The sequence below is a fragment of the Carassius carassius genome, chromosome 29, assembly GCF_963082965.1.
Source record: "Carassius carassius chromosome 29, fCarCar2.1, whole genome shotgun sequence".
Classification (NCBI taxonomy): Eukaryota; Metazoa; Chordata; class Actinopteri; order Cypriniformes; family Cyprinidae; genus Carassius; species Carassius carassius.
The window spans coordinates 10,968,173-11,022,311 of record NC_081783.1 but is presented as its reverse complement, the minus strand read 5'-3'; the positions used below and the strand labels follow the sequence as shown (position 1 = coordinate 11,022,311).

At 39.5% G+C, this 54,139-nt stretch overlaps 1 protein-coding gene across 1 annotated transcript; it reads left to right on the top strand.

The window, feature by feature from the left end:
• The first annotated feature begins 1,940 nt into the window (after nucleotides 1–1,940).
• Nucleotides 1,941–53,269, top strand: glra4a (glycine receptor, alpha 4a). Its single transcript, XM_059515856.1, has 9 exons — nucleotides 1,941–2,415; nucleotides 29,200–29,333; nucleotides 29,780–29,847; nucleotides 30,496–30,719; nucleotides 32,049–32,131; nucleotides 46,788–46,925; nucleotides 47,186–47,400; nucleotides 48,767–48,916; nucleotides 52,321–53,269. The coding sequence occupies exons 1-9, from the start codon at nucleotides 2,348–2,350 to the stop codon at nucleotides 52,612–52,614; spliced, it is 1,374 nt and encodes a 457-aa protein (XP_059371839.1). The 5' UTR covers nucleotides 1,941–2,347; the 3' UTR covers nucleotides 52,615–53,269.
• The last annotated feature ends 870 nt before the right edge of the window (nucleotides 53,270–54,139 follow it).

Below are 54,139 nucleotides of genomic sequence, written 5' to 3'. Positions count from 1 at the left end.
ATGTTGTAGTTTTAACTCAGTCTGTCTGCAGTCTAAAAGGGAATGTTCGCGCTTCACTACGTTTCATTCCAATATTTTAATATTTTTAAGAACTGTCATTTAACATGTTGAAATAGTATAATTAATTTTTAATAAAATAATAAGATAAAAAGTAAGACATTTAATCACTCCTCCAGACTTGTACACAAGAAATTTTAATTGTATTAAATGATCATATGTTTATTATGTGTATTAACTTACTAAACCTAACCTAATAATGGTTGTTCTATTAATAAAAAAAAAAGAAGAAGAAGAAGACGTTTTTTTACACATTGCAATAATTAACCCACATAAGAAGATAATTCGGAGACATTACATTAATGCATTAATCAAAATATCACTCTGACCCTACGGATCAGAATAGTTTTGTGCATAAATGCTCAATGATACCTGCTGGTGGATTCGCTGAGTGAATCAAGAAGGCAACATGACTAGTGAAGCTGTGAAGGACAACAGAGACAGACAATGGGTACAAACGGGTGACTTAACGACTTGATTTGTTGCCAAGCCATAGCAGGCAATAGGGCAAATATGTCACAGCAATTGATATTCAACTATATTTGGTTTCCACTTCTATGTCCTTTCATGTTGTTTGGTCCCAGCAGGGTGATGGATGGATCTCCAGCTCCATATGTCAGCAGTCTTATAGCACTCTTTGTGTCAACCTACAGCCATGTGAGCACCATACACAAGAGAAACCAGAAAGGCAGCTCAGCATAATAGGGCTACGGCAGTATTGGCACCCCTAAGATAGATAGATAGATAGATAGATAGATAGATAGATAGATAGATAGATAGATAGATAGATAGATAGATAGATAGATAGATAGATAGATAGATAGATAGATAGATAGATAGATAGATAGATAGATACAGTCTTGTTATATACAGCAGATTTTTAGGCTGGATTCACTCTGGGTTGTTCTGAAGCAATGAATTTCACGGTCAAAACAAAGAACAGAAATGAAGAAGGGTTGCTTGTGTTTTCAAGCTTCACATTTCTGATTCATTCTTTTAAAAGGCTCTAATGCATCTTTCAAAAGCCAGGCTCTGTACACCAGAAGCACAAAGATAATTGCAGATGTGAGGTTTTTTTTATCTCACGTGTTTTCCCCTGAAAAGATTAAAAAGAGCGAGACCTTTATCTCCTTAGGAGACGGCGGTATCAGTAGTGTCATCCGCTGAGAAGATGAATGACTCCAGCTGAGGTAATTTGATGGTCAGGAGCCACAAGTAATTTTTCACTCAGATTGAAATTTCTCATGTGGTGCCTTTTCATCTCGAGTTTACAAAGGCAAAAACAGCCCCTTTCAAAAAAAATATTTTTCTTCAGCACCCTGCTGGATGAAATTTCCATACTGGTCTGAGATGGTTTATACAGGTTTGGTGCTGGTCTTATTTGTAACAAATGTAATTTTGTCAAATGTATTTATTTAATACTTTTTCTTAAAATATTTTCATATTTTATTCTTGTTTGTAATGCTAAAGCAACAACCATTACACTGTTTCAGTTTTAAATTGTTTTAAATATTGAAGTGCTTTAATTAGATTATGACATTATGATTATAATGTACATACTGTAGGCTACTCTCCATTATCACATTAAGGTACATACATGGTATTTACCATTATAAGCCAGCTTTAAAATATTAATATGAAACCTAGAATATGTTAAAAGCACATCTCTTGCTCTCATGTTTTTGGATCTCCTTCATTCCTTCAAGTACACACACACACACACACACACATCTGTGCACTGAAGCAAAGCCTTAAAGTGGTTAGTCCTCCACACTGAGAAAGAGAGAGAGAGAGAAAAAAAATAACTAACATAAACAAAGCCAGAAAAAACCACCATCCCCCTCTCTGATCTCTTAGATCCTCCTCTTTTTGCTCCGCTTCTCAGTGGGCTCACCGCACGCCATCTCATTGCCTTCAAATGCATTGCTGGCCCTTTAAATCCTCTCTATTATAATTCCTGAAACGAGCAGCTGGCCATAAAAAAAGAGCGAGAAAGAAAGGGAAAAGCACATAGTCTCTTCAAAACACAAACCCAGACACGCAGACATGCTTGCTCTCTCACCTATTCTCCCTGACATCTGAGGGTGGGGGGGCCACTGTGGAGGATTTTCCAGCCAGCAGAAGTGAGCAGGGAGGAAGGCAGAAGAAGTTTCTTCACAGACAGGCTCGGATCACTCTGCAAGACAATGCATTCCTGTCGAGTTTTACCTGCTCCTCTTTGGATTTGGTAATTCTGTAGACTGTAAGTTCTTCAAACGGTCTGAGAGAGAAAGAGAGACTGAGCAAGAGAATGCTCCCTCAGGTCATAAGGATTTTATACATCTTGTCTTTTTTCTTTTTCCAAGGGGGCTTTATCAGGTAAGACAAGCAGTGTTTCTCATATCATGCATGTATTTGTTGTGTGGTTCTTTGTACAGTGTGTATTGTGAGAAATATCATATTGATGTATTTTCTTCTTTTCTTAAGAATAATAGTTGGGAGAGATTTGGGGTCAAAAAAAAAAAAAAAAAAATTGCATTACTCTGCTTGGACTGTAAACTAACTCTATGTTGTATCTGGAAACTTGATTTGAAGCTTAAACTAGATGAGAAGAGTTTACTTATTTTTAAAATTTCTGAATAATTACTGGTGAATTTAAACTTTCTCAACACAGAGAACAGTCAGTCTATGGAAATGTGGTCATTTTTATAAGAGAAATGAAATGCTTCTCTGCCAATTCAAGCAAATTAAAATATTCTTTGGAGCATTTTTGAAAGGAGCTGCTGAAATAAAATTGTTATTGTATTGTATTGTATTATTGTATTATTGTTTTATATATATATATATATATATATATATATATATATATATATTTTTTTTTTTTTTTTAAATAAAGAAAAACATCCAACAATTTAAAGAAGCTACATACCGCAACTGTTAATAAAGGAAAACGATTTTCTCCCTCCCTCTCTATCTAAATGAAAAAACGTGAAAAGTTTTGCAGTGAGTGCACTCCCTGTTTCATGCCCCATTGCATCCAGGTGTGAACAGGCTGGAGTTGAATTTGCATAATCCCAAAGCCTGGGTCTGCCGACGGGCATCCGCTCTGAGAGAGCGAGACACTGATGGGAACTCCATCGAGAATCAGAGTGAGGGATGAAGAGAAGATGGAGTGAAGTCATTCTAGATGAAATACAGGAAAAGTGCTGGGAGTCAGGATGATGTAACGAAAGGTACAACTAGGGAAGGTGTGAGAAAGGAGTGCATGAGACAGCCAGGGACAGGGTGACTGGCAGAGGAATATGTTGTAGATGTTACGGTATGTCACATGTTACATGTACACACGCGCACAGAAAGGCTTCAGTGTCTCTGAAGGGCCTGTGGTGTGACTTACAGGCGGGAGATGACATCCCTTAGCAATGGCACTCACCAGCTCAGTGTGTCAACCTGCAGACACTGTGTGGGCGATTCAGAGCGGACGGAACATGGAGGCAGAGATGAGCGCTGTTTGGGCTGAGCTGTCCGACTCTGAGTTGAGGGGGCGAGAATGGCTGTGGAAGGAGCTGTGCAGAGACCTGGGTAGAAATCCAGCAGGTGGCTGATTAGCAGGTAGACAGGTCACGAGCACGGCCGCAGATATGAACTCACAAAACATACAGGGAGGCAGAGTGATTCAGAACTGCGTCAGCATGTGCAGTCTACAGGTCAGCTGTGTGGTGATTGAGTGAAGATGAATATGAGAATGTCACTATCTGTTTTCACAGACATCTTTCGGCTTCATAATGAAAGTTTTGAACAGAGTAGAGTATAACCTCAGGGAAAACATAGGAAGAACATTACCTCGGGAAAAAAGACTGGCGTAGTTTCAAAGAGCATCTGGCACTGTGTGAAATAAAGACGTCTGTCAAGGCACAAACAGTGGGATTTGTAAGGAAATAAAAGACGCTGAGATTGAAAACAAAAGGGGGTTTGCGACAGCTCAAACTTTGTGTCTAATAATAATGAAGCAGTACACAGTGTTCAGCACAGGGCTATGTACAAATTTCAGGCACGAGTACACCATTTCCACCAATCAGGAGTGTGTGCCAAATTTGACCCCAAAGTCACACCAGCACAACTCTCAGCAGCAATACTAATGCAGAGTTCAGGGGCCACTGAGCAAAACACTTATTATACACTATAAAGATTATCTGCACACACAAAACGAATAACTGATTGTGATTGGCTGACTGAATCTGAAGTATTCCTGAATAATGCCCATCGTCCACAGCAATATTGTATCTCATGTGCTCCACAGTCTATATGATAAATATTTTCAACACTAATAAATATTTCACATTTAAACACATATATAATACAATATAATATAATATAATATAATATAATATAATATAATATAATATAATATAATATAATATAATATAATATAATATAATATAATATAATATAATATAAGTAACACTTTATTATAGGAACCAATCTTTACTATTAACTATTTACGTATTAGCATGCATATTACTAGCACATTGGCTATTTTTAGTACTTATAAAGCACATATTCTGCATGGCCATATTCTACATCCCTAATCCTACCAATACCTAAAATTAAGAACTACCTTACTAAGCAATAATTAACAGTTTGAGGTGAAAGTCATAGTCAACAATTAGCAAGAATTGGACCTTAAAATAAAGTGTGATATAATATAATATAATATAATATAATATAATATAATATAATATAATATAATATAATATAATATAATATAATATAATATAATAAAATATAATATAAAATATTGTAATATAATATAATATAATATAATATACAAGTAGCTGTGCTGATTCTGTCCTAACTTTTGGTCTGTACTGTATATATATATATATATATATATATATATACAGTACAGACCAAAAGTTTGGACACACCTTCTCATTCAGAGTTTTCTTTATTTTCATGACTATGAAAATTGTAGAGTCACACTGAAGGCATCAAGGGCTATTTGACCAAGAAGGAGAGTGATGGGGTGCTGCGCCAGATGACCTGGCCTCCACAGTCACCGGACCTGAACCCAATCGAGATGGTTTAGGGGTGAGCTGGACCGCAGACTGAAGGCAAAAGGGCCAACAAGTGCTAAGCATCTCTCGGGGAACTCCTTCGAGACAGTTGGAAGATCATTTCAGGTGACTACCTCTTGAAGGTCATCAAGAGAATGCCAAGAGTGTGCAAAGCAGTAATCAAAGCAAAAGGTGGCTACTTTGAAGAACCTAGAATATGACATATTTTCAGTTGTTTCACACTTTTTTGTTATGTATATAATTCCATATATAATTTCACATGTGTTAATTCATAGTTTTGATGCCTTCAGTGTGAATCTACAATTTTCATAGTCATGAAAATAAAGAAAACTCTTTGAATGAAAAGGTGTGTCCAAACATTTGGTCTGTACTATATATATATATATGTATATATATAATTTTACATAAACTATACTCACCAAGGCTGCATTTCTTTGATCAAAAATGCAGTATTTTTTGTGTCACTCAATCTTTCATAAATCCTTCTAAAAAGCTTATTTGGTGCTCAATAAATATTTAGTCTAATTTTCAATGTTGAAAACAGTTATGCAGCTTAATATCTTTATGTTAACTGTGATATTATTTTTTCAGGGTTCTTGATTCATGAATAGAAAGTTTAAAATAGAATATTTTTATTAAACCAAAATCTTTCACATAATAATGTAAAATAATTTTTAAGAACTGTATTCTATTACAAAAAATATATACACATTTTTAGTTCATTTTAGCCACTATTTTAAAAATCTGCTAATCAGGATTCAACATGCAACTCTGATACAACATTGTTATTCACCTGTTTTGCTCCAACAAACCAGTGCTTGCACCTCTCCCACAAATATTTGTCTGTCTACCTCAGCAGCTCTACTGTGAAAACAAAGAGAGCATACAACAGTAAGCAGAGCGGTAGATGGTGGGGCAGATTTAACCCAGGATTTGCAACAAAACTGTGGGATAGCAGCACAAGTGGTTCAGTGATGTGAGCATGAACATACAGCAGAGAGGTAACAGACTGCTGCGCAGCATTGTGAATGATTGTTCCTGACCAATTTCCCTTACCACTGTGGTGTGAGAAAAGTGTGTGCCCTTGTTTTTTTTACAAAGTGTAAGTTGTACTACATGTGGGGCACCCAAAAAACTCTGAGAGGTCTAAAAGGATGAGGGATCTTGTTAAAAGTTAAGCAGTGATAGAGAAACCAGTGCATTTGTTCAGAAATGGTCCCAAACATAACCTATTCCCTTATGTTTTTGGTACTTGACTCTTAGCCTGGCAAAAATGATTTTGAGCCTGAGCGCATAGCCAGTGGGCTGTGGTGAAATGAATTTCTTTCCACTGCCAGCTCCCATACAACACCACAGCGAGAGAAGCACAACATGAAGTGTAACTAATGCGGTTGGGCCACAGCACCTCATTTAAATGAAGGGCCTGTGGGATTCTCCTCCTGCTCGAGGTTTGACAGATTGAAGCCCTGTTGGAAAAGCCCTACTGGAGGTTGCTACATCGAGCTATTACTTTCAGCGCAATTAAAAGCACATAAAGGAGTCTTTATGTTGTTACTAATTCGGAGATGGCAAAACAGGTAAGCGTCCAACGAATTAGCAGGAGGGGAGATGGAACATCATAGATATTGATGTTTGAAGCAATCTATACTCTATAGAAATGCATGTATCGCACTATTCCAAAATGTAATGAAAGGCAACTCAAAACATAGGACCCTGTCTTCTATGGAAGCATTAATACCACCACATTAATCTGCACTCTGCACATATATTGTATGGGGGTACTTTAATGTTAGCCTGTTGCTAAGCTAGTTAGTTGTGATAGAGTCTCCATTCGCATTACATTCACATTTTAATGTTATTATTCATATTTTTATTTATTAATTTTATATCACTAAGAAATACATAACTATAGTAATAAGAGGATAGTACTGGTAGCAATGGTACACTACAGTAGCAAAATGTACAATAATTATGTCTTCATTTCTGACCTTGCAAGAACACTTTAACAATTTCGGCAGAAAAATGCAGAGAGACTCTAGATTTCTGTGACAACAGGTTTACAAAGGCATTTCATTGCAAAGCCAAGAAAATGCTGTAATCATCTGTCTACAAAACTGTTGAAAATTATGTGAAAAAGCATAACTACAGCACACTGCGTTCCCAAATGCATATTAAACTCACAGTACATAAAACAACAGATCATGAGCTGCTCGCATATAAATGAACACAATGCAACAGACTATTAACATATATAATGAAACTGCAACCTTTAGCCATTTGATAAATGCATTAAGCCATATCGCAGTTTTGATTAGTTCGATTGATAGAAGCTTTGTTAATAAAATTCAGCAAAACACAATGCTACAGATCTTTTATGTTTTTATGAGAAGTTTAAGTGTAGACTTAATGGGAAACCCTGAAATATCATAGAAAATAATAAATAAAAATGGCCAAAACATAGTGTCTTAGGAAGTAGCACCTCCATGCCTTCAAATTCTGCCTCTATATTCAGCTCACTATAGGTTTTGGAAGAGAGCATTTGTCTTGCCACTGTGCACGCTGGTCACTTTGTCACATCCAATGATAGTACAACAAAGTTGTTTGGCTGAAGCAGAAGATCTCATAACAGTTGGACAGCTTTGACTCATCTAATCCTGAGGGGAGATCTTTCAAAAAGATAATAGGAAACAAACAGAGGTCTTGGCAGGAGGTGCTGTTTCTAATGAAAAAATAATACAATCGCATACCCAATGGGAACGAATGAGCGCAATACCTGCAGATCAGGAAAATGAAGCATGCAAACAGCACATCCCCAGACTGTGCTACATGACACAAGGTCATTTACTTTAGGGATGGATAGTAAACACAAGTAACAACACCCACCAGGACACATCAGTCTCTCAGTCTCTCTCTTTATCTTTTGCTCCACTTTCCTGTTCACTAGCCTATGCCACGCATGGCTGGTGAAGCAGTTTTGGGAGGTGGATGGGGGAGATGGAAGTTGAAGTGGGGATTACAACTGTGCGCGTCAGATAACACAATGTCAGGGAGCGAGGCGGCACTTTTTCCGGCATGAAATGAGAACACAAGCACGCTGGAACTGTGTAATTCAACTGAACGCTGAATAAATTATTACCCTCTGCAGAGGTGTCAAGTAACGAAGTACAAATACTTCGTTACTGTACTTAAGTAGAAATTTAGGGTATCTATACTTTACTTGAGTAATTATATTTCAGCCGACTTTTTACTTCTACTCCTTACATTTTCACGCAAGTATCTGTACTTTCTACTCCTTACATTTTAAAAATAGCTTCGTTACTGCTATTTCATTTCGGCTTGTTTTCATTCCGGCTTGTAATCATTCAAAAAAAAAAAAAAAAAACCTATCCAGATAAATCGCGCCATCCGGCATCATACCATTCCGACACCCTATTGGTTTGTACGCGATCCATCGCACCTGCACATTACACAAATCACATCACACTCTAGCAAGGACATAGCCAGTTTTGGGTTCGTTTATCAAAAAATATATTTCTTAAAAGTAGGGTTGGGTATGGAACCGGTATCCGATCGGTAGTCCTCTTAAATTTCATATGAAACCGGCGTCAGACCGGTCTCCTCTCCGTCTTTCAGCGCGCTCTTCAATCCGCAGACCGCGGCGGAGCAGTGCGAGCGGAAACAAACACAGAGGACACAAGGTGTGTGCTTATCGATAGATTGTTAGAATATCTGTATCTGTGCAGTTCTTTGTCATAAATACAGTTTACAAAAGGTCACAAGGGAGCAATCGGTTTCTCATCTTCTGTAAAGTTTTCGCTTGTCACCGCTCATCACAGCCGTATCCTCCAGCGAAAATCTAGCCCTTAACACACATGAACGAACACATACTTTAATTACACTTATTTAAATATACTTAATTTAATCATACATACTTTATACATACACGAGCTACAGTGCAAAAGTCTTAGGCACGTTAATATTTTCACTTAAAAGAATGATGTTCGGCTAATTTATATATTTGGTGTAGTGTGTCAGTAGAAAATATCAGTTTACATGTCCAAACATTCATTTTGCCATTGTCAAACTGCTTGTGCATTCAAAATCGCACTAGATTCTTATTAAAATTAATGGCAAACTGATATTTCCTACGGACACACTACAGCAAAAGATATAAATAACTGGCTTAAAACCCTTTTTTGGGGTGAAAATACAATTTTTTCTTTTCCCTAAGACTTTTGCACAGTACTGTATTTTAAAAACGACATTGTTGCTACTTTATAAAGAATGACCATACAGTCCATCACAGAACTGATTAAAGACAGTGACAGACAGCACTCATTTTAACTAAATATCAGAGTGAGTGACAGAGATACAGTAGAAACATTACGTGTGGTTTTGTATTAAATAATGACCCAGATTGTGAAATACATTTATTAGCCTTAGAGTAAAGGAAGCACAACTTGAGAAATGAGAGCATCCAAGGTGAAAGCTATGGATTTATTTTAAATATTTGTAATGTTCTTTAAAGTTATCCATAGTTTTTTTTTTGAGGTTCCTTTTTTTTTAAAGTATCGGTTCAGGCACCGTTTAGGCGCCGGTACCGTTTTAAAAGTATCGAAAAGGCACTGGACCCCACTTAAAAGTTATTATTTCTCACTGGCTCATTTACCAAATGGGTGCTTTCTCTTCGTCCTCCGCAAATTAAGCTACTGTAGGTAGTTCGGTAGCGAGAAGTTTTAATAAATTATCTTTTGCGATTGACGACGCGATTGACAATGTTGTGATAGGCTTTACCAACTTTGTAACTCGTTACCCCCCGAACACTGGACATAGCAGACGTATGTACCGAATACAAGAAGCTATCAATCAAGGAGGTATCAGGTTTGAGTTATTTTTTTATTTTTAGTTATTTTTGATTAATCACTTGGATTAATCATTCATTTTGACAGCACTATAATGTTTATTGTAAATAGACAACCATACAAGTGTAATTGTTACTAAGCCTGCACTAATGTTCTTGTCCATTGCCCTCGCAAATTCCTGCAGCTAAGCTTGGATGTACATTTACATTCCATTAAAGGTTATTGATAACATGCCTCTGAAGTTTGACTTTTTGCACCATAACAATACTTATAGGCAACTAGTCATCATATCTCTAGCTCTATGTATTTGCATTGTACTAAAATGCATTCATTTTCAATGGGCATATATGCGGCTGAAACAGGTAGCCTAGTGCATCCCAAATTTTTCAACATGAACATTTTAATATAACATTATAGTCATTATGGCCTTTAGAAAAAAATGTTTTTTGAGGAGGTGGGGTAGTGCACAAAAGGCCCCTGTGGTGCGGCCTAAGCTTTTGTTCTTAATGGCATTTTTTTTCCTTACATTACTTTTACTTTTATAATTTAAGTAGTTTTTTAAACCAGTACTTTTACACTTTTACTTGAGTAAAAAGCTTGAGTTGATACTTCAACTTCTACAAAAGTCTTTTTAAACCCTAGTATTTATACTTCTACTTGAGTAATGAATGCCAATACTTTTGACACCACTGACCCTCTGTAAGGGCACCCCTTGACTCCGGCTCACTATTGTGGGAACAAATTAAATTCAATAGTGCTAATCACAGCTTTTCAGTAAATGCCTGACTAACACTCTGACCTCCAGATGGGCCTCAGAAACTGGGCCGCGCCGACCCAATGTTCAGTTTATTGATATTTCTGGTGTCACTGCAGTTGCGAGAGCACCGAGGCTAGCGGCGGTCTGTTGCCATGACAATTCTGGTTTATTGATCTACTAAGCTTAAGGCCATTAACCCTGTACGACACATGATTTTTTCCTAATGGAAAAATGGAAGCAGCTACAGTTTTTTAAAAGCATAGCAGCAGTGGTCAAGGAGGATGCAAATAGCCTAAGGTCATGCCACAGGATTCAGAAATATGTTCAGAATCATTAGCATGACTGACTGACTGACAAGCGAAGTACAACAGGCCATGAGAATGGAGCCACTGAGTCTGGGTTAATTGTATTTACCCTAAAATACTATTGCTATATTTCTAAAACAAACAGACATAAGAACATTACAGAGAAAGTTATGTCAGTTCTTGTGACTGTATGGCATCAGTCTAATAAACAATAAAATGCTCATGGTCCTAATATATGCAGGAAGCTGTTTTTTTTTCTGAAAACGATCAAATATGCTATAGGAGTAACCGGAGATACTCGTCTCACTTTTGATTTGTACTGACATTTTTACCATTATTACATAGGAAATACAAATACAGTTTAAGGAACACATGTTGACCCCCCTATAGTGCAGTAAGTTGTCACAATGTGACTTGCCATTAATCATCCTATCATAGGCTTTTCAGTAGAATTTAAAGTAAAACTATGAAAATTAATGTAAATTAATGAAATAAATATATAAAAGTTTAATTAAGTAAATTAATAATTTTACAGTAAAAAAATATAATATTGGATTTTTAGTTTGGAAGATAAAATTAACAATTATATAGCTGCAATTTAAAATAAATAAATAAATGAATAATAATTAAATATTTATTTTTATTTTCAAGAGGATTATGAAATTAAAATGGGTGCTTGAAACCAATATACAAAGTCACTGCTCATACACAATGGTAATTTACAGTCCTTTACATAAAAGAAAGTAAAATAATCATTAAAAAATAAAAATTACTCAAAACCTTATTTATTAGCCCTTTTTCACAACATTTCTATGTGACACGTAGTCCCAGTCTTGCCTGAGTTTTATTTAACCAGCTAAGACAACAGAACATTATTAAGAAATATATCATATATACAACCTGTATACGCTCCCTTCTGTTTGCCATGGGTTAGCGCTAGAGTCAAAAGATGGAATTAGACATGCATGACCATGCCGACTTTTTCTTTCTCTCTGTCTGCACAACCAGCAGCAAGACCCAAGCTCCACTATCAGCTCATCGGGTCTTCCCACATTGCTTTCCTGTTTTCCCTTTCTTCTCTGTCTTTATTTTCACCCTCACCTTGATGTCCAAAAAGAAGGTTTCTGGCCACCAATATTCCTGGCCCAAGCCAGACTACATCAGACAATGTTTGCTCTAACTAATGGCACCAGTTCAGGATTCCTGGAGGTCAGAGAGAATATTTGCATTCATACAATGAAACATTTCTGTCTGTGTAACTGTTGTGTTGTCAGTGTACCTTCTAAATTGGAGACTACATTCCCTGCTTGAACACAGCATGAAAGAAGACAGAGCTATTAGCAGTTAAATCAGTGCAGAGCAATTCAAGTCATGCAGCATGGTGACTTCATCTGAAAGACTGTTTGCCAAACACCCCTGTAAGGATTTAATGTTCAAACATTTCAGGGAACTTTTATGTTACAGCTTTTGGTGTGATCTGAGGCCATTTGTTAAAGTTGCAGTTGTTTAGTTGGTGTGAAAGATTTTTGAAAGAGAATCATTTGCGTTTGCTAATAGCTGATTAAAAACACAAATCAAATCATTAATATACAGTAAATAAATAATTTAATGTTGCAATGAAACAGAATAGCACAAGATCCAAATGTAATGGATTACCATAAAAAAGAAAAGAAACAACGTTGTTTTATCCATCGGCTGTTGACTGGATTCTAAAATTGTGAGCATTGCAATTGCCATCTTTAAAGAAAACAATAAATACATCTTTAAAAAATACTAAATGAAATATTTTATTCAAATCAAACTGAATAGTCAATCAAAAGCCAGTAAATTACAAATAAAACTGATTCACTGTTAACCCAATGATTTACAGTGGCAAACAGCTGACATTAGTGCTTGTGATGCTGACATAGCATGGTTTAAACCTAAAGCGCAATGTTAAAAGAGACCAGTAGTTGAATTAAAGTTTGGGAAAAGCAAGAAGCGTGAAAACAGCCTTATAACAAGAGGAGAATAGATACTTGCTGGTTTTACTCACTTTAGTAGATTTCACAAGAAAACAACACTTTAAATGGAACAATCACAAAAATCTAAATAATATTTGAGGTAAATGAACAAGAAGTGAAGGAATTTTACTCTCTATAGTTGTTTTTAGTAAGAAGCAGTGCTGTCCTGCACATAGTCACTTAGACAGTAGATGAGCTTCTGGGAGTGAGGCCAAACTTTAGACTCTGGATCCCTTTACACCCTTAAGCAAAGTATGGACTTCATCCACTAAGTGCCGCTAGGATTCTTGTGTATGACATACCACCCACACTGAGCGCTTCAGGGGAGAGCAACTGTACCCCTCTCTGTTTATTAAGATTAATCACAGCTCTTCCTGTACGAACCAGCTCCAAAAATCTGCTCATTTGCAGTGGGTCAACAGTGCCTGAAAAAATAATGTGTTACTCTGCCGGTGTTCAGAGTAGTGAGGTGCACTGGAGAGTGCTCCAATTAAAGTGGTTATTTCAAGTGTGCTTGAGCAGACTATCTAAAGTCCCATGTGCCTCACTCCATAAAGATGAGAGGAACATCCTGACCTCTCTATGCTAGCATGAGAACCCTGACGGCTCATCCAGACCATTTGTTATTATTTATCACAGTACCTGCATTCAAAATCGCATACAGATGTACTTCTCGTACTACATTTGAAAAAAAATTCTAATGTGCATCATCCATGCCATTCATTGTATGCGAATTGTTTCTATGCACAAGATATTCAGACGACACTGCATTCGTCAAAGTTTTAAAGGGGTCCTATTATGCTCTTCTACCAAGTCTTGATTTTGTTTGTTCGTTTCAATTAATACTATTTAGAAAATGATATTGTTTCCAGTCATTATTTCACAGAGTAAGGATGGGTATCTATCTATCAAAGGCCATATCACAGATATTGATTATAATACTGGAACAATTTTAGATTTCTGACAATTAAATAGTAACAGCCATTTAGGATGATATTTTAAAGTCATTTAACAAGTCTAAATTGTAAATTATTAGACTGTTTATATTTATCTATCTATATAAACAATTAAAGAACATGATAAACAACTTTTAATGTAAATAAACTTTAAATAACAGGTGTCCCACACACTCATTATAATAAATGTCACATTTAGCTCTGTCATAATTTAGTGTGAAATAACAGCAAATTATGTTTCACTGTATGTCATTACCTCTGGTAAGCAACGTTCTTCAATTGAATGGGGACTGCAATGTATCTGTAAACGGCTGCTTGCTTTTTCAATGTTTCTGTCTGCATTTAGATGAGCTGAAAGAAAATGTATAGTAATGTGATACCAGCTAAAATACTTTAAGCTTTTAGCTTTTAAATATTTAAACCTTTAAATTATTTTTCGATTAAAAAAAAAACTATATTAAAATACAGCATCAAAAGCATTGATACTTTAAAAATGACAATGCATATGTTCAGAAAAAAAAAATATATAATTTATTGAAACATATGCTAAGAGGTCATAGCACACCACAGGACCTCAAACAGTTTCTTTCCCATAATCCCAGGAAGACTGGAAACCATACACACAAACATAAGCCATTGGGGTCCTCACTCTCTTTCATGCGAGGCAAAACACATACTGACATTGAAGTCTGGAACAGCTGGAGGCTCTAAAATGCAGTGAGCGACCTCTCCGCACACTTTTCTGCCTATATCGGCTCCTGAACCATAGTACAGGCTTCTCAGACAGGTGGAGCGTTGTAGAAGCCATGTGAAGGTAGAATGAGTCAGGACCACCTGAGGCAGAGCTAGTGAAAACAGGGAGGAGAGCTGTGAACTACCCAGCACAACTGCAAGAGCGCCACAGCCCTTAAGGAGAGCAGACGGGAGGGCCTCATTACCTGAGCAAGTTAAAGAGTGTAGCAGATAAATGTGTGAAACAACAAGAAGCAGATCTCAGAGTGGATGGATGGCGTACAGAGACTCGTTCAAGTCCGTGGAAATAATCCAGAACCTGATGAGAACTGACACGTCCATCCGTATTCATACAGCACAGGCATTTAATGGACCACATTTATGAATCTGTGGTAGCATGCTGCAGCCAGGTCCTAACTAGACATTTACTGTACACATGCACACGTGTGAGATGTGTTGCTAGCTATAAGAACTTCCGTTTCTTGGCCTTAATTTCTCTGTCACACCTGAATTCCAGCCCAATTTCTCTGAACTCTCATTTCATTAACCTGAATGGGCACACAGAGAAAAATCACAGCAGCACTCCTCTGCCAGGAGGCTAATCTTTCTTCTCTGTGGTGACTTCTTTGAATTAGAGACAGTGGACTAGAGAGTTTCCATTTAGGTTTCAGAAAAAAGTATGCATTTCAGATAAAATTATCATTCCATTTTTTGAGATTCTTTCTCATTCAGTAAAAATCACTCAAATTTTGTTTAAAACATACTTTATTTTTTAATTAAAACTTGTCAGGATATTTTAAAGACGTCAGTACTATTCAGAATTAATTAATACAAATATTAGTACTATTTAGCATGGATGCATTAAATTGATCAAAAGTGACACTGTATATTTCAATGCTGTTCTTTTCAACTTTCCGTTTCCAAAGAATGAAAACTGATAAATCAGTTCTCTTACGAGAGCTCTCTCGTACTGCGTCTTAGCTAAGACGCTACGGGAAAAGTCTCTTTTCACGAAATACTGAAGCAAAAAATTATCCTTAATTTTGTATTTTTGTAAAGCGCATTTGCAGCAGTACACAGCCATAGGCGAGACGGCTCGTTCGCTCATTGGCTTGTTCTGCGGCAACTGCACAGCCTATCGAGCGCGGGCTGATGCAACATCAGACCAATAAGGGCACTTCGCGCCCTTCTTGCCACTTCCCGCCGAAACGGGTGTGGCCCAACCTATAAAAGGAGCTCGAAAAGGCTGACTCACCTGATTTTTCATCTCTTCAGCGAAGCTCACGCATCGCTGGATCACGGAGGAAGCAAGCGCCGTCTGAGAAAGCACATCAGCAGGACGAGCCATTCTGAAGCTGCTGGCATCGCCGCCTTCCACTGCCGTTCCTGCTGTGCTATCCGGCACCTATATCCTTTCAATTCTGTTATATCCAAGCTGTTCTTTATGTGTGTGTATGTGTGTTCGCCCTGCGACACACACTCGTAAAAGAGCTCGCGTCTTTTTTAAGATGCCTTCCTGCGGCTCGTCAGAGCCCCACTCAGCGAGGGAGACCGGTACGTCATCTGTGTCTCCTGCCTGGGTGACGATCATGCAGCGCTCGCGCTCGCTGACGGCGGATGCCCCCACTGCGAGCTGTTGCCATGGTGACTCTGAGGACTCGCCTGGCCTTTTTCTCTGAGCCTGCATTCTCCGCTGCGCTGAGGCGCAGTAAAAGCATCGCTTCCAGCGGATTCCGGAACCGAAGCCCTCCTAGGAAAACCCCGAAGCCATCCTAGGAAAGCCATCTACGCATGCTGCATGACGCTGCGTCGGCACTACACATGATGGCTGCTTCATCGAAGCGCCGGTGTACGAGTTCCGCTGTGGCCGGGCTCTCACCTAAGCGCGCCGCTGTTTCAGTTCCAGAGATTGTGACTGTTTCAGCGTTTTTTGCAATGCGCAAGCCTGTACGGTTGCCCGCTTGCCTGCACACAAAAACCGTTATCACTGCTACCCAGATATTTCCCGAAAAAGGTGTAATTTCTGATGTCCCGGCCACGGCCGATGGTGCTATAAATGTAGTGACGATGCCCACTGCTCAGTGCCCATCTCCACATATAAGCACAGCCCTTCACACAGGGCTCGCGCCCATAAAAGCGACTCAAGTCGATCACGCGCACTACATAGCAGACGTGCCACGGGGGTCTCAGGCCCATACTGGATCTAAGACAGCTGAACAAGGCATTGATGAAACGCAGTTTCAAAATGCTTACGACCAGGAAACTCCTCGCGCAGATTCGCAGAGGGGACTGGTTCATTTCAATAGATCTGAGGGACGTGTATTTTCAAATACAGATAGCGTCAAACCACAGGCGATATTTGAGATTCGCCTTCGAGGGCCAGGCATACCATCCTCCGTGGCTCCTCGTACGTTTACGAGGAGCATGGATGCAGCGCTCGCTCCTCTCAGACTCAGAAGCATACGAGTGCTGAATTATTTGGATGACTGGCTGGTTCTGGCCCGATCACGAGCGGAGATCGTGGACCACAGGGCCGTTTTACTCGATCACCTCGAGAAGCTCGGCCTCAGTGTCAATTGGGCGAAGAGTTCGCTGAACCCCAGTCAGACGATCCTGTTTCTGGGTATAGTTCTGAACTCGTGTTCCATGACGGCGCGGCTGTCACCACGGCGCGCGATGGGCATTCAGCGCGCAGCGAGTTCTTTCCGCTGCGGCGCGACCGTGTCGCTCAAACCTGTCAAAAGATGCTGGGTCTCATGGCCTCAGCATCTCCGGTTCTGCGGCTGGGCCTGCTCCGCATGCGCCCCCCTGCAGTTCTGGCTGAAGGCTTGGGTGCCGCGCAGAGCGTGGGCGTCTGGCCGGCTGCATTTCAAGGTCGATCAGAGCTGTGTTGCGGCTCTAGCACCTTGGACAGCGAACGGCTGGTACCGATCAGGTGTAAGCCTGGGGACTTCCCCGAGTGTGAAAATGGTGTCGACGGACGCCTCCACTTCGGGATGGGGAGCGCTGCTCGAAGGCAGACCGTCCTTTGGCCTATGGTCAGAACGGGAAAAGCTCCATCATATCAACTGCCTGGAAATGCTGGCAGTGGAGAACGTGCTGACGCGCTTTTGTCCCCATATCAAGGATCACCACGTCGTAGTCCGTGCGGACAACATGTCCGTGGTGTCCTACATAAATCGCCAGGGCGGTCTCGGGTCCCGAAACCTGTGCAGGCTGACGGAACGCCTCCTGGTTTGGGCTCAGCGCAACGTGCGCTCGCTGAGAGCAGTGCATGTGCCTGGACTGCAGAATCTGGGTCCAGACAGGCTGTCCAGAGGCAATGTTCCCACGGGCGAATGGTCTCTACACCCGCAAACAGTCCGGCTGTTGTGGGAGAGATTTGGCATGGCGGAGGTGGACCTCTTTGCGTCCCACGAAAACGCTCACTGCCCCGCGTTCTTTTCCAAGAACGAAAGCGCGCTGTCACGGAGATGGCCGTGCTGCCCGCTTTATGCATTCCCTCCTGTCTCCCTCCTTCCACAGGTGATAGAACGGGTGAGAGAAACGAGATGTTCAATACTGCTTGTAGCACCTCTTTGGAAGAACCAACCATGGTTCCCAGATTTGATGCAGTTAGCAGATGTCGCCCCGTGGCCGGTACCGTTGAGGAGGGACCTCCTCTCGCAGGCCAGGGGCTCGATTTGGCACCCTCAACCGGAGTTGTGGTCCCTCCATGTGTGGGCACTCAACGGTTACCCGCTGATCTCGCAGTGGGAGTGCTAAATACCATCACTCAGGCTAGAGCTCCGTCGACACGACGTCTGTATGCCTCGAAGTGGTCGGTGTTCTCCAGCTGGTGCACAGCTCGAGGTTATTCACCCCTTAGTTGTGAGGTGACGGAGGTCCTCTCCTTCCTACAGGAGCTATTGGATAAGGGCAGAGCCCCATCCACGCTCAAAGTTTATGTGGCGGCCGATCAGTCAATAGGAAGGAACGATTTAGTCATCCGGTTCCTCAGAGGAGCTAGGAGGCTGAATCCTCCCAGACCTCCGTCAGTCCCTATGTGGGACCTCGCGGTGGTTTTGGAGGCCTTGAAGGGTCCCCCTTTTGAGCCTATCCAATCGGTTAGCCTTCAGCATCTGTCGTTCAAGACAGTATTCTTGTTGGCTCTCGCTTCTGTGAAGCGTGTGGGTGATTTGCACGCGCTCTCAGTGAGCCAGTCGTGCTTGGAGTTTGGGCCCAATGACTCAACACACCGTTCCGGGCTCAGGTTATTGCCCTGTCTGCCCTGCCGGTGTCAGGGGAGGATGGAGACTCGAGTCTTCTTTGCCCTGTCAGGGTTTTAAGAGCTTATGTGTCTCGCTCTGCTGCCTTTCGGCAGATGGAGCAGCTGTTTGTCTCGTTCGGTGGACGTTCCAAGGGAATGGCTGTTTCGAGACAGACTCTATCCAGATGGATAGTTGACGCCATAGCGTTAGCTTACGCTTCCAGGGGCCTTCAGTGCCCGTTGGGCGTCAGAGCACACTCCACAAGAGGCGTCGCCTCGTCGTGGGTGTGGTCTACTGGGATCTCCTTGCAGGATATATGTATGGCGGCAGGTTGGGCCTCGCCGTCTACATTTATCAGGTTCTATAACCTGGAGGTCCCCGCCTTGCAAGCAAGGCTGTTGTCGGTATAGTCGAATCAGGGCCCTGAGGGGAATTCTGAGTTCACGGGCGCTATGCGCTGCCGACTGTTATATGGGCAGTATTGCGTAAGACCTGCATTGCCACATTGGTCAGGCCTTGCCTCGGCTGTGTGATGTCATATTGCCGCATCTACGGATGCTGCTAGATATAGGACAGAGGGCTTTTTCCCTTTTCTGTCCTGGACTCTCTGTGAGTCCCTCAGGTGACTGTGCACTGTAAATCCTGGGCGTTGCTTCAGGTTTATTGGTGTGTGATCCCTGCGCGCACGGCGTTTTACATTGGGTTCCCGTAGCGTCTTAGCTAAGACGCAGTATGAGAGAGCTCTCGTAAGAGAACGTACTCAGTTACTAAACGTAACCTCGGTTCTCTCTAGAAGAGCGAACGAGTACTGCGTTCTCGGCCGTGCGCACGATTCACTCTGGTTCGCTTCGGCGATGAAATAAATCAGGTGAGTCAGCCTTTTCGAGCTCCTTTTATAGGTTGGGCCACACCCGTTTCGGCGGGAAGTGGCAAGAAGGGGCGCGAAGCGCCCTTATTGGTCTGATGTTGCATCAGCCCGCGCTCGATAGGCTGTGCAGTTGCCGCAGAACAAGCCAATGAGCGAACGAGCCGTCTCGCCTATGGCTGTGTACTGCTGCAAATGCGCTTTACAAAAATACAAAATTAAGGATAATTTTTTGCTTCAGTATTTCGTGAAAAGAGACTTTTCCCGTAGTGTCTTAGCTAAGACGCAGTAATCGTTCGCTCTTCTAGAGAGAACCGAGGTTACGTTTAGTAACCGAGTACGTTTCTACAAAATATTAAGCAACACAAATCCTTTCAACACTGATAATAATAAGAAATGTTTCTTGAGCAAATCAGCACATTAGAATGATTTATACAGGACCATGTGACAGACTGGAGTAATGACAGGAATTACATAAATAACATTTTAAAATATATTAAAATAAAGTTATTTTAAATGGTAATAGTTCTCAATATCAAAATTTTTCTGTATTTCTGATTCAAATAAATACAGCCATGTTACGCATAAGAGATAAAAGCATTTAAAAAAAAAATCTTATTGACCCAAACATTTTGAACAGTAGTCTATTTTGTTTAAGAAGGGAAAGACTTGTTTGATTTTCCAAAAATTGCAGGAGAGGAGAGAAAATCATAAACATACCTAAATCGCTTAATATCGTAAAGTATTAATACATGATAAATGGCATTATGCAGCAAGGCTGCTAATCAAGTTTTGAAACAGAGTTAACATATGCTGGCCTTTACAGAAAGGGTAGATTTTTTAAAACTAGCCCATCAGTTACCACAAAATTGTGTAATAAACACAATGAAAAAGGAAAGTTCTAAAACATGGCAGATTGACGACCCTGAAATGTCATCTATGGTCCCTGATGAGAAAGATGGACCTGTGGGACACTCTTGAGAGGGTGAATCTGATAGGCTTCGCTGCTTATTTCTCTGAAAGAGTAGATCACAAAAAGACCCATCACAGCTCTCTGTCAGAGCACTGGCACCATCAGACAAGTAATCAGAGAAGCTGGAGTACTGTCTCATAGACTGACAAAAGGTATTCCCGACTGACCCAAGGTCTATCTCAGTAAGGGAATAAAAAGAAGGCTGAGAGGACAATAGTAGATATTGAGAAACTTTCTTTTACATTTAACTTTTTTAATGGTGCTGTATCTTAATGGTAAGATACTCATATCTTTGTTTGTTTGATTGATTGTCTACAAATTAAGCGGAAAAGGCAGGTGGGCTCATTTGTTGTACATTTTTGTGGGAGGAAGTAGCTATGCTACAGTTTGATTACAATTAATGTAAATAACAGCCTTGATGAATAAACAATCTGATGAGTGTTTTTTACAAAAATTACTTGCAAAGCCTATTCTATTAATTGACACAATAGGGCTTTATGTAACCAAGCGACGCTAATTACATTTTATTTTACTACATACTGTACCGCCATTTACATAATTGTCGTTCCAAAAGACAGTTGTTGGAAGATGAATCGTGCATTCAGTTTCACATTCAAATATTTAAGCAAATCATTCCATTCCTTTTGTGATCTAAAAGAGAATAATAAAGGCTACAACAGAAAAGTACACTTCATTAGAATGGGAAAAAATGCTTACAGTATCATGTATCCCTGCAAATCAGTAGAAACTTCAAAAAGAGCTCTTGTGTCTTAATTATGGCACACCAGAGCATTAAGCTGATAGCTTGAGAAAGCTACAGCTAAACCACAGTTTAAACAAATCGTGAATCTGGGGAGAACGGTGGCCAGGGGCAAAGAGGACGATCAGATTAAAAAATGAGACCATCACTGCATTAAATGCATTTTTCAAGGTTTTCAGCAACAGAGAATAAATTAAGCATTGAAACATGATCTAATCTAATGGGTCTTCTGAGATGTTAGAGACAGCCTCCCCCAAGGTTAAAGACTGCATTATGAATTAAAATGTGTTATCTGTGGCCTGTGAGGAGTTTCAGCTGAGCTCGACTTTTAATAAAGTTATGAGCTGAGTTTTATACTTGCAATATACAGTACATTTCCACTGAGTTGCTTCTGCACCACATCATAGATCTAGTTTAGAACAATGAGTTTTCTAAAGACACTTATAATGATGCAGGATTTGTAAACAGTGAGGAATAAACCTTTTTACGAAAGAGCTGTGAAGCATTGCTGATGATTGCAGAGCTTTGAAGCTCACTCTAAAACCAGACGGATGAAAAAACTTGAAAAAAAATTCTAGCAATATACTCTAATTTCACCATTATACAGCCAGCAGATATTTAGTGGTCTGATTTCTGCATGGTCCGTCTATTCTACTTCTTCTGGTAGTTCCTACTAGAAACTACCTAGAAAAAAGACTTGGTGAGATTATCGCTGACAAATGTAGTTTATCCTAGAGTTTTTTTCACTTCCATGTTCACAAAGGGCAGCTTTAACCTGTATGTGTGAGCCGTGTCAGATTCCAAACATGTTTTTCTACCGAGGCATCTGTCCAGTCACTGCTTAAGGGCAGTGGGTGATTGAGTCCACATACTACCACTATATCCCCCTGTGTCTCCATGGACACAGGAACATTACAACAGAACGGACATAAATCACATCAGCCAAGACAAGTGCGCCTCAGAAAACTGCAGAACAAAAACTAAATCCTATTCCTCTGATGACGCCGTTAATCAAAAGTAAAGCATGGATAGAAAATGTACCTTTTGGGGAGGAAACCAAATGGAATAGCCAGACTGAAAGCGATTTGGGTAAAATGATCAGAGATGTATTTTAATGACAGGTTGTAAGACCTGCAAAAACTCCATCTCATATTATGCTAATAGCCCTAAAAATCTGGACAACCATCCATGAGTGTCTAATGACTATCATTTCCCGTGCCTTTGGTAAAAAGTGGCCACTTTGAAAATTAATATGCTTTCTGATCACTGGCTCTCTAATGAAAAGCAATTAGAAGCATATGTTTGCAAATCATGTGCAAAGTGTATGCTGGGACTAAATGAAACCAGGGTGGTAACTGTAATTATCATGCTCAATGAGATGAACTCCTATAGTGGTTAGCACTGGTTTGGCTGGTGAACCACCATACAGTAGCTATGCAACTCGGGTGAAGCTTGTTGCTAATTAAAATAAGCATCTAAAGTTCCTCTGTTTCAATGACTATCCATTTTAAAAATACTCAAACTCTTAAAGGGATTGCTCACCTAAAAATACAAATTCTATCTGCATTTACTCACCCCATATTTTTAAGACACTGGGGCCACGATGAGTCATATGGAGAAAGGATAACCTCAAAGTGTCCAGTGGGCTCTATAATAGACACCTAATTCACTCAAAAATGAATAATCTGTCATAATTTATTCAACCTCATGCCATTCCAAATCTGCATGACTTTATTCTGTTGAAAACAAAGAATATATTTTTAAGTGAAAATCAGCCTTTAAATAATGATATTCTCTATTCTCAGTAGGTTCTGACAAAGTCTGTATTTTTAGCATTTACCTCTGAATTAATATTATCTGAACATCTGTAATTGTGGTTTCAGAGCCTATGAGAGAAAACTTGCTGAGGGTCACACTGCTTTTAATGTGAAGAACATAAGGATCAGCAGAGTCAGACTTCTTATGAAGCTTCTCATTCCAGCATGTTGCCCCTAGGCCTGTCTGATAATATTGCAGCTGACTGGGCTGAAATCTATCCAGATTTACTTTTCTTTGAAAGAGTTGGCAGATGACAGCACTGTATATAATGCATGTGCCGAGACAAAATCTCTCCCCTCACAATTAGCCAACATAAAAACATGAGAGCTGATAATAAGAACAGTGTACCAAAGATGTGAAAAGTTATATGAATAGCAGAAAATAACAAATATCAAATAAAAAACAGCTAGAAAAATGTTTGAACCTTTGCTGTATTACAATTTAATGTTGGGATCAGTAAGATTTTTAAAGTTTTTTTAATCGAGTCTCTTATGTAGGCTGTATTTATTAGATCAAAAATACAGAAAAACGAATATTGTGACATATTATTGTAATTTTAATAATGTTATCTTAGATTTATAAACTTTAAAATATAATTTATTTCTGTTATGCAGCGCTGAATTTTCACCAGCCATTACTCCAGTCTTCAGTGTCACATGATCCTTCAGAAATCATTCAAATATGCTGAACTATTATTAGTGTACAAACTCTTGTGCGGCTTAATATATATATTTTTTTTTTTGGAAACTGATATTTTTTTTAATTCTTTGATGAAGAAAAAGTTAAAAAGTACAGCATTTATTCAAAATAAGAAATCTTTTCTAACAATATTAATAATATAATTCTTTAATATCACTTTTTTAACCATTTAACACATCCTTGATGGAAGTTTTAATTTCTTTATTTAAAAAAAAAATGAGAAAAATGTATTGACCCCAAACTTTTGAATACAGTGTAAATAAAATTATTGAAAAAAATTATATTTTGAATAAACACTGTTCCTTTAAACTTTTTATTTATCAATGAATCATGAAAAAAGTATTCCAAAAAATATTACACAGCACAACTGTTTCCAACATTGGTAATAAATCAGCATATTAGAAGGATTTCTTAAGGATCCGACACTGAAGACTTCTGAAAATTCAGCTTTGCTTCATAGGAACAAACTATATTTTAAAGTATATTAAAATAGAAAACTGTTATTTTAAATTGCAATAATATTTCACAAAATTACACTTTTTTTCTGTAATTTTTATTACAGTTTTTCTCAGTCGCTTTGGTACATTTCTCAGATCAGAATTGAAATTCTCAAAACTACCTGTTCAATTCTCACATCATTGTGTCACTTGTGCACATCAAAAAAGCAGTTTCTCATTTCTTTGAAAAAGTTGCAAATGCTTTGGTACATCCATGCAAATGATTACGTACAATTCTCTGTTGTTTCCTACATTATCAGTTGCTAATGTCATGTTGCTCAAAATTTATTATATAGTTTTCTGTGCAATAGTCTTACCCCCCAAAACATCGGGTCTTTAGTTCATCGTATAAGTCATTAAAAGCAAAATGGTTAATCTAGTTGTCATAAACTGCCAAGCACACTTTTTTTTACACATTATTATTAGACTTTTTGTCAATCTGGCATGAATTGTGCAAGTGAATCTTTACTAATGAAGAGAATGTAGATGATAAACCAATGATAAACCATTTCTCTGAAATAGCTCAAAGGTTCATCTCATGAATCTTCAGTTGGAAAGCTTATACTGTATAATCCATGGTGTTTTGCTATTTGTACGAATTGTTTTGAGAAATGCACTTACTGTTTTGCAAATTGTGAGTTTGATTCGAGAAATGTACCAAAGCGACTGAGAAAAACTGTAAACAGATACAGCCTTGATGAACATAAGAAACTTTTGAACGGCAGTATAAATCATGACTTCAACAAACAAAACTGTGGCACGTGAAATTACAAGTTTTATTATTTTTTTTTTTTAAAAGCATAAATGTCTGTAATAGACATCTTTCATATTATAATATCAAAATAACCTTTAGATAATTGTTTGTGTTTAAACATGGATTTTTGAACTTGAACTTTTTTGCTCAAAAACTGTTTCTATGCATTTGTATTTTTATTTTTTCATTAAAAGCATAAACAAAACAATCACATTTTCTTTAAAGGCAAAACTGTCACAGTTTTTTTTTTTTTTTTTTTTTGTATGCCTTTGATAGTGCCATCACGGTCATTAATTTCAGGATGCAGATCACACGTGAAAATATCTGAGCTAGTGTTGAGCAAGGAATGAGTGTTAAGATATTCTTGTCATTCCGCAGACAGGGACTCAGGGATCAGACAGCAGTATCGGGCCCTGAAAGGTCAGGCTCATTAAAAGTTCCTTACTTGCATCTCAATGATTCAAGAAAAGCCCAAGCTTTCATTAAACAGGCCTCTGTAATGCTTCCTGCGGAGCCATTACAAGTAACCCCAATGGCCTCATGACCAGCCGACAGATGCTGTGCCTGTTAGACCAGAGGCAAACACTTCACTTTTTTATACATTTTTTGCCAGAACGCTTCTTATTTCATCCCTACCACAGCAGATCTGTTTATAAGCTGGCATCTTGGGAACCCCCTAAGCGACTCCCTCTCACTGTATCCCAGCATTTCCACACCTCAGGAACACTCCACTCACACTTTGATGACTAGCTCTCATGTTCACACAGTTACGTGACTGGATTGCTGCGCTGGTACAGTTCTGTCTTATGGGAATGGATCTGAGATACTGTGAAGTTAGCAATGGTATAAGGCAGTTATTATAAATTCATGACGGCTGATGAAGGGGTCAGCCATCTCTCGAGGCTTACAGTAATAAAAAAAAAATGTTGTGGTCATCACCCAGTTGAAGGCAACAGCCCAGCATGAAACATGTTTAGATCTGCTTCCGTTAACATCCCGCCAGTTATTTCCCAGACTCCCCTGAAATGTTCAGAGAGGGGAATTTTATTCTAATCCTTAACTGTACCGCCTTCTAAACTTTTCTGCGTTGTCGTTGAAAAATTAGGCATGTTTTAATACATTATGCTGATGTATTCAACATCTGAAACCGTTTCTGATGACTAAGAACTCAAAGGGGGCTCCACATAATCTTGACAAAAATAAAAAGAAGAAATATTGAAAAACAGACACTAACTATGTAAGATTCAACACACAGGCATCTCTATAATGAAGTGCAGTAAAATCTCCAGACAATTATAGTTTCACCGGGCAGCAGGTCAATCATTGAAGTTAATTAATGAGTTTTTAATTGAACGCTGTTGACAGACTGCTTTTGTGAAAGAGATGGCAGGTAATCACATGACTGGGTAACTTAATCTTTTCAATGCATGCAAACAATTCTTTTTTGTGACTTTTCTTTTGACTGTCTGACAGATTTATTACACCACTCACATTCACTTTTTTCTGTTTTAGCGTTTTCTCTGAGCTAGGCTAAATGTTAATGTCTGTAACAAATTGCAAGAAATAATTGCTAAAATAAGAAATTGTTTTAAAGGAGATCTGAGTTTCATGTGTCAATATGTCATGCAGATTAAAGAGATAACTGTCACAGGAATTTGTCTTTCAACGGTCTTCTCTATATGCAGCCCTGAAATAATGTTTCCAAGCTGTCAGAGGAAATCATACTTCAGACCAATCATTCTAGTACATCCAAAGACAATTATAATTATACATTATACAACAAGATAATTGAAACATTGTTAATTTTCAAATACAGATGAAATAATAATGCTAAATTATTTTAGAAAATAGTTTAAGTGTGCAGTTCCACTTTTTACTTGCATTTTCCAAAATGAGATGGGTAAAGATAAAAATTGAAGGCTATTAGATTTGAGGAAGTCTAACCAAAAATCAGAAGAAAGTATATAACATAATGCCATAAGAAATATGACTAACCAAATTTGCCATGCATTACGTGTCATGTCAAAGGGTAAGCTGAATGCTGGCAAATATAAATAAATGTAAACATGTCAATGCAAAAATAAAAATATATAAAAAAATAATAATGCTTATCAGTTTTCTTATGGAATCTCTCATTATTAAAGACAAATAAGTCTCAAAATATAAGATTAAATTTTGGCCCCCTCCAAGGATGGATCTGGACTTACCACTTTATATAATTAAAACTTTTCATTTTACCATTATTACAGATGTAGAGCACATATACTATAATACCACTACACCCACCACAGCTTCACAATGGATATTGTAATCATGTATACAGTCTTATCACTGGCCTGAAATGACAAGTTTGTGCATTTCAAATGCTACTGCATAATCTCCTTGGAATGTTTGAAGTGGTGCTGAATACCAGACAACCAAAACAACAGAAACCATGGATTACACTCAGCACAAACACACGCAATGGACCTTTGCCATAGCAGTTCTTTGTGTGCCTGAGCCCCATATTATATAAACCATTTTACTGAGGATTAGAATGTAATCGGACTGTCCGTAATACACTGTGGTGTTAAGAAGAACATTGATTGTTTAGGTGAGCCAGAGAAAGAGGGAGAACGAGGGAGAACGAAAAAAAACATATGGTTTCTCTCCTAGTGAAAGAAAGGGCAAGAAAGAGGAAAACCAACCAAGAGCTCGGTGGAATGAAGCTTCTAAAGTTCAGAAAGACTTTGATATGAATTTGGCATAGTTGGCGTATAAGCCGTGGGGCCGTGAGGTTTATAAACAAAATCTGATGCTTATGGTACTTGGATGCAAACGTGAGTCAGACACTCAAGGCTGAGAAACAAACTTGATTGCTGCCTCGCTCTCCTGCGACTCTTTAAAAATGCATGTTCCGTTCTAGCACGGTTTCGTCATAAACCCTGGCGAAAAGCAAAGCGGGAATGTGAGCGAAAAGCCTGATTTTCTAAGGCAGTTGGACCACATAAAAAAGTGGGGGTGATTCATTTAGCAGCCTTTCTCTTCTGTTTCGGATAAACAAGATCTGAACTGGATCATGAGGAAGCCCTGGAGCCTGTGAGGCAAATATAAACCCATACTTTTTCTCACTCCAAGAGATATTTGTATCTTCCAGGGCTTCGGGAAAGAACACAGACTGTGGTTACACTTTTTTTTCAAACACTATGCAATTTAAGTAGAGACTCACCTGGGAGCTTCCACTAAAATCCACATTTTCTGTAGTAAAAGCACTGAGAAACACTCACCGATCAGAAAGTTTGACATTGGAAGGATACAGGGAGTCTGATGGCCCTTCGCTCTTCAGGGGCTAGGGACTGGGGTCATGACTGATCTGCTTAAAATTGTATCAAAAGCAAGCAAGCAGGAAACACTTCACTGAAGTATCAAAAGGAGAAAGATCCAGTCGAATCCAAGACTCTGGCCTCTGGGATCCACTTGCTCCGGCCTGGCAGGTCTGTCAGGCACAGACTGAGTCCCGCTGGAACTGGAATCAAAGTCGTCTACCCTAGCTGTGACATTCGCTGCATTTCAATTGAGCCATCAGTCTGTCAGACACAATGCCTCCCCCTTCCTAGGGATTTAGTGGGTTCTGTTTTTCTTTGCCATGATCACTGTGACAGGTTTCAGTAAAAACCCAGCATGAAGAATGTATGTATAATGCAATATGCCTCCGTATTCCCTGATGAATAGACCAGTATTGCAGGACACAAGCATATGTTTGGGATGTTCCACCAGCTAGGAAATGCATGCTGGTCTTTTGAACAAATCTTTTTAAAATCTTTCTTTTGCTGTATTATCCTAAACCCCTTCTTCTTCGCTTTCTCTATCTCTGGCAGACTGGGCTCCTGTAAAGAGGAGATAAAGTCCTCCAGCAGGCCAGCCCCAAAGCCTATGTCCCCATCGGACTTTCTGGACAAGCTGATGGGAAGAACCTCCGGCTATGATGCTCGCATCAGACCCAACTTCAAAGGTGTGACAGAATGTAAACAAACAGGATTTGTCGGGATATTTGCAACATAACTTGTGAAACTGGTAGCAGCTTGATGATAGTGGCTCCTGGAAACCTAATGAGGTGACAGTAGAAAGAACCCAATGAACTGACTGTGTGCTATTACGCCAAATACATTAAGGGCCAGGAATGCTCATCTTCTGTTCTGTTGTTGTTATTATTAAAGGGATAGCTCACCCAAAAAATGAAAACATTCTGTCATCATTTACTTACCGTTATTTTATATCCATACGTTTTGTTTTTCTGTGAACCACAAAAGGAGATGTTAGGCAGAATGTTCATGCTGGTCTAGTAAATGGTGACTATGGGGTTTTTTCTACAAAAATCTTCATTCATTATCCAAACTTCTCTGACCAAAAGTAAGTGTTAGTCTAAACGTAAGAAACTTCTCCCTTCTATTCCAACAGGACCACCAGTAAATGTCACCTGTAATATTTTCATCAACAGCTTTGGCTCCATTACAGAGACAACTATGGTATGTAATCACACTGGTTCAGTTTTGTTTAATATCACCTATTCAGTATTGCAAAGGGGAATTCCTTCTCTTTCGCTCTATTCTTTCAGGCAGTATGCCCTGTTACAATTATATTACTGCTGAGTGAGTTTTTAGTCACTTACCTGACTTCTTGTCTCAAGGAGCACATCACTTAGTTTAGAGTCCATTGGGTCTGCTGATGTGCTGATAATGAACTGTCCTCCATGCAATTAAAATAAAAAATTTAGAGAACGGACGGAATCTAGAGGGAAAAAGTGGAAAAGGTGACATACCCATCCTCTAAAGCCTGTGCTTAGCACTTAATGCCTCTGTCAGCAGAATGTTTCAGCTGACCGATACAGATTGCCACTGTTAATGGTCTGTTAGTTGGTTAACCTGGGATTTGATAATTGGAAATGTGGGTCTTCCAACAGAATTTAATGTCAAGGGAGAACAAGTTATTTACTGGCATGTTGAGAGCATATCTTATTCCGACTGTGTTATGTTTGTAATTAAAATGTTAGAAAAAAGAAGAACTAAAACGAAACATTAAAACTAAAAGGAACATTAATAATAATCAAATCCAGAAATCGACCTATAAGATTTCAGGACCTAACATTTTTTAGTTTTCTCTCCCTCTTCCTACAGGATTATAGGCTTAATGTCTTTCTACGTCAGCAGTGGAATGACCCTCGATTGGCTTATAGTGAATATCCTGATAATTCTTTAGACCTGGACCCTTCTATGCTGGACTCCATATGGAAACCTGACTTGTTCTTTGCTAATGAAAAAGGTGCAAACTTTCATGAAGTCACAACAGACAACAAGCTGCTGAGGATCTTTCAGAATGGGAATGTGTTATACAGTATTAGGTAAGCAGTGAAGTCTCTCATAGATTTAAGAGAACACAGAGGAATTTACAAGAATTAGTGCAAAAGTGCAATTTAAATTTTTGCATTAAAATTCTCCTTCAGGATTATATGTTAAAGACACAAGCCAAAGTAAACAAGGCTGGTTATTAGCATCACAATGATCACAATTTGAGTCATTATTAATCATAGGAAACATACAATACATAAGATGAGAGATATATGTGGCCTAAATTAATTTAAATCTTAAAAAAAAAAAAAAAAAAAAAAATATATATATATATATATATATATATATGATTTAAAAAGTTAATTCTAAGGGTGGAGGTGGATGGAATTGAAAATAATCATGCCAAGCTTGCTCTTTGCGAACTACAGTGAAAAAAATGTCGCGTGTTGAGCATAAAAAGTTCTCCACATGAGTGTGTAAGTGTAGATATTTTGGGGTTTGAATTTAGGGTTATCACAGCACAAAAGAATCTGGCTCTTCAAAAAAGCACTGGTAGCTTTTGTCTTTCTCGGAGGCACTGCATTAAAGGAGGTAATTACACTGTTTCCTCTATCTAAACTTTCTATTACTGGTGACTCTTCCTCACGGCTAAAACCTTAATGTGTCAGCAGCATGATAAATAAATGTAAAAGAAAAACAACCGTCAGGCAGTTAGTTTGCTTTTACCAAGAAGGTACAGGATACAAAAACAGCAATTCACTGCCTCATTTGGGGAGTCACTCTGTTATCACAAATCAAAGGGATGAAGTGTACAGCCATAGAGATCTGATCTTGTACAGAGACTGTATAAACAGGGATTTTGAATAGTGGTGCATTCTGAAATAAAATGGCTGTCCTTACAAGCCTCAAAATTCAGTCATTTACATATGACTTTCCTTCTTTGAACAAAAAATAAGACATTATGAACAATGTACAGGTTGTTTATATGCAATAACATTTACTGGGGTCAAACTTAAAAATGCAAAAGCATCTTGATTTATCTTTTCTTTTTTTTGTCTTTCTTTCAAAGGATCCATCTCAAAAAAATTATTTATTCACAAAACATTACAGGAGTAGTGCATGAGTCATATTGACCATTATTATGATATTTTTATACTGTTTTGGTGTCATTCTGAAGCTTGATAGCCCCAAAGTCATATTAAAAAGCTTGGTCAGACATTTGTTAAAAAAGAGAGATTAAATAAAATTTTCATTTTTGAGTCTTCCTTGTAAGCTCCATGGGTCTTTCTCTATCCTCTATTTAACACCCTTTTCTGCCCTTTGTGGTTTTTACTTGTGACTCTTCCCCACTTTCTGCTTTCCTGTTTTGCACTCTGTCTCAGGCTAACACTTATCCTGTCTTGTCCCATGGACTTGAAGAACTTCCCAATGGACATTCAAACCTGTACCATGCAGCTAGAAAGCTGTGAGTACTCTGTTCTTCTCTTCCTCTCTCCCTCCTCACCCTTCCCCTCCTCACACTTTGCTGCATTCAGTTCTTTTGACACTGATATGGAGTTTTAATGTATGCACTAATTGCAAACACCATAAAGCCGTGGTCATGCTAGACATTTGAAATTCCCTCGGACGCGGCAACAGTCGTGATATGACATCATGCTCTGCAGCGTTTTTTTAAAAACTTAAATTCAACACATATAATAATACACATAAAATATAAAAACAAACTACTCCACATTCCTGCAGCACTGCAGTTTTAAATTTATGCTCTTTTAATTCAGATACGTGCTCATGCTGTGATGTTTCGATCTGCTGTTGGTCACAATGGTGTCACGTGATGCCAATTCGTAGTGTTCCCCAAGCTTGAACTTTGGAACGCAGTGAAATGCGAAAACTTTTCGCACGGGCTTGCGTTTCTGGTCTAACGCATTCGCAATCGTATGAATGGAAGTAAATGGAACGAAGAGTCCATAGCAAATATATTTAAAAACTTTCTTGTGTGCATTGTTGCATGAGGTGAACATATTTACATTATATGGTTTAGGCATGGAAATGTTTTTGAAACCAGTCTCTTATGCTTAACAAGCCTGCATTTATATGATAAAAAATACACAAAAATAGTAAAATATGATGACCCTGGACCACAAAACCAGTCGTAAGTAGCACAAGTATATTTGTAGCAATAGCCAACAATACACTGCATGGGTCAAAATTATTGATTTTTCTTTTATGCCAAAACTTTTTATTAGTAATATGCATTGCTACAAGGACTTAATTTGGACAACTTTAAAGGCGTTTTTTTTTTTTTGCACCCTCAGATTCCTGATTTTAAAATAGTTGTATCTCAGCCAAATAATGTCCTATCCTAACAAACAATGGAAAGCTTATTTATTAGCTTTCAGGTGATGTATAAATCTCAATTTCAAAAAATTGCCACTTATGACTGGTTTTATGGTCCAACGTCAGATATATAAGTAACTTATTCCTGTGATGATTTTTTTCCTCATTATTCCAGTCTTCAGTGTCACGTGATTAGAAATCATTCTAATATGTTGAATTGGTGTTAAGGTAACAGCTTTACTGCTTAATATCTTTATGGAAGGCACAATACATTTTCTTTAATGATAGTTTTTTTTTAACAGCAAAATATTAACAATTCTAATATTATGTCTTTACTGTCAATTTTGTCCAGTTTAATTCATCCCTCCTGAGAAAAAAAACCTTATGAATGTTAGTGTATAACTGCTACCATTCACAAATACTGTTAAGATCGTAATGACAGTACACTGTTTGTCTATTTCCACTTGCAAAACCAGTAACCTTGAGCATTAGATCTGTAGAAAATGAATAAATCAAAACAGTATTCTATGTCTCATTGCACAAAATAAAGTAGAATCTCCATATCAAAAATGGCATCCTCATTTTAAAATTGTGCATAACGTGTCCTTCCTTATTACCTTGATAAAATAAAGAGGGAGTCAAAGAAATAGACTATTCACTACCCCAGTGCCCTCGGAGCAGATAGCATCTTAACTCCAAGAACCAATTTAAAGGATATCAATAATGAAACTTTCATTTTGTTTCCCCATTCTTATGTGACCCACCTCAGTTGCCCGAGAGGCTTTTAATTCCACCTCCCTGAGACAAAAGAACACTTCTTTCTAACAACCAAAAGAGTCAAATGAGGAATCTGTGTAAAGCAGAAATGCACTGCAGATGCCACTTAGCTTGACACCTGGATTTGCCTGTTGAATTATTTGAGTTGATCCCTGTTTATGTGTTGTGACCAACATTCAGTGACTCATATGGTTTAAAAGATTTAGAGGGCATACTACACACAGACAGCGTTGTTTTACTGTCCTTTCTGTGTCCTCTGTACGTCTACAGTATTTATTCAGTGGAAAAATCCCTCCTTCGTGGCTGCAGTTAAAATTGCCCTCCTCTAAGGAGTAGGGTCAGACAAAAAGAGACACACACAGGAAGACAGGCAGGTTTACTGCCTAACAAAGTGGTTATGGAGGGCATAATCATTTCTGATTAGACAAGCGCACCTTTTTTAGGGCTTTGAAAGGGCCCACTGAAAACTGTTTTGACAAGTGTTAGGACGCAGCCAAGGGGTGGGATCACCTTGTCTGGAAAGGACACATCCTGGTAGAGAAATCTGATGCTGAAGGCAAGACGTATAGATTAAAACAAAGGTTTTAAGAGTAAAACAAAGGAGGAAAGTAAGTTTTAGGAAATTGGGTGTGCAAAAGTGTTGTCAAGGGAACAATTATTTCAAGTAAAATGATGAAAAAGGCAAGAAAATGGAGGAAAAGTGGGAGCATGACAAATTAAACAAATGTAAGACTACTGTAAAAACTGGCTATGTAAGTGTAATGGGGTGACCCTTTAAGGTGGGTGGAGCCGGGCAGAAGCTCACGGCCCCTTTAAAAACGCAGAGATTTACTTTTACGTCTGTTTTCCCTCCGGCATGGTATGCAGGTGGCGTTATTGTGTCGCAGAAAGAGAAGCTACCTAATATGCGTTAAGCATTGAGCATAAGTGGGAAATTCACTTCTTTTGACTCTTGCCGTGGGCCTGTGAATGTCCAACTAAACATTGGAAGTGTGATCAAGGCCATATTGGTGGCTGTTCTTACCGATCGTACCGAGGGCCAGTCAATTGTGCTGTAGGTAAGTTTATATAGTACTTTGTGTGTTGTTTTTAATCGGAGATGTAATTTTAGTTAGTGAATGTGGGGTTATTTGGGTAATTATTTTATAGATATCTATCCGCTGTTGTTTTGCTGCTGTGTGGCGGCTCGTTACGGCGACCAGTGGTGTGGTGCTGTGGAGACGGGAGAAGTTGTGCGCCAAGTCCCACTGATTACTGTGATAAACGCACACGGTTATGTGCGCAGGGTTTTATGTAAACGTGTGTTGATACAAGCGCGTGTTTGAGTGAGCTTGGTGCAAACGAGTGTGTGTGTGTGTGTGTGTGTGTGTGTGTGTGTGTGTGTGTGTGTGTGTGTGTGTGTGCGTGCATGGGTGCGTGCGTGTGTGTGTATGTTGAGATTATTTGGTTTGGATTAATTTTGTTATATTGGTTGGTTTAATTGTATTTTCTTTTCTGATAGGTGTTTTGTTATATTGGTCGATTTAATAGTTCTTCTTGAATCTGATACTTTTGTTATAATTTGATTTCATTGTATTTTCTTTGATTTGTTGTTGCTTGTGAATTGTGTTCTTGAGATCTTTTGTCAATTCCTTGTACCATCAAGGATTGCCATTGGGACTGGGAGGATTTATTTGATTTATTTCGTTTGCTTACTGTGTGGATTGTGGTGTTGGTTATACAACTGCATGATGGTGTGGTTTGACTTTAATTTTTTTTTCCATTCCCAAATGTTAACTTATCCCATGGGATATTGATATTGACTGTCGTGTCCAAGATCCGATTTTACAGGTGACCGCTGTATAACATCAGTATTTATTTATTTATTTATTTAATTTGTGTGAATGTAATTGTACTTTTGCATTGTTCCCTCAACTGGTGTGATTTTTATAATATATATTCTCTTATCTCTGAACATCAAATAAAGATTGTACACATCTCTGCTTGTCTTTTCCATTTGGTTGGAAACCCTGTAGTTGGGAGCGTGTATAAACTACGTTTACCCCTTAGGTGGCATTGGCTTCCGCTCACATTTGGCGTAGTCGGCAGGGTCTCTTGTTTTCAAGCAGGGGTGTGTGCTTTAAATATTGGGGTGCTTTGTTGTATGTGTTTGAAATTGGAGGTATAGATATATATATATATATATATATATACACATTTTTTTTTTTTTGTGTGTGTGTTTTTGGAGTGAGCGTTTATTTCACAGCGGCAAAGCAGCAGCGGGCAGTGAACAACGGAAGCTCATTACTCGTGAGTACGTTTTCTAGTTTTTTTTTGTTTTTGCATAATGCATTCTTCTAATGGAGATCGAGTTGGAAGAGCTGCGAAGACAGGTTCAGTCCTTGCAGTCAGAGAATGAGCAGTTACAGCGTCAAGCTAGTTCTGCAGCAGGGCCCTCAGTTAGTATTAGCTCTGCCGCTGATACACACGTTCGCGTCTCCGGTGTGGTGGATGCCCCCAGGCCCATGGCAGAGCCTGTCATTCTTGTCCCTAGAGAGCGACGATGTTCCATGTTTAGTGGAAGGGATGACGAGGAGGTTTTTGAATGGGTGGAGGAGATTAAGAGTAATTTAAGGGCTCGAAATTTATCAGCAAGGGAGGAAGCTCTGTTTATTCTTGACCATCTAGGGGGATCTGCCAGAAGTGAACTTAAGTTTAGATCAAGGGAGGAGAGGGAGGATCCTGAAAAGGTGTTTTCTGTATTAAAGGAGTTATATGGGTGTGCACGCTCGTATATTTCTCTTCAGAAGCAGTTTTTTTCCCGTAAACAAGAAGAGGGGGAGTCCTTGCAAGACTTCTCACATGCCCTTTTTGCTTTGATGGAGAAGGTAGTACAATGCGCTCCAGATGGCGTTTATTCATTTAGCTGACGCTTTTATCCAAAGCGACTTACAATTGCTATATATGTCAGAGGTCGCACGCCTCTGGAGCAACTAGGGGTTAAGCGTCTTGCTCAGGGACACATTGGTGTCACACAGTGGATTCGAACCCGGGTCTCTCACGCCAAAGGCATGTGTCTTACCCACTGCGCCAACACCACCCCGATAACAGCTTATGCCGTGAGCTTAAGCGCTATGTCCGGCTCCATCCACAGTCTACCATTTTGGATGTAAGGAAAGAGGCAATTAGGTGGGTTGAGGAGGGTTTCCGCCCTGATACACGGGAAAGAAGTTACTCTGTTCCAGCTCTTGCTACTCAGTATAGAGTCCAAGGAAATAGTTTACCCTCCCGTGGTCGAGAGAATCAGTCCGAGTTGGCTGAATTGAAAGAGATGTTGAGGGCCCAACAAGAGCAGCTAAATCAACTCACCCAAGGTCTAAAGCAACTACAGTCGCAGCATGCTTTTAATCAATCTAGGCAAGTAAACACCATAATTTGCAGACTTTGTAACCAACCAGGTCATATTGCCCTAAATTGTGTTTTGGATTTTCGTAGATCTACCGAGCAGCGGGTATCTTTGTCACAGCCAGGTAGCTCTCTGCATCCTAGTAGGCCGGCGGAAAACTTCAACCCCCTGAATTGATGAGCCACACTTCAGGAGGGGTAGCAGTCGGCTCCCAACCCTCTGAATCAGGTGGGAACCAGGCCCTTGGTAAATTATTAGGTAGCTGTCCTTCTGTCACTATTACTATGGGTGGGGTAGAGGTTCCCTGTTTATTGGACACTGGGTCGATGGTGACCACTATATCAGAGAGGTTCTTTCTCCAACATTATGAGCCTTGGGGAAAAGAGAAGTTGCTTGGTTGTGGGTGTCTACAGTTGCGGGCTGCAAATGGCTTAGATATACCTTATCTAGGTTATTTGGTGTTGGATTTTGTTGTTCTCGGGAAGAAAATCCAGAATAAGGGGGTACTTGTGGTGAAAGGCCTGTCCCACTCTTCTTTACCGGGTGGGTTACCGGGGTTGTTGGGCATGAACGTTATTCAGGAGTGCTATAGGGAGTTGTTTAGTCAACATGGACATACACTTTTTGACCTTCCAACAGTGAAAGAGACTCCTGCATGGCTTTCTGCCCTGCAGTATTGTAAGAAAAATGAAACTGATGCTGATGAGACTACTGAACAACTGGCTAGGGTTGGGGGCAGAGAAACTGTGCGAATCCCTGCCAACTCATTGCGATTTCTGCCCGTTACGTTTTCCTTGCCTGTAGGCCCTTCATCTGTGTTACTGTTTGAGCCTTTGGGGAAAGAGATTTCGCTCCCTGCTGGCCTTTTGGCCTCTGTATCGTTGGTACCAATTGTCCGAGGGTTGGCCTTTGTACCTATAGTTAATATAGGGGAACAGGACGCCTTACTGCAGCCTCATGTTGCTGTGGGAACATTGTGTAAAGTCGAGACAATTTCACAGGCAGAGGGTCGTTATGTTGTTGTACCATCAGAGGAACCATTCCTTCACCGAGCCACTATTGCATCGCAGGCAGTTGATGTAGATAAAATGGAGGAGGCAATCCAAAAGATGGATTTGTCTCAGTTGCCTCAGGATGAGCAGGCTCAAGTTAAGTCCCTTTTGTATGCATATAGGTCTGTTTTTTCAGCTTATGAGGGTGACTTGGGCTATACTAAGCTCATTACCCATGAGATCCCTCTGCTCGATACTGACCCAATACGGCAAAGGTATCGACGTTTGCCACCTTCAGACTATGAGGCAGTGAAGCAGCATATTTACCAATTGCTGCAGAGTCAGGTGATCAGAGATAGTTCTAGTCCCTATGCCTCTACGATTGTAGTCGTGAGGAAAAAGGATGGTCAGATTCGTCTTTGCGTTGATTATAGGCAGTTGAATAGTAAGACACGGAAGGATGCTTTTCCTCTGCCCCGGATCGAGGAGTCACTGGATGCCCTGTGTGGAGCCCAGTGGTTTTCCACCTTGGACCTTGCCAGTGGCTACAACCAGGTTCCGGTGGCAGAGGGAGATAAGTGTAAGACCGCCTTTTGCACACCCTTTGGGTTATTTGAGTTTAATCGAATGCCCTTTGGGCTGTGCAATGCACCTAGTACCTTTCAACGGCTTAAGGTTCCAGACGTTGTTGCTTTATTTAGACGACATTATCATTTTCTCATCTACCATTGCACAGCACTTGGAGAGGTTGGAAATGGTCTTTGTCCGACTTCAGCAAGAGGGACTTAAGGCCAAGTTAGAAAAATGCTGCTTTTTCCGGCAAGAAGTGGGCTACCTGGGGCATCTAGTGTCTAAGGATGGGGTGTCTACTGATCCTGCGAAGATCAGCACAGTTGCAGAGTGGAAGCATCCAACCAATGTGACTGAACTGCGGCTGTTTTTAGGGTTCGCAAGTTATTATAGGCGTTTTGTCGAGGGATTTGCCCAGTTGGCTTCCCCGTTACATCGGCTAGTTGCAAGCTTGGTAGGGACGAAGAAGAAGAGGGGTTCGGGGAAGTCAATTGAAAGCTGTTGGACTGAGGAGTGTGAGCAGGGGTTTCAAACTTTGAAGCAGCGATTGGTGTCCGCTCCTGTTTTGGCGTATGCAGATTTCTCCCTCCCATTTGTGTTGGAGATTGATGCTAGCCACTCTGGGTTAGGGGCAGTGCTTGGGCAGGAGAGGGATGGTAAGATGAGGCCAGTGGCATATGCTAGCAGGGGTCTTAGACCCACCGAACGGAATATGCAAAATTATAGCTCCATGAAGTTAGAGCTATTGGCATTAAAATGGGCTCTAACTGAGAAGTTCAGGGATTATCTTTTAGGGCAGAAGTGCTTGGTTTGTACAGATAATAATCCCTTGAGCTATTTGAAGACAGCCAAACTCGGTGCTTTGGAGCAACGCTGGGCTTCCCAGCTAGCCGCGTTTGACTTCGATATTCGGTATCGCCCTGGCCGTGCCAATGGTAATGCAGACGCATTGTCTAGGCAGTACACTGTGACACCTTCTCCACAGCAAGAGTGTGGAACTGCTCTGCCAGCCACTCTGGTAGAATTGCTGGGCAAGGGGAGGCCTGTAGAGGCAGCACAGAGCGCAATTTCTGCTTTTTCTACAACATCGAAAGTAGATTTACGACTGGCAGAGGAGCAGGATGCAGTCATTGGCCCAGCTCTTGGGTTTTTTTCTTCTAAAGTGTATCCAACTAAGGAACAACGTCAGTCTATGTCCAAAAGATGTTTGGAATTACTCCGTCAGTGGAGCCGGTTGTTCAAACGAGATGGCTTGCTGTATCGTCATTTAAAACTACCTGATGGGGGAGAGGAGGTGGACCAGTTAGTGCTGCCGGAGCTTTTTCAGCCAGAGGTTTATCAGCTATTGCATAGTGCTCATGGCCATCAAGGTAGGGAGCGTACCTATGAGCTGATACGCAGCCGGTGTTATTGGCCGGGAATGGAAGCGGATGTCAGGAAGCAATGCCAGGAATGTAGTCAGTGTGCTATTGCAAAAGCAAATCAGACATCAGTCCGTGCTCCAATGGGCCATTTGTCGTCATCAAGACCGAATCAGATTCTGGCAGTTGACTTTACAACCTTGGAACAGGCTAGTGATGGAAGAGAGCATGTCCTTGTTATTACGGATGTGTTCTCAAAATACACTCAGGCTGTGCCCACACGGGACCAGAAAGCGACCACGGTAGCTAACATTTTGGTCCATGAGTGGTTTTATAGGTTTGGTGTACCGGCGCAAATCCATTCAGACCAAGGTCGGAGTTTTGAGGGTGCAGTGGTCTCCCAGCTCTGTCAGTTGTATGGAGTTAAGAAGACTCACACTGTCCCATATCACCCTCAGGGAAATGGGCAGTGTGAGCGCTTCAATCGAACTCTTCATGACTTACTTCGTACACTGTCCTCAGAGCAGAAAAGGTCATGGACTTATCATATAGCACAGGTATGTTTTGCATATAATACAACTCCTCACCAGACCACCGGTGAGTCACCACATTTTTTGATGTTCGGCCAGGCCCCCAGACTTCCAGTTGATTTTCTGCTTTCAGCGGTAGATGAACCTGCCAGTGGACTGGTGAAAGACTGGGTGATGGAGCATAGGGAGAGACTTAAAACAACTTATACGAGAGTAAGGTCTCGGCTGGACAGAGCTGCTGAGCTTCGTAAAAGGCACCATGATCAGGGAGGAAGGGATTTTGTGCTGCAGGTGGGTCAAGAAGTTTATCTGCGGGACTATGGTGTCCGTGGTCGCAATAAAATACAAAATCATTGGTCCAGCATTGTTCACAAAGTAGTTAGAGCTCCTAGGGGTGATGGTGGTGTATACACTATAGGACAGGTAGATAACCCTTCCTTGGTAAAACAGGTGCACAGGTCTCACTTAAAGTTAGTACCACACATAGCATGCTCAGACCACATGGCTGATCCAGGGTTAGGGTTGTCAGATGACAACTCAGATGCGTTTTTAGCCTCCCCAATGGCAAGGGAAGAGTGGGATGTAGCTCTTATAGAGGTAACCCCTGCTGCCTTGAGTCCAGCCGAAGTGGATCTACCACTGGAGCCAGAGAGGGTTGTAGAAAGTCCTGTTGAGAGGGGGCTTGAAGGCCCTATGTTGATCGCTAATCCCCCAATTCAAATAAGTGAAGAGAGTCGACGTCAAACCACTCAGGCTACTGCTGGGAATATATTCTAACCTTTACCATCTACCAAAGGCCATTGCAACGGTTCACAATGTACATTTGAACTGTGGGCCGGTAAATGCTCCATTTCAACCTAGTCAGTCCCAGGATTGCCCTTTCCGTCCATGGTTGTAGATTGGATCATCGGGACGATGATCGAAAAGCCAGGGGTAGAATGTAATGGGGTGACCCTTTAAGGTGGGTGGAGCCGGGCAGAAGCTCACGGCCCCTTTAAAAATGCGGAGATTTACTTTTACGTCCGTTTTCCCTCCGGCATGGTATGCAGGTGGCGTTATTGTATCGCAGAAAGAGAAGCTACCTAATATGCGTTAAGCATTGAGTATAAGTGGGAAATTCACTTCTTTTGACTCTTGCCGTGGGCCTGTGAATGTCCAACTAAACATTGGAAGTGTGATCAAGGCCATATTGGTGGCCGTTCTTACCGATCGTACCGAGGGCCAGTCAATTGTGCTGTAGATAAGTTTATATAGTACTTTGTGTGTTGTTTTTAATCGGAGATGTAATTTTAGTTAGTGAATGTGGGGTTAATTGGGTAATTATTTTGTAGATATCTGCCCGCTGTTGTTTTGCTGCTGTGTGGCGGCTCGTTACGGCGACCAGTGGTGTGGTGCTGTGGAGACGGGAGAAGTTGTGCGCTCAAGTCCCACTGATTACTGTGATAAACGCACGCAGTTATGTGCGCAGGGTTTTATGTAAACGTGTGTTTATACAAGCGCGTGTTTGAGTGAGCTTGGTGCAAACGAGTGTGTGTGTGTGTGTGTGTGTGTGTGTGTGTGTGTGTGTGTGTGTGTGTGCGTGCGTGCATGGGTGCGTGCGTGTGTGTGTATGTTGAGATTATTTGGTTTAGATTAATTTTGTTATATTGGTTGGTTTAATTGTATTTTCTTTTCTGATAAGTGTTTTGTTATATTGGTCGATTTAATAGTTCTTCTTGAATCTGATACTTTTGTTATAATTTGATTTCATTGTATTTTCTTTGATTTGTTGTTGCTTGTGAATTGTGTTCTTGAGATCTTTTGTCAATTCCTTGTACCATCAAGGATCGCCATTGGGACTGGGAGGATTTATTTGATTTATTTCGTTTGCTTACTGTGTGGATTGTGGTGTTGGTTATACAACTGCATGATGGTGTGGTTTGACTTAAATTTTTTTTTCCATTCCCAAATGTTAACTTATCCCATGGGATATTGATATTGACTGTCGTGTCCAAGATCCGATTTTACAGGTGACCGCTGTATAACATCAGTATTTATTTATTTAATTTGTGTGAATGTAATTGTACTTTTGCATTGTTCCCTCAACTGGTGTGATTTTTATAATATATATTCTCTTATCTCTGAACATCAAATAAAGATTGTACACATCTCTGCTTGTCTTTTCCATTTGGTTGGAAACCCTGTAGTTGGGAGCGTGTATAAACTACGTTTACCCCTTAGGTGGCATTGGCCTGCGCTCACATAAGCCTTTAGCATTAAGCCTTCAAAAATGAACAATTTTAGGCATTACTGACACAGATTTAGTGAACAGATGCTTTTGTGGATTATAAGGAATAACATTTAATAAAAAAATTTGACCCAAAGTAACACTGAAAAGCAATAAAAAGAGTCTATATCTGAAATATACACTACCATTTAAAAATTTTTAGTAAGTAATGTGTTTTTTTTTTTTAAGAAACCGATACTTTAAGCAGGCACTGAATTTATCAGAGACAGTGAATACATTTTTAATATTACTAAATATTTATATTTCAAATAGATGCTGTTCTTTGATTTTTCTTTTCCTTAAAAACTTCCTGGAAAAAATGTTAACACAGTTTCCACAAAAATATTAAACAGCACAGCTGTTTTCAGCATTGCAAAAAATATATATAATAATAATAAATAAATATAAAAATTCTTGAGCATCATCAGCATATTAGAATGATTTCTGAAGAATCATGTGACTGAATAGTAATGGCTACTGAAAAATCAGCCTTGACACCACAGGGATACATACATTTTTTTAAATATATTAAAATAGAAAACAGTAGCCTTGGTGATAAGAGCCTTCATTTTCATTTTTACTGCAACAAGTGAGTTCTAAAAGAATAACATTATGGGAATAGTATTGCATATAATGCCTTTTTGAAATATATGGACATTTGAAACAGTAGACAAAACAAAACCTTCCTTATCTCGGAAAACATTCATATTCCTAGTACTAGTTTGAATACAATGTGTGGAACCACACCGGACTTTTCAAAGACACCAAGACATTCAAGGACTTTCGGTCTTCATCCTTTTTTCATGGGTTTGTTGTTTTGAAGATGAATGGATAGATGTCTTTGTAAATCCCTTAGGGTCTCTGATAGACATCAATATTATTCAGATTTGTCAAGTATTCTACACTGTTATTGCATACCTCATTCATTTTTAATAGGCCACTATTCTGACCGTGTAGATGTGTCCGTCTTTCTCTCCTTCTCAAATTGCGCTTGTGGAGAGCACTTGAGAAACAGTGGGCCCTAATACACCCGGCGCATTGTGTGGTGTTTTTTTGGTAGTTTCAGCCCAACGTAGTTGTCATTTTCACATCCTGCACCACGTTGTTTAAATAGCAATTGCATTTGCGCCCATGGGCATGCTGGTCTGAAAGCAGGAGCATTGCTATTTTGAGGCAACTGAAATAGACTGTGCCACTGACCAACAAAAACCTGGTCTAAAGTCAGTGGTGCATAGTATAGGCAGTTCCACAGTGCGTACACTCTTCTCATCACATGCACAGCAGCACACAAACATGCCAAAAATAAAGGATTGCAATGTGAAAGATTATTATTGTGTAGGCTACATAAATATAGAAATGCCTACATGTCATAATGGATAGTCATTGCATGTATCAGAATTAGGCTACCTAGTTGCTCCCACACGAGCAGCTCCATTTCATCTCGGAGACCAGTTATGTCTTTGCGCTTGCAAATTCCACCAGGTAAATAGCAAATCCGCCATGGAATGAGCACAACTGGCTCTTAAAGGGAATGGGAGATGAGACTCGGATTGAAGTTGGTAATGAGTAGTTATGAACAAATGAAAAAAAAGTAGAAAGGGCGACAGCGCAAGTATTAAAATAAATTATCATTCATGTTTTCTTAAAGGTGCAATAGGTTTTTATCTTCATAAACATTTTTGTTATGCTGGTTGAAAGTCTCTTCACATCCCTATAGCAATCATTAAGTTCAGTAGTCTAAATGTATTTATCTGTATTTATATATTCTGTGGAAGGCGTAGGATCAAGAAATGTAACGTCCAATCAAAACACTCAGTCCGAGTGTTTTAAATGGCTTTCCTACCTGCCTGTCAACATATGTATGTATGTATCTGCATACCTCGGCACAGGGCCATGTGGTGACAATCACAGGGGTCCATGGCTGAGGGAGGGGCCCCCAGAGATCTCAACCGACTGGCTGAGGCCAGCCTAAAAAGACACTCAGGACGGTTGACGGGCCACTGCTGCATGTCGTCACGAAAGCTTATAATTTTCACGTGCCTTTAAACCTTGCCAATTTAAACTTTCAAAAGAGTTGAAAGCATTCAAACACAAGACACGGGAAAGCTCGACTGAGTAGGCTATTTGTGCGCTGTGTTCGGTGCGCACAAAGAGCCACATCTCAAGGAGAGCAACACCGAACCGAGCTCTCCTTCAGGAAGTTTGCATCCTCCTACACATGAACAAACAAATACAAATCGCAGTTTAAACAAACAGAAAAGATGTGAAAGAACCCAATTCAGCACCCGCGCACTGTGTTCTGGTGTTCACGCAGAGACAATTCTCAAAGCGCTTAAACACCGAATCTGCCTTTTCTTGCTTTTGTACCGACAAATACAGGTGTAGTAGTTCAAGTAGTTTAAATCTTTGGTACTTTTAATTGTGATGATTTTGGCTCACATTTAACAATAACTCTCAACGAAAAAAATCTCAACAGATTAGAATACTTCATAAAACCAATTAAAAAAAAACATTTAGTGAATCATTGGCCTTCTGGAAAGTATGTTCATTTACTGTACATGTACTCAATACTTGGTAGGGGCTCCTTTTGCTTCAATTACTGCCTCAATTTAGCGTGGCATGGAGGTGATCAGTTTGTGGCACTGCTGAGGTGGTATGGAAGCCCAGGATTCTTTGACAGTGGCCTTCAGCTCATCTGCATTGTTTGGTCTCTTGTTTCTCATTTTCCTCTTGACAAAAGCCCATAGATTCCTTGTGGGTTTCAGGTCTGATGAGTTTGCTGGCCAGTCAAGCACTCCAACACCATGGTCATTTAACCAACTTTTGGTGCTTTTGGCAGTGTGGGTAGGTGCCAAGTCCTGCTGGAAAATGAAATCAGCATCTTCAAAAAGCTGGTCAGCATGAAATGCTCCAAGATTTTTTGGTAAACGGGTGCAGTGACTTTCAAAAAACCCAATGGACCAACACCAGATGATGACATTGCACCCCAAATCATCACAGACTGTGGAAACTTAACACTGGACTTCAAGCAATTTGGGCTATGAGCTTCTCCACCCTTCCTCCAGACTCTAGGTCCTTGGTTTCCAAATGAAATACAAAACTTGCTCTCATCTGAAAAAGACAGGGCCCACTGATACAACCTAGCCTCGCTAACACCAGCTATTGCCCTGCCTCTGCATACCTTGTTCGCGCAGACAGTATACGTCATCAGCGCATTAATGCACACTGTGCAGACAAAGCGAGAATGGCAGACAAACATCAACACGGTCTTCCATCCTGGTATTGTAGTACTTTAGAAGTTTTTTTGCTTGTGAATGACACACGACGTAGCCCAGCGGTTCCCAATTCCAGTCCTCACACACAAATTTTGCATGTCTTGCTTAGTTAAGACACCAGATTCAGATTACTCGTTAGAAGTGTTCCAATCAAAATGATCCCTACACTGTATTCATTGCTCCCTACTCCCTAAGCAGAGGTTTACTTCACTTCGGAACATGGACTAGAATTGGGAACCATTGATGTAGCCTATTGTAGTTCTGTTATCTTAGTTATTCTGTTCTGTGAGCATAAATGTGTTCAGGGGGCGTGGTTTTGGATGGCGATTGCAAGAAGGGTGGGACATTCGCTTTCAGTGCTATTAGGCTAATGTAAGCATTTTCCAAGATCTCCTATTGCACCAATTAAAAAACAAAACTAAAATTCATTAATCTTTGAGAACAAGGTTCTCTGCCCTATGCAGCTTGTGTATTTTGCATATAGGGAGGATTGGCTCTGGTTGTCTGGCAGATGACCTTTTACACAGTTTACAAAGTATGGGATGAGAGAGGAAGCATGACAGGTCTAATTCACACTCTTTTGCACAGATGTGCATTTTTCTATCTAATTCGCTCTCTTTTTTCACAGTTGGCTACACCATGAATGATCTGATCTTCGAGTGGCTTTCTGATAGCCCTGTGCAGGTGGCAGATGACTTGACTCTTCCACAATTTTTACTAAAGGAGGAAAAAGATCTTGGCTACTGTACTAAGCACTACAACACAGGTAATTTTTTCACTATGACCTTAGTTCATGCACATCCAATTATTTCTATAAAAACAATTTTAAAATACACTGTGGTATACATAATTGATTTCAAGGACCTCTTATGAATTTACATGAAAATACATAAATCTGCAATATTATTAAATATACTCCAGAAATAAGACCCAACCAGATGTACTTAACAAGGTGTAAAAAAATGCATTAAAAGTTGCTATACATAATTACTTACCTATTATGTCACTGTTTTTGCGATCTTCTAGGTAAATTCACCTGCATTGAGGTGAAGTTTCACTTAGAGAGACAGATGGGCTACTATCTCATTCAGATGTACATCCCCAGTCTGCTGATTGTCATCTTGTCTTGGGTGTCTTTCTGGATCAACATGGATGCCGCCCCTGCTCGGGTAGGCTTGGGTATCACCACTGTGCTCACCATGACCACCCAGAGCTCTGGTTCACGAGCTTCTCTACCCAAGGTAGGATAACCAAAATGACCCTGCTCCTGTGAGAAAAAAAAGAGAAACACTTCAGAAAGTGCAATTATAAAATAATGAGTGCATTAATGAGAAAAAACACATGAGAAAAGGAGAGAGGTGGGAATAAGCTTGAAGTGCTATTTGTTAAATTAGCAGGAAAATTATGAAAGCACAGTTGATTCTGTTTCAGAATTAATTTACTAAATATATAACACTATAACACTTCAAGAAGTCACACGAAAAAATGCAATTCTTACTGTATTTTCTGACTACTATCAGATTGGATCAGTTAGTTTTTTTAGCTTGAGACCCAGATCAGTCTGGTTCATGAACAAATCTATAGTTTTGTAATGTTGATCAAAAGATAATTTTAGTCCTAGTGGAAACGAGTGGCCAGGAATAATCTTTAAAATTTCACATTTGTTTTTAAAGACAGAAAGACAATTTTGGTTATTAAAGACCAAATTTTCATTTTGGGTGAACTATTCCTTTGAATTAAATAAGACATGTAGATCTAAGAAACATGACGGATTACAATTATTGTTTTGGGGTGTTTGTAAAGTAAAACCTCACTGTATGCTGAGAGGGTTAAAGCTGAAAAGTAGGCTATTAATAGATCATTCACATCTCTTCTGAAACAAAACTGTCACTTACATGAATTTTGTAGGTCTGAAGAACTAAAAAAAAAAAAGATCATGAATTCTGAAGGTCAGAAAAACTCTATATTATGATACACACATGTAAACATGCACTATTACCGCTGTACTGCCTCTTGCTGATTTTTTCTGAATCTCGCGCCTGGGCGCAGTGTTTTCGCAACACAAGTTAATGAAGTTAGATTTTTTTTTTTCTTACGGCGCTCCAACATTCTGTGACGTTCTTTTATATACTTCGCCTCGTGTTTTTCAATGTGTTCAATATGAATGGTCTCTTGTGAAATAAAGTGATGCACTTTTTCTACCTCAAGAAAAAACCCACCAAGCTTATCAGACGCAGTCAACGTGCATGTGCACACAACCAAAGTATGCTTTACTGTGGATTAGTCAAGTGAAAAAAAAATAAGCATAAATTAATCCTAAATGAAACATAAATTACAAAATAAACATAGATTATTTATTGTAAAATTTGACATACCCCGATTTAAACCAAATGTTTTTTGCCTTTTTACCTGCTTGTAAAAGTATGTAATTGTAAATTGAAATAATGTCCACTTCAGATGTTTTAACACTAAAGACTTTGTGATGTCTTCTATAAAAAAGGCATCAATTGATATCAAATAAAAATACAAAGAAAACACTACCTCATTATTCCTAGAAATGCCTTTATTGATGAAATATTGATATTGGTTTTGCAATTTGATTCCCAGGTGTCCTACGTTAAGGCCATTGACATATGGATGGCCGTTTGTCTGTTGTTTGTGTTTGCTGCATTGCTGGAGTATGCAGCAGTCAACTTCGTCTCAAGGCAACACAAGGAGTTCATCAGGATGCGCAAGAAGCAGCGAAGGCAGAGAATCGTAAGTGCGACAAACGTACACACACACACAAACAAATACAGGCTGTCTTGTCACCCTGGATTACACTTTGACTCGCATCTCTTCTTATTGTGCTCAGCCACATATCCAAACACTGGCAACGGCCACACTAGGCTACAGCTGGCTGTCACATCTCGTGTGGGGGAATTCAGATCAGCCTGTTTCCATAGTGAACAGAACCCTATGTTGAGCCCACTATTTGTGCCACCTTGTAAAGCCTAGCCACATCCAATTTCCAAAGGCCAACAACCTGCTTCCTGATCCGAGATCACAGACACTGACTGAAATTCTAAAGAGGCTTCTAAACGAAAAGAAAATACCCTCAAGGCTCTGCAGAGTAAAATCAGTCTAAACACATTAAATGTTAACAGATTTATAATGTAATTTCTATAAATCCTGATATGTTGGACTATAATAAAGATCAAAGCCCAGCAATCACATGTAAAACTATATTGACTAAAACAGCTAGGGCACTTTCTGGGCTTGTACGACAGTGTTCGCCATCCAAACTCACAGTGCGGGAGATTTACGAGTGTGGTTTTTGTATCTGAATCAATAATGAGAGAAAAATAAGAATAACCCCTATTAAGAATGAGTGAGTCCTCCTCCCCTCCTGCCTTGGAGATCTAGGCGGCATTACTCTTCGTCCTATTCTCTCCTGCCAAGAAAGTCTCTGGTCTAAATGATCAATCTGGGTGGTATCGATGCACGGGTCACTGGCTGAGAGAGCTGTTAGGCTGATGGACCAACTACTGGCCAGTATTAATCAATACAACAAATCCTTGGCTTTATCCTGCCTTAATAACACCATAGACAAATTAGGCCACATGTTCCTGCTCAAGAAAACACAAACAGATGGGTGTTGAGAGGATCGTGCCCAGTTCAGGGATGCACAAATCCATATATTTTCAGAATTAACCAGTTGTGTTACCTGAAAGACTAGTTCACTTATCAGATGTATAATTAGACTGGTTCCAGATGCATGCAATGGCTTTTTTTAGGGGGTGCTTACATTTATTTTTACTTTAGTCATTTTAGAACTCATTTAAAAAAAAAAAAAAAAAAAAACTAAATAAAGTTGATCTCAATAATCTGCTGATTAGTATGTGTCTTAAACATCAGCATGACCATTATCCACTTGTCTAAAAACTTTATCAAGTTTTGCTAAAGAGTCTGAAAGAATGGTCGAATTTAGCTTGAGTGTGCTCTTTATTGGAGTGTCCCTCAGAAACCTGCAAGAAGTGTACACTCACAAGTAGTGTTGCCTAGCAACTTGGATGGTGCTGGAGAGCAGCAGCTTGATAGCTGTTGTCTCTTAAATTCTCGTTGAAGTATTTACACAGTTACCAATATTAATGAAAATAAGTCTGCTCAGCCTGCCTATATAATGTTATGCACTACTTGATGCTTGAAAATGCACTAAACTGTGCAAGATACATAAGAATAACAGCTTGATTGAGGGATGGATGTGCTCTATTGATCCCCAGAAGTTAATTTAGAGAATGACTGAGACAGATGTTCCAAACTGTTATATAACAGGAACATTTCACAATGCTCCGTGCTCACTATCATTCTTCCTCATGAAGGATCAAGCAATGCAGCCAGGAAGCTTCGACTCACTACGGAGAGTGAACAAGCTCCCTGGCAACAGCGCCAGCAAATTCAACCAGCACTGCAACACCTGCGCCAGGGTAAAAATACCATCTGTGTCCCCTTCTTATTTGCCCACGAGCAAACACTGAGTCCCATAAGCCCAGAAGCCCCTCCGTCCTAAACTGGCCCAGTTCACAGCTGGTATTAACAAACTTCTCAAGTGATCACTTACAATTGTCGTATATTCCTGAAAGTAATGCGTCTCCTGTGATCACGTTATTGAATATAGAAATGAATGTTAATGCCAGGTGTAAAATGGGACATTATTGTCCACACATTTCTATTACACCCATTAATTGCATACAGTGTTAATGCAAAAACAGCTTGGATTATATAGTTATATAAGCACATTTACTTTAAGCACATATGAATTACAAATGCTTGTCCCATACTCCAGGGCAAATATGGTCATGCTGAAACAAATAAAAACATTGTAAACAAATATGTAAACTTTATTGTTTTATATATATATATATATATAAAACCTGCAGCTGTGGTTTCCAGAAATATAATGTAAATAAAAATATATTAGAAACATTGTAGGTTTTATGAATTCAACTTAAATTTATAGACTGTAGCCTATATTAATATACATACTGTGCACTATGACAATATATTATGATTCTAAGAAATAACCTAACACCATAATGTGCATAACTGAAACAAAAAAAAAATTCAAAGGAAAACTGTCAAATGTAAAAGGTACCACAAAGAATTCTCAAATTGTCATTTACAGATTTCACTGTAAATTCTGTGATGATTTTTTTTTCTGAAATTGTAAATTTAACAGTATTTTCCTTGAAATGATTAATTAGATTTATGTATAAGTGAGGGAATGAACTGTACTGTTAATCAATTATGCACTTTTCACCATTGCATTTTTAAAGAATTTTACCATTAAAATTACAATCATTTTCTCAGTTTATATTTATCAAATGCACCAATGAGTATTCCTCAAGTATGTGCTTATAGTAAAGTATTCATAGCTCCACCCAGAATTTTTCTTTCCTTTAGACTTCATATTCCTTCAGAGTTTGTTGAGTGACCCCAGTATGCAGTAGCCCTTAGTCCTTATACAAATGAAACTGACTTGTTTTATACTTAATCGTTTTGTGCAACAGAGTTCTTTTTACATGCTTGACTCAGACTCTGAGTCTGGATATGGCCTGGCCATGATTAATAAGGTAAGCACTGACCTAAACTGTGTTCACAGGTGACATTCATTCACTCTTAAGGGTGTCTTTATCTTAAACCAAACACATCATTATTCCTAGTCATGTGATTGACTGGATTGTTTTTGGGTCCAAGCAGAGAATTTAATGAAGAACTAAACGAGAATTTAATCTTCTTATCCTCTCGAGGAAAGGGGTAATTTGTCATAGATTGACAGATAAACTGATCCAAATGACTAATTTATATGGCATTAGAGGCAATGAACTAAGCCAAAGTGGAAAAGTAAGGGGAATACTTACAAAATAAAGCCTTCTGTTTTTGTTTTTTTGGTAAGGAAACCATGCAGGAATTATTCTTGTGTCCATCTTTACCAATGTTTTTTTGCTTTCTAAAACAAGTAAAGTATAGCCCACCACCAATTGCAATTTTTTAGTGCTTTTATTTGAATGTGCCCTGCCCTGTTTCTTTGATGGACTGCCACTTTTTATTGTGCAGCGAGAGGAGTATTTATAAAATTTTCTTTGTTGCCTGCTTCTAAAAATGCATTTCTTCTGTTAAAGGAGGAGGAGATTGTTCGGGAGAGCCGTGGCTTTTACTTTCGTGGGTATGGACTCGGCCATTGCTTACAAGCAAAAGACGGGACAGCTGTGGAGGGGTCCACCGTATTCGCCCCACCACCCCCAGTGCAAGTGCTATACGATGGAGAGGCCGTCCGGAAGCGTTTTGTTGACCGAGCCAAGCGAATCGACACCATATCCAGAGCCGTGTTTCCTCTCAGCTTCCTCATATTCAACGTCTTCTACTGGATCACCTACAAAGTGCTGCGACACGAGGACATCCACACTAACCTGTAATCACTCTTGGTTACACCACTTGCTCATCTTACTGCTTCTTTCTTTTCTTATATCTCTTCATTTGAACCAGAACCGCCTCATACTCACACTAGAAGTGTATTTCAAAGGCTTATTCACCCCAGAATTGCCGTCAGTGCTAAAACCATGTGCTCAGGTGTGACTTCTGGATTTCAAAAAGATTTTAAAGAGCCCACTCAGAGCGAATGGGGGCTCGTAGATGCAAATGCTGCTGTTGGGGACCTGGCTCTCCTCTCTTTCACATCTTCATTCGAGTGGATTGCACTAATAGCCAGTGCTATTGTCCTCACTTTGTAGGCTCCATTTGAGTTATTGGCTGAAAGATTCTCGGTTGGATAGAAAATATTGACTTGAATTTTACCACAAGGCGCATCCTTGAATGAATGTTTTTGAAAACCTCAAAACAAATGTGTTTTTTACATCCCAAAATGCCAAACTAATGGGCTGTGAAGGGGAGGATTGGGATTTATTATTCATGAGAACAGTTACAGGGCAATGGTGTACTGTTTTACTAAATAATGAGATTATAAATATATATGACTGTATAAAGTGTACATATGCAGAGTTGTTCACAGACTGCAGACAGCACAAATGTGTATTTCTTTTTGTCTTTTGAATTTAAATAAATGGATATTCTACCAGGATCTTGGAGTTGTTTTCTACCGTGGTGCAAAATGTTACACAAAAGCACAAAAAAGTATTCAATCTGGATTTATTTCAGGATTAGTGTATGATGAACCCCATTCAGAGTGATTCTTCTGTTGTTTTTCATTAACATTAATCATTCCATTCAAAAAATGCAAAAATCCAAATCATTCCATCATGTGTTAAATTGCTTAAACTAATGGCAGTAAGAAATGGATGATTTGTGACGCTCTGTCACTGTGGAAGCACTAGGCTTTAATTGTCAACAAACAGAGACATGTATCACACATCACAGCCATTCTTTATTATTGCTAGACCCTAATGTGTCCCTCAGTCAAACATAAAGGCCATCGTTTATTTTCCTGTCCGAAGAGCCATTGAAGGCTGTGCAGAGATGCAGGGTGAAGGAGAAAAGCCTTCATGCTGAAGAAGGATGGATGAGGATTTTAATGGGAATCACAAGGTGTTTTTTATCAGCTAATGAGTTTGAAAAGGACTCTGCGTTCTTTGCTAATGACAATGAATTAAGGTCATCAACCTCGGTGCACATCCCTTTGTCTGAGGAGTAACTAATCTAGTCTTCTTTATGCTAGTGTCCCATGGGTGAGTGAGTGTATGTACAGACGAGCAAGTGGAAAAGGAAACAAAATGCTTTGTGCAGGAAATGATAAATGCCGATTAATGCCACCCCATTTGTAAAAACATTATATATATATATTTTTTTTTTTTTAATTGCTAATTTCAAACAAAATGACAAAACTTGATTTTCTGTTTGAATGACAGACTTCTCTTTGGTGAATGTTTGACTTCTCTAGTCACTTTGTCTACTTAAACCCTTACAATCAGATCTGCCTCCATCCAA

Excerpts from the sequence above, each read along its gene's own strand:
- glra4a (XM_059515856.1), top strand. The coding sequence starts at position 2,348 with ATGCTCCCTCAGGTCATAAGGATTTTATACATCTTGTCTTTTTTCTTT. Across the intron at positions 29,848-30,495 it reads CCATTACAGAGACAACTATG|GATTATAGGCTTAATGTCTT; the intron begins GTATGTAATCAC and ends CTCTTCCTACAG. Across the intron at positions 47,401-48,766 it reads CACGAGCTTCTCTACCCAAG|GTGTCCTACGTTAAGGCCAT; the intron begins GTAGGATAACCA and ends TTTGATTCCCAG.